This window comes from Watersipora subatra, chromosome 9 (assembly GCF_963576615.1).
Source record: "Watersipora subatra chromosome 9, tzWatSuba1.1, whole genome shotgun sequence".
In the NCBI taxonomy this organism is placed as follows: domain Eukaryota; kingdom Metazoa; phylum Bryozoa; class Gymnolaemata; order Cheilostomatida; family Watersiporidae; genus Watersipora; species Watersipora subatra.
In genome coordinates, this window is record NC_088716.1 from 15,280,247 (window position 1) to 15,352,335 (window position 72,089).

The 72,089-nt window shown below is 36.0% G+C and overlaps 2 protein-coding genes and 1 pseudogene across 2 annotated transcripts; 1 reads left to right on the forward strand and 2 right to left on the reverse strand.

Moving 5' to 3' along the window:
- The first annotated feature begins 574 nt into the window (after positions 1 to 574).
- On the forward strand, positions 575 to 36,699 carry LOC137404827 (fumarate hydratase class I, aerobic-like; annotated as a pseudogene).
- A 473-nt stretch (positions 36,700 to 37,172) lies between these two features.
- On the reverse strand, positions 37,173 to 38,393 carry LOC137404828 (uncharacterized). The gene has a single exon (XM_068091056.1). The coding sequence runs from the start codon at positions 38,391 to 38,393 to the stop codon at positions 37,173 to 37,175; it is 1,221 nt and encodes a 406-aa protein (XP_067947157.1).
- A 131-nt stretch (positions 38,394 to 38,524) lies between these two features.
- On the reverse strand, positions 38,525 to 42,205 carry LOC137404829 (uncharacterized). Its single transcript, XM_068091057.1, has one exon. It carries the CDS (start codon positions 42,203 to 42,205, stop codon positions 38,525 to 38,527), a length of 3,681 nt encoding a protein of 1,226 aa, XP_067947158.1.
- Positions 42,206 to 72,089: the final 29,884 nt, after the last annotated feature.

A 72,089-nucleotide genomic window follows, 5' to 3' on the forward strand; every position in this document is an offset into this window, starting at 1 on the left:
ACTCCCCTCCCGATACGCTGACTATCTGATGTTCTAACCAACTTAGAAGTCCAAACCAGTGACATTGTTGCATGTTTACATCATATTTCATACCATTGTACTTACCAATGATTTTGTGTTTGCTTTAATATTTCCATGGAAAAGGAGATGTAACAGTTTTTAGTTTACAAACTTATATATTTACTTGTTATCATGGTGATGACATACACATGCTCAGTGAGGTATTTCCTGTATAGATGACATACTTGTTCATTACTCACATCCGGCATTCTTCGTTTTGGCTTACTAAAAAACGGACGTATTGTTTCTCTTGTATCCTGGACTAAAATAAATGCTACTTGGACAATAATTCTAACTAAACTAATATATATAAAACTCGATACAAGGTTTTGCGTTTGGATAATTTGTTCGTTTTTTTTAAAATTCTTACTGAAACTTTATGTACTTCATTTTAGATTCAGCATTTTGAATGTTAGTTATTCCTCTATTAGTTTCAATATCCGTTGCAGAATATGCAGTCACTTTCAAAAGGTTTCCTTCGCGCCGGAAATAAGCTGCCACTATGTCTGCTTAGACGGTCAACTGGAACACTTAAGCCATTTTATTACCAGGATATGTTTGAAAACACAGAGCCTCTAAACCCACCTTACAAAAAGCTAACTTGTAGGTTTGCGCACTGTATTCAAAGTTTTATTGTCAGGAATTATTTAAACAGTATTTAAAATTTGTTGCAAACTTATGTTTCAAACACAGTAAGCCTAATTATTTTCAATGTGTGTATGCTGTGCTTAAATTGATGATATTGTTGTTTTAAAGTAAGTTGCTGGAGCTACGTGCAGATGGGTTGTATGCAAAGCTATGCTGCTGTTCCTTGTTTAAAGGAAATCATTTCAATTTTGGTTTGCTACCAATATGCTAGGTATTATAGTTGTCTGGTACAACGCATGTGTTTTTTAGTACATTTTCAATGTATAATGGAACATACAGACAAGGCTTAATATCTGGTTGTATAAATAAAGGAAAATAAATATTCAAATGTGTCAAAATGGTAAATACAAATATTATATATAAATATAGTTTATTGCATAGGTCTGATCAGGAATGCAACAGGAAAATCATCCGATTTTCTTTTTTTAGCTGACTTTGTGTCTACAAGCACCTTTCAAAGCAAAAATATGTTGGTGGTTGATCCTCAAGCACTGACACTGCTCTGTGAACAGGCTATGGTTGACATATCTCACCTCCTCAGGCCAGCTCATCTTCAGGTATTACTTAAAAACCATGTGTGCAAGCAATTGATTCTTACTAACAGGATTGCCATGGTTGCATAGTGAAGAAACCAAACACTAAGAGCACTATTTGGTAGGTTCCCTCATTTTTATTCGTGATTTCCTGTTCCGTATTTATTAGTATTTATTATACTTATTTTTTATATTCCGTCTTTCAGATTTTGACTATCTGATTTATTGTCTGGTTTATTTAGAAACCAAAAAGACCTTCCGGTTTTGTGAAATTTTGTGAAATTATTGTTATTTTTACACCTAAGTGATATTTTATTTGCAGTCCCTCTCTAATATTCTCAAAGACCCAGAAGCATCCCCTAATGACAAATATGTAGCTTTAGAGCTTTTGAAGAATGCTAACATTGCGGCTGGTATAGTACTACCTGGCTGTCAGGATACTGGAACAGCCATAATTATGGGTATGCTGTACCAACTTTAGATGTTGCAATTAGATTTAACATGGCTGCATTCAAAATAGATCTGTACTTTTTGTTCTAAAGCTATCTTGAATACATTAAGCCTGGTTGCTATATACGCCGCAAAGCACCGGTGACAGCACCACAGGCTATTAGCAGTGAAATGGGAACCTACGCGCCGGGTACCGCCGATAGTTGCCGGCGGCATCGCAATAGTTTCGCGCTGCTCAAATTTCGCAAGACCGCAGGCAAAACCTTCCCGAAATGCACTGTATGGGTGAAGGTCACCATTATAGAAACGGCGTGGTTAGCGAGCATTTTATTTGATTACGCGATTATGTTTAGCGATACAGCTTATATGTGAACATATGCCGCCGAGCCTAACGCCGCAAACGTTTTGCTGCGCAAGTTACCGCCGGAGTATCGCAATCGATATGGGAACCAGGCTTTACAGGTACATCATGCACACATCATGTATACATCATGCGTATGTCAGAGACAAATACACATATTTGTAAACAACAAGCTTACAACCGTATTTTAAATAAAATGGTTTTTATTTGCATGTTATATAGCATAGATTTCAGTTACACACAATCAATAAAGATTTGAGAAAGTATTATTTTTTATCTAGTTGAAGTTGTCTTCCCGGCAGTGCGTTGCTCACCGATTGTATTCGGAATAATTTCATAGATGCCATTCAGTTGTATAGCAATTTTCTACTGAAATTTTCTATTGGTTTAGAACACATAAAGATTGCAGCCGCAAGTTCATTAACACTCACACCTAACCACAAGGCTAAGACGTTTTTATCATTCTTATCATGTTCATCATATACTCTGTACCCTTTTCACGATTGCACACACTAAATGTGCACTTTTAATTGTTTATTAATATTACCTTTTGCATTTGTTATTTTTGTGAAAGCTAAATTTTTGCTACATTACCTATTTTTTAATTTGTAATTTTTAAATGTGTCGACTCAATTGGGCCGTTACACTCCTATTTACGGTTTTTCCTTTGCTTGATTGCTAAATCTGTAAAGGCTGAATATTTTTCACATGGATAATAGTACTATCTTAAGTAGGAATAACTTCTACATTCTCTCTGCAGTTAGAGTTGAGTGATAAATGGCGTTAACATGTAATAAAAATAAATTATCGGTCTGAAGACTTTTTTATTACCTGAACAACGCCGGCCATTAACCTAGTTGACTAATAAATTGAGCTTTTGGCAGATCTGGTAAAGACTTTTCTATAGTGTTCTCTGACTTGTCTCATTTGTGGTGTCTTTGCATATTCAGTTACTCATATTTACTGCTTTTGGCAAGTCTGTTAATTACTTATCTATAGTGTTACTTGACTTGTATCATTTGTGGTGTGTTTGCATATTCAGTTACTCATACTTACTGCTTATGGCATGTCTGTTAATTACTTATCTATAGTGTTGTTTGATTTGTCTCATTTGTGGTGTCTTTGTATATTCAGTTACTCATATTTACTGCTTTTGGCAAGTCTGTTAATGACTTTTCTATACTGTTGTCCGACTTGTCTCATTTGTGGTGTCTTTGCATATTCATTTACTCATATTTACTGCTTTTGGCAAGTCTGTTAATGACTTATCTATAGTGTTGCTTGACTTGTCTCATTTGTGGTGTCTTTTTATATTCAGTTACTCATACTTACTGCTTTTGGCAAGTCTGTTAATGACTTATCTATAGTGTTGCTTGACTTGTCTCATTTGTGGTGTCTTTGCATATTCAGTTACTCATATTTACTGCTTTTGGCAAGTCTGTTAATGACTTATCTATAGTGTTGCTTGACTTGTCTCATTTGTGGTGTCTTTGCATATTCAGTTACTCATATTTACTGCTTTTGGCAAGTCTGTTAATGACTTATCTATAGTGTTGCTTGACTTGTCTCATTTGTGGTGTGTTTGCATATTCAGTTACTCATACTTACTGCTTATGGCATGTCTGTTAATTACTTATCTATAGTGTTGCTTGACTTATCTCATTTGTGATGTCTTTGTATATTCAGTTACTCATACTTACTGCTTTTGGCAAGTCTGTTAATTACTTATCTATAGTGTTACTTGACTTGTCTCATTTGTGGTGTCTTTGTATATTCATTTACTCATACTTACTGCTTTTGGCAAGTCTGTTAATTACTTATCTATAGTGTTACTTGACTTGTCTCATTTGTGGTGTCTTTGTATATTCATTTACTCATACTTACTGCTTTTGGCAAGTCTGTTAATTACTTATCTATAGTGTTACTTGACTTGTCTCATTTGTGGTGTTTTTGTATATTCATTTACTCATACTTACTGCTTTTGGCAAGTCTGTTAAATACTTATCAAGGTTTAACAAGGGCGCATTCAAAATAGATCTGTACTTTTTGTTCTAAAGATATCTTGAACACATTATGTGCACATCATGCGTACAGAATGTGTACATCAGAATACAATTTCTCAGGAAAGAAAGGTCAGCAAGTGTGGACAGGTGGAGATGATGCGGAGGCCTTGTCACGAGGAGTGTACAATACGTATACAAGTAGGAATCTGCGGTATTCACAGGTAAACTATTAGTTGCTGAATTATCGTCATGGAAACGTGGGCTTTTAATATAATCCTACCTTAGTTATAGCAATAATGGTTCAACATTAGGTCAGTCGAGTTTTGTTGTGATTTTCATATGTACCAGATTAGAATCGTTTTAGAACGATTCAAAATAAGATCATTCAAATCAAAACACAGTTTAGAACATATTGTGTTAGAACAAGTTGACAAATTTGAGGTTTTTGCGCAAATATGATGAGATTATGATGTAAAAACTATTGCTTTAGATTTTTGCAATATCCACTTCGCTTAGCACATTTTTCGTGTCTACATGCAACACCCAATTTTGCAAATGTCCGTAATTGGCTCTGTAATTTTGTTTTTTAAAATATATTTCAAACAACAAGGATAAGCCAGCGAATACACACCACTTGGTGACAACTCTGGAGTTTTTTGGCTATAAAATGAATATACAGTGAAACTCGGATAACTCAAACTTCAAGGGACCGAGCAAAAGTGTTCGAATTATCAGAGCGTTCAAGTTATCAGAGCACTATCACAAATCCATGTATTTACTTATTTATTAGTAGATACATGTACATATACAAACTATAATATAAATCAAAAGCACAAATGGCTTGTTTCAAATTAAATGCTTCTAATGTAAAGCTTAAAACGTTTTTATCAAAAATTATAGAGATTTTTCTATCACTTGAGATTAGTTTGTTGTTTGAGGTGATGTTATTGCCAGGACGTTTTTTAGATTGACATTGGCAAAACTTGATCGTTGCTGATATTTTGAGCGTTTTACCCACGATCAATTTTGCCGATTTTTCTTGAAGTTTATGCAAAGATCACCTTACTTTACCTGGGATTCGTTAAGAGCAACACTCCGAGGCAGTTCAATTAAAAGTTTTACGAGGTTTTACGGTACATTGTATATCACTCACGCTTTTTGAATGGATACTTATTGAATGTACACACGTATTCTGTGTTTAGGTCGAACGATGAATAGTTTTTTTAGCTATGACAACGTATACGTTTAATTACAACAATTTTTAAGACGTTTTAAACATTCAACATTCCCACGTTGATTCATCACGGAATCAACGTCGGAAAACTATTCATCACGGGCTAGCCGGGTCACGCACTCAAGGATTTTCGCCACGCAAAAACAACATGCTGCTTTTGTTTTGTATGTGCGTGGCGAAAATCCTTGCGCGCGTGACCCGGCTAGCCCATGCTATTCATCGTATAGCAGGATAAATCAAATTTCACCAAACATTTAGAAAAGTCGTTTGACAAAAATGTTTTGCCGATGGAGGTAATAACGACGCTTATGAATTACGAAAAGTTGAGGTTTACCTCTATGGCTTGGAATAAAGTGATTTTCTAAAGCGATAGCAACCGTTTCGGTAGCCGTTGGGCAAAAAACAGTTCGTTATAACAGTGTTGAGTTCGAGTTATATAGAGCCATTTATCATTGCGTGGGAACGGACCAAGCAAATCCAGTCGAGTTAAACATGTGTTCGCTATATCCAAGTATTTCACAAAGTACTGAAAGTTATTTTGTAACCTTTATAGAAACTTAAGAGTAAATCATATTTTGCTGCGTATTTCAGGTTGCTCCCCTTGACATGTACAAGGAAGCAAACACTGGCACAAATCTTCCTGCTCAGATAGAGATATACTCTACCAAGGGAGACGAGTACCACTTCCTGTTCATAGCCAAAGGTGGTGGTTCGGCTAACAAGAGTTTTCTCTACCAGGCAACCAAGGCTCTGCTGAATGAAAAGAAACTCATGGAGTTTGTACATGAGTAAATACAGGTTTGGAATATGTGTGTGTTCCTTATCGCTGTCAACTGTAGGTGGCAGGTTATAAGTGTGACAAGTGTCACGCCTAAATATAGCTTGCAGGAAACAGCATTTACTGTTACATTTTTTTTGCGCTTTTTTGAAGGTCATTTTGTTTTTAAAAATTGCTATGGAGTTGAGTTTTTCAATTGGGTTTATTGTTTTTTGGATGTTAGTCCTTGTTCCGATATAGCCTGAGTTCCAATAGGATCATATTGTTGAGCTTAACTGTTCAAGTCACTATTGTAGACTATCGGGGCGGCTGCTTGTCCACCCTACCATTTAGCCTTTGTTATTGGAGGAACCTCTGCCGAAATGAATTTAAAATGTGTTAAATTGGCCTCAACGAAGTACTTTGATAACTTACCTACTTCAGGTAAGTATTTTTAAATTCTTCGGCTTTAAAGATATGATTGCGTCAAATTTTAGTTGATTTTAACAGAGAGCATCAATTTTTTCTATCAGTTGAGATGTCGTTTGTTGTTTTAGGCAGTTTCATTGTCAAAATATTTGAAGATTGAAATTGACAAAAATTGACAAAACGCTCAGAAAAAAGATGCGCCCAGACTTGCCCAAAATGATGTACATGTATATAGTGAAACAGTCCATCTATATTTCTTGTATTCACATTGGCTATTGCAATAAAAGTCTAGTTCTACGCGGCTCTATTGTCATATATTTTATTTTGTAATTGCTCATGATTGCCAGAATAAAATGTTAAATCTAGCTACAGATACATTATTATAAATGTTTCAAACGCCTCAAATAAAGATAATTAAATTTCTGTCGAATTAGTTTTCTCTAAATACTGTGTAAACATTTGAGTATTGACTACGATTCTGCCAGTCTACGGTAATTAGGTCGTCGAGCTAACTTATTTTATCGCGGCCTTTGTATCAGCTAAGTTCTCAGTTGCTATCCACACCGGAAACTAGTTACTAAATAAAATAAGCAAATGCCATCTTTGAAAAGAATATGTTTGAATATTTGGCGAAACCAATTGCATCCCTAAAAAATTCGGGTATAATCAACATTATCTAGTCATTATTAGTATCAATTTGTAGAAAGGAATCTACTGGTCACATTTGATTAGTTGATTTAAGTATAAAACAAATGGTTTTATGAATAAACCGACATAGTGAATTTAAAACCACGCCAATTTTTTTGAAATCAATTAACCCACCGATTCTGACAAAGGGTCAATAAAGCCATTATTGCGCTTGGTTGGCGGATTATGGACTTAGCTGTTGTCACTTAGTAGTGTGGGCATAAAATCTTTTCAGCTCTCAATATTTGTTCCGTTAGAATTGAGTCGAGCTATGCAAAAATACCTGTCATAACAGCTCTGATTACACTTCATAAATCTATCTATCAGGTGGAATTCAGACAAGATTTCAGCACAGGTGGCAACGGGGCTTTGATGGGTTCAATATGTTCTGCAAATTATATTTTGCATTTTCTTTAACATATCTTGCATATCTTGAAACAAGTTGAAACATTTTCACACTTGTTTCAATGATATCATCAATTGATATCATTGAAACAATCTTACACAATAGCTACTCTGTCAATAGCTAGATTTTTATATGAATTAAAGATGGCCCACGAATGACTCCAATAAATATATTCTAGCATACACCAGATACACTTGGTGTATGCTAAAGTCAATATTCAAGCAAGTGATACTACCATTCCACGAGTGAGTTTCCTTTAGTAGCTTACCATGAGTTGCCTGTGATTATGTTCCTCTCTCTCATCTACAGGCAATGAACATGGCCGAGCATTTAGGGACGTGCAACTCGAGCAGAAGATACAAGAGATGAGTCAACAGATTGGAATCGGTGCTCAGTTCGGTGGAAAATACTTTGTGCACGATGTGAGAGTAGTGAGACTGCCACGCCACGGAGCTTCCTGCCCAGTTGGTATGGGCGTGTCTTGTTCGGCGGACAGGCAGGTAAGATTGTAAAAAGATACAAGTCAACATAGCTCCCAGTTTGCAGGATTGGCATCAGCTTACAGTCTAAAGCTCATTTCATCGAGTCTTCACTTGATGGTGAAGTTACGTTCTGAAGAACCCATCGTTAAAGGCTAGTTTACACTATATCGGTAATCGCAGACACCTCTATGACACAAATATTTTCCATCGACTACTCACTAGTCCAGTTTTATCCAGACTAGTACCCTGACAATACAATGTGTTGTGAGAAATTGTCAGGTGCGTCAAGAAAGCACACAGAGTAGGGTTATGTGAAAAAACTCAAACATGATAGAAGGTGAATGGTTGACGCAGTTGGTAGTGTGCCTGATGGGTAAGCTGAATATTGTGGGTTCAAATCCTGTTAGGTGCTATTTTTTCCTAACCTGTATCCATGGATTTGGATGGCTCTTATATCATCTCTATCTATATTTCTCAAAGTTGGTCGTGTGTGCATGTGTCATTGTCCAGCTATAGCTATAGCTATTGAAATATTGGAAATAAAATTCCACATTCTGATGGATTTGAACTCACCCGTTTCACCACTGAGCTATACAAGGCGTGTTGATCAAAGACAATATGACATTATCATATACCGTATACCATACGCACACGCTAAAATATGTACTATTTGATTTTGAAAATATGAATTCTAACAACTCTATAAAGCCCGATGCTTTTTTGTGTTTTCTTGAACTTCTAATTTCGATTTTTCGTAGGGTTCAATTGTTGTATCGTGATCAAGGCCAACTTTTTTCATGTGGACACTTGTATTTCCTCCGTAGGAAGAGTCTCAACATTGTCTCTCCATTCGGTCAGACAAAGACAGTACGATATCTTATTTTTACATTTGTACCAGTATCGAGAGGTACCAGTACCATCGTATTCCAAGTTTTGATGTATAGCTTCCGGCTGAACAGTAACCTTGGCAACCGAAAAGTTATTGTTATTATTAATTCAACATATTCAGGATTTTGATTTTGTTTTCTCAATTTGTATTAATTGTATCATTACAGAATCATCTTTTATTGTAATCGTAGCAAGACAGACTTAATTTAGCTATTACTAGCTAATTATTTCACATTTACATTTAAACCCTTTTATAGCTGTCTTATTTTTTTATTTTTCATTTGATCTGCTCAAAACATTTTCGACATGCATGAAACCGTTTTCTCATGATACAAGTTTGAAAGTTACAGTTGTTTGACAAAGTTTGAAAACCTTTACAGTTGTTTTTATTTTCCCTCTTAATTTATTTCAACTGCACGAAACACTTCTCATGATATGTAGTTTGAAAGTTAGAATGGCAAATGTTCTTATATGTTAAATACAAATAAATGGTGTTATATGTTAAATACAAAAAAAATTTTGTCCAAAAATATTTATTGCCCATGCGGGTAGTACAGCTAGTCAATATATAATACCTGGTATTTAGAAAAATGAAATTGTTTTAACCTACCATCACAATTTTGAAGGTCATGCGGATGTCACATGCTATTAATAAACAACCCATAGTCTCAACTCTTGGGATGTCTCTTAATAAAATCTTTGTATAAGAATGTTCACACACTAATGTTAAATGCAAATTATTTATTCCTTTAGATTAGACTTACTAGGTTAATAGTTGTGTTTCAGAATTTGTTCCTGTGTATGAATTATGTTGTGTTTTCACAACTATTTTTATTGAGTCTCTAATATCTAATCTCGGCTCATGGAAAGAGAGTCGATGGAATATTTGTCAGAAAAAAGTGACACATAGGTTTTTAGTGTGGAAAACCTGTCAGGGAGTGGCAAGACTATATTTAGAAATATATTATTGGTAGGCTTTGGGAAAGATCACATCTGAGGGTGTATTTCTTTAACAGCTTGAAACAGACGTTCAAAAATATATGCCTGATGTTACCTCACAGTCCCTCAGCTCTGATGTTGTAAAGGTAATGATGTCCTATATCTATCTACTATGTGAACGGCAATCTGTGTGTGGGTGTATTTGTCCACCTTATAGAGCGGTCTTTCCTTTTTTCGTCATACGAATTTCGGTCGTACGAAGCGAACTGAATTAATATGAGTAGCAAATACCGTACTTTCGGACTATTAACCGCTACTTTTTTATGATGATTTGAGCCATGCGGCTTATATAAGGGTGCGGCTATTCTGTGGTCTTTCTTTCACCACTAGGGCGCATTAACCGAAATCTCCAGTTAGTGCGCCTCTAGCGGTAAAAGAAAAAATGAAACAATGCCTTACGGTACTGTTCCATTAGGCAATAGGTTAAAAAGCGTAGGTTAATATAGTGCCGTTAGGCCCTGTTCCGTTTTAAACAGCAAAGTTGCTGCCATGTTAAAAAGCATCGTCCTGAGTTCTGCGGCTTATACAAAGGTGCCTATACAGCTATACAAATGTACTACTCATTAAATAAATTAATTAGTAGTAATTTACATGTTTAATTCATATTTACTGCCAACGAGAAAGGTCACCGTGAACATTTGTTTTTCCGGCCACCTATACAATTTTTTTTGCGTTTTACCTACCAAGTTTCTACTTCAAAAAGATAAGTACTTCTCATTCAATGTTACCACTGTTCGTGATAGTAAACCTGTTCATTTTATTCAGCAACTGAGTTACTAATTTTTTTCAGCTATGAGTACTGTAACTAACTACTGCAGAACTTGCACGGGTACTCCGAGCGTTGCGCTAGGCGATGATGAGAAGAAAGAGAGTAGCTGGTATCGACTTACTGTCACCCTGCTTTGCCATGACCAGCTGTACGTCGCCTGCTCAAAAGTAGGCACAAGCCAAAAACTGTTTGTTCATACACCCGACAGAAAAACAAAAGATTTTGTCTATCCGCAAGTGTTGCGTCGAACTAACATTGCGTTATTGTTATGTCATGCTTGCATTGAATTAACATTATGATATTGTTATGTCATGCTATGTTCTTCATGTTCTGCTACACCTACATATTATCCACATGCAGCATTTTCTAACATATTTTTCAGTATATATTTCCTTATTGTATCTCATAAAAAGGCTATCATGTTGGAGTTATGTTTTGTTATTGTAAGGTACTAATGCTGTATCTGCCTTGACATCGTACTGTCTGTGCTGTTATCCCACGAACAAACGAGCGGAAGCGAAGTATGAGAGTTTTTATGATAAATGCATGTGCACACAACTTACGAAAATTATTCATCGACAATGAGACGAACCCTTGTCTCGAAATTTCATCAACAAATTTAACCATCGTTTTGTAGATTAGTTAAGTATAATAACGATACAAAATACATATAAGCCTATTTAAATATGTTACTAAATTTTGTAAATTATCGAAATTCTCTTAAAACTTACCCATCTGATCGGATTATACACAAATAGACAGATTTATTAGGAGGAAAATCGTCACAAAACGCTTGAAAAGCTTGGTTTAATAAAAGTTAAGACCGGAAATTGAAACGCTGGGCGACAGAATAGAACAATGAAGTCGTGCCCATTTCGCGAAAAAATAACGTGCACATTTCACCAGTGCATGGCATCGTCGGCGGTTTCTGTAATTAACGTAGGTGTACTGAAATCGTTTCATTTTTGCCGATTTCAAACTGACATTTTAGACACTTGAGTACTTTGGTATTCTAACTGATGTCCAACGCAGTGTAAGTAAATGAAATGACGATATTTTTTCTAACGATTCTTATGAGATTATTACGATATTTAATTATAAGTTTGGATGACTACAGAACAATGACTACGTAGTACAGATTTTCTAAAAATCTATATAAATATCACAACTTCTTGATATTGCTAACTATGACTAATGTAAACAAAATTGTGCATTGTTTTTATATTATTACTATATTAATAATATCGATTATTCTAATAATATCAGTGCATTTTACTTCTAATATTGGCCAATATTGCATTTCTCCTATTGCAGGGGGAGAGATATAAACATATAATCTTTTCCTTTCATTATTGCTGTTTGTTGTATATAATAACACCCGCACCCAGTACATTACAGCTACCATTGCAGTTATCCTATTGCACTGCAGTGCCATTTGACTGCTAATATTGCATTTCTCAACCATCAGTACCCTTTCGTTTTTTCCAATATCACTTTGGTCGTGGGCTGTATGACAGTGGAATTTCTAGTACATATAAATTTTATCGATACAACCGCATTACTGTTTTTATATAACATGTCAAAACACAGGTTATAGACGAAGAACTGGTGAGCCATGATTAGTGTTTTAAGCATGTAGGAGTCTCCATTCAATAAATGCTGGCGAAAGCAAAATATTTTGTAGAATTTTTTAAAACATGCAAAATTTTTCAATACTGCAAGTTTGAAGAATTCCAGTTTGCCTAGCAATGTCAATTTCATTATCAGTTATCTGTACACAAGTAGGACAACTCCGTGATGTGGCGTCACTCAGGGAGTTTTTTCGCCGCGAGTGCAGCGAGAGTCTCCAGGCGCGGCGCTCTGGATGAATGTGTTGGCAAGTGCGAGGCGATTTATTGCGAAGCGATTGAGTGCTAGGCGATTGATTGCGAGGCAAGTGCAAGGCGATTGATTGCAAAGCGATAGAGTGCGAGGCGATTGATTGCGAGGCGATTGATAGCAAGGCGAGTGCGAGGCGATTGATTACGAGGCGATTGCAAGGCAAGTGCGAGGCTATTAATTGCTAGGCGATTGATTGTGAGGCGAGTACAAAGCGATTGATTGCGACGCAAGTGCGAGCCGATTGATTGCAAGGCAAATGATTGCGAGGCGATTAATTGCGAGGCGAGTGTAAAGCCTGGTTCCCATATATGCCGCAAAGCACCGGCGACAGCATCGCAGGCTATTGCGATAAAATGGGAACATACACGCCGCGGATCACAGTGCACCGCCGGTGGATGCCGGCGGTCAACGCAAGAGTTTGCGCATGTTCAAATTTCGCAAACGGCCGCAGGCAAAACCTTCCCGAAATGCACTGTTACAGTACGGGTAAAAGTCACCATTATAGGAGCGGCATGGCGAGCGAACATTTTATTTGATTACGCAATTATGTTTACGATATTATTAATGATGCGGCTTTTATGTGAACATTAAACTGTGCCGAGCACCGCAAGTGTTTTGCTGCGCGATATTACCGTCGGTGCTTTGCTACGTATATGGGAACTAGGCTTAATAGCGCGATTGTCAACTGCGAGGCGGGTAAAGACTGGTCGGCCGAGTCAGGGACTCGGCGACAAAGGTGCGCCATCGTCAACTGCAAAGTGACTGTCAACTGAACTCAGGACCTATCTATTGGTATGCAGGCAGGCAGTCTATCCACTAAACCACACGTGCTTCTTGCGATGCATTGGATTAATTATGCAGATAGTCATTAAGATTTAAGATACACATACCACTGTGGTGTGGCGCATAACGTCACAAAATCTGGCTTCACTGTCTGGCCAGCTCATGGCTCTTATTATAGTAAGCTTAGCTATATACTAGCTTAAGTTAGTCCAATTTGCTTAAGTTAGTCCAAAGTTAGTCCAAAAATTCAGTCCCTATGAGGTTTGAACACATGACACTCAGCCTATTGGACTGATGCTTCAACCAACTGAGCTACTCAGCTACCTTCCAAAAACCTCAAAATAATTGTGTCATTGCCCATTTAGATAAATTACTCATTTCAGATTCTTCAACATCTAGAAGTTTCTTGAAGGTTATATTAAGGGAAGATCTTACATTGCCACTCCCATTTATAGTTTTTCATTAAACAAGACAACGTTGCTTCATAGTATATCCAGAGATTAGTGTTCATATTCAGCGAGAGTGATAATTATTGTAGAATATGATAATATTGATGAATAAAGTTGAAAATTAACCAAATGTGAATTTCATCTCATAGGGTGACTCTCGCAACACTGAGTATTTCTACTAGTTATATTAAAAATGATTTTTTACAATTTAGTGTCTGCCAGGTAGGCTTATGGTCACAGAGTCTATATACTGTAAACAGTTAGCCGCAGGGAACTTTTTAAAGTTATATGATATATAAACTATATAAAGCTGAATATTATTTACCATATATTATTGCTTAATGCAGATCTTACAGCTGCTAATATGCCTCAGTTTCTTGTTTTAAACTATTGACATATCATGTGTAGTGTATGCCCTTACTAAGTGTACCACATGCTCATTTGCTGATAAGTTGGAGTCGTTTTCTCATGTTAAAGCTACTAATGTCTTAGTTTCTTGTTTTAAATTGTTGACATATTATGTGTAATGTATGTTTTTGCTACATGTATCACATTCTCTATTTCTATCAAATTAGAGTTGTTCTCTTAAATCTCCAGAGTAGGACGATTACAAATGTAAGTTTCTTTGATTTTTTAAACTAATTAATGATATCTGCCGTCATGGAAACTATGAGGCTATTTTGTATTGCTGCTGCTCATTGCAGGGTTATGCCAGTGGCTCATTTGGACCAACAACAGCTGGACGAATGGACTCATATGTTGAAGAATTCCAGGCTGTTGGCGGCAGTATAGTCATGCTTGCCAAAGGAAACAGAAGCAAGGCTGTAAGTATGACAACGCCTGACATGTACTTATATGGTGAATATATACCGTAGAACCTTTATATGAACATCACCTCTATTTGATCACCGCTATGAAAGAAGGGTTGAAAAATAGAGTGCCACCATCTATTTGAACACCACCTCCATTTGAGTAGTAGTTTGACTATGTTTGATTTTTATGAACCCATAGTACCAAGTGATCAGTAGAAAAGTGTTCACAAAATCGTATTAATAATGAATTGTTTACATTAACAACAATCATTGTCTCTCAATTCTCTTATTGCCCACTCCAAATCTTTGCAATTGTTTCGTTAAAACTCTGAAAGCAACACCGTAGAAATAATGCATAACGATCTCAGGCTAATAATATTTCCTTGCTTAAAGCGGCCTTTTAATTCGAAGAACAGGCATATAAAAACGGTTTGCAAGTTTTGGGTCAAAGGTTACGCCTAGTGTGCAAACCTTTACACGTTGTATTTGTGCTAATCGCAGGGCGTAAAAGTTTTGCTCTCCCAAAAAAATTGTTTGGACGCTAATATCTACTAGTTCAGCAGTGCAGAAAAAAGGTTGAGGCCAGAAGACATTGTGAAAAGTTTTGGACAACTAGAAGATGTTTGTTCCGTCGAAAGCAACAATCAGAACGAACTACCCGAGTAAATGATGGAAATATTTTTGTTTTAAAAACAGTAATTTGTGTTTCTGCATGTAATATAAGTATGGTTCGTTTATGTCACTTGTTCATGACTATATATTTATAGCATTTCATATATTATTGTTATATAACTTATAAATTTGCAAATTTATAGCATATTATTTGATAGGATCATTGCGGTAATCTGATCATGCAATGGATCGATACTCATAACTCCACTTCTATTGCACTTAAAAAGTTAGTTTCAGCTGCAAACTATAGCAAACATATCAGTGAGTGCAATCATTTTTTATTCAACTATGTTAAATACAGATATAAAATAAAAATATATCTTCAAATTTTGAATGAAAAACACATTGAAAATGCCAACCAATTGCAAAGAAAGACACAGGCTATAATATCATCGCAGGTCAATTGCAAGCGATAGATATCAACTGGTAGCGATATTTCTCAGTTTCTTGATGCATATTTACTGAGAGATTTTTGACAAGTTGGAGGTGAGTTAGCAGATTTATTGCATCCAAGAGGTTTGATATAGCTTCACCGGAAAAAGAGTGAAATTATAGGCGAGATTCGTTTCACCCGTAATAGAACTGAATTTATTTTTCCTAATTTCTTACGGGCCATTTGAAAAATACACCACTAGTCTCTATTGGAGCACCCCCTCCAATTGACTACTTCTAGTCTTCTATAGAGTAAGGGTTGAAAAATAGAGCGCCATGGCGTTCAATTGAAAGTTTTACGGTAAGTACAAGATTTACAAGAGGCTATTATATGTCTGACAATAAGATGTATTTCAGACAGCGCTCATCAATAGGCCATGATTGTGACAACTGCTAACATAGGATTATTTGTATGACAAATGCTCATAAACTTATGATATTTTGTTGTAAATGATACAACTATTAATTTCTAGGCAATATAATTGAAATAACTTTGAAGACGTTTGGTTTTAAACTGGAATTATCTTGCCTTTTTTATTTGACAACGCTTGTTTTCCGCTAAGTTTTACAGGTGATGATAGTTTGTACTTTTTTAGGAAAAGCGTATGCCTTCCATTCTTTTTTTATCTTGGTTAATAGGCTAATATTTGTGTTCACAGGTTATATCTTGTCTTACAGGTAACGAAGGCGTGTAAGACACACGAAGGATTCTATTTAGGGTCAATAGGGGGCCCTGCGGCAGTCTTAGCTCAAAACAGCATTAAGAAGGTAGAGGTGCTGGAATATCCAGAAGCAGTTTTCTACGTGTTTGTATGTAGCACCATCCTTCCTATTTGCTTGGTTTATTGTAGTAGTTGCTGACAGGACAGCTTTTTGTAACCTCGTTAGTTTTAGATGTGTTTAACACTAATTTCATTTGGTATATTATATATATATATATTATTATATACATTAGCTGTGGTACCTGGCGTTGCCCGGGTATTAAAAATCAGCTTATTAACAGTTAGAGGTATTGAGAGTTGCCTGCCATTTGCTATTGGCCTGGCACATTGCCAATGGAAAATTTGTGTAAGCTTGCTAATAAGAGCTACGACTTCTACGAAGTTACGCTATGACTTTACGTCATGACCGAAAGCGCTAGCCTATTTGCTTCCATATAGTGACATGCTGTATATTGCCTCGGGAATTGATCAAGCGCTGTTGCTCACTAAGGCAGCTATTATTTTTATAGCCATTAAAATCTAGGAATGGAAGATCCGCTTCATGCTGAATTTGATCTCGGAACCTCCCGTTCACCAGGCGATTATCTAACCAGCTAAGCTACGCGAGATGCAATGGATTCATTAGGCAATATTAGTCATTATGTCAGTTAAAATATACATAGTACCCTGCGTTACGCTAAGTCACTAAAGCTTGCTCTCACGGCTCTTATTAGTAAGTTTAGCAATAGGATAGTAGCTTACCTAAATTATTCATTGACAATGTGCCAGGCTAATGGCAAATGGCAGGCAACTACATCACCTGCCGATGTTTATAAGCAGTTTTAATACCCGGCAACCCTGGGTATTCAGCTAGTATTTATATACAGTATGTAACTACATAATATGATATGTAGCAGTAGATAGTTATGATACGTTATGTTCAAAAGTAGTTCTATGACTAAACATAGATAAGTCAAGGTAAAATTCAAAGCTACACTAATAATAATAAGTGGACTGTTTGTTTAGACTAAAAATTATCTGAAAAGTTGAATTTTTGCCCAACTACTAATCTATTTCATGGTGTCACTCATCAGGTCTCTTTGTTATACATAGTATACTAGGGGAATGCCTGGCGTTGCATGAGTAACAAAAAAATTTATGCACAGAAAGTTTATTTCCATTTCACATATAACAACAGTTACCATTCCAACTTTCAAACTTCATATCATGAGAAAGTGTTTTCTGTAAAAGAGTTTAAATGTAAAATAATAAGCAAGTACAGTGCACCCTCAGGTAGCCTGTCTTAACAAACTGTTTTTTTTTGCGGAGTTGTCTGATACAAAAAGAAATAAAACTGACTGAGCGCACAAATAACGACATGTTTAGTCGCTGTTGTTGCCTTAAGTTCTCAAGTTCTACTAAAGTTTACCGCAGAAACTGGTCGCTGGTTGAACGTTGTAATCTTATTTTTTCTACATAAGTGTTTGCGTGAAATTCGTTATGATTACCAATGGAGCGACCGACATAACATCGCAACCGACCCGCATAGACGGAAGAGAACAACTCCCTATAAGTGCAGCTGATGCATCAGGTGCAGTACGTTTTGTGACAAGCTGTTGTGTTGCTCGCCCGCTCGACGGCGGAACAACTCTGCAAAAGCAACAGTTTGTCAAGACAGGCTAACCCTCGGGATACGATATTGATCCATTCCAGGGTTGACATCGTAGGGTGAAAAATTCGTATGTAGGGGTATAGAGAACATTGTAATTATACAATGCAAACATCCCCTGGTAAAAATAGTGCAAAATTTTTATAAAAATGTGTACATATTGAAAATTAGTAACAAAATAGTATGTTAACTTTAGTAACTATAGTTACCTACAATAATTGTTTGTATTCAAGGTATTTTAATGGCTATGATCTGCAATAAAATGCAACATGAAAATGTGTGTGCCAAATGCAGGACGTACGTATAACATAAACTTTCAATTCACTTCAAATAAGTTTAGCTTACTAAACTCACACTGGAAACCAGTTTGAAAGTTTCAGTATGTCTTTTAACTATTTGACTGAATTTCAACTTCATATCACAAAGGTTTTGTTCATCAGTTTCTGTCTTCGCTATAACATAAATTTAGCGTGTCTGGTTAAAACCTTTTTCAACAAGTAAGGCCGAGCGTTGCAGTTATCACAAGCAGCCTCTCGCACACTTGACCATTTAATAGCCATTGAAAAGAAAACTGAATTTTTATTTATTATGCAGGACGTACATACCTTTGGAGTAGCGTGACTTGACCTGGTACATGTGGCGAGTAGAGTAGAGAGGTGGCAAAGATTCATCAATGCTAATTATGTTACTGTACACTTATAAATAAATTTAATACGTAATGAAATGGAACTTGTTAGCAGGCTAAAAGAAGTTGTCTAATTCTGTCCAATTTTTTATAGTTTTTTATTTTATAATTTGCATAATAATTTTATAATAATTTTATATTTTTCAATAGCTCTCAATAGTGGCACTAACCTAGCTCTACCCCTCATAATAGGCACTCTTTCGTCATCATCTTTATAACCTCTCCTCTCAACTGCACTTCCGATACATAAGTTCATTTCTTCTATAAATGTCTCCCACGAACCATCACCATGCTCACCAAACACCAACTTTGGATAACCGATCTCTATCACGTCACAACGCAATATATTTTACGCCACTAACTCACTCTACATCTTCCGTTTAATTTTTTTATTCTCAACTTCTACAGCTGAACGAATAAGAAATTTCTGTACCTCTCCGACACTTGCCACTTCACTGCTTCAACGCCTCACAGCCTCACAACTCATAGGCAAAACACTACACTACCACACATCACCTCACCTGCACGCCGTGAATGGGTCCTGTCAACCGTTAAACTAATAACACAACCAGAAAATTAGTGCTAACGATAACACCACAAAAAATCTAGAATTTTTTCAACTGCGCCATTTTGTATTAATAAATAGACTTACATGAAGAAGGCGAAGAAGACATTCCGTCTTTAGTTACACTTCCTTATATACTCCCCATACTGCCTTATACTACCTAATCTACTAGCTTTACCCACTAGCTTTATTCACTAGCTTTATCCAGCTTTATTCACCATAATTGTCAAGACCACCTGTACTGCTTGTGAGCCAAGACCACCTGTGAGCTCAGAGGCCAATATAGCCTGTGCCTAACGAATCTCATAATACAACAACTTTCATTATTGCGCTGGATTGGTTACTTTTTAGGAATGGAGGCAATATGGAAGATTGAAGTTGAGCACTTTCCAGCTTTTGTTGTCGTTGACGACAAAGGAAATGACTTTTTCAAGGACTGGCAAATGTAGGCATCGCAGTACATTTTCTGCATATCTAGTAGCATCAGTTCATAATCGTATGTCGACTAGCTGCAGATGGGCTCTATTTTGGACCCTCAACAAATTTTTTAAAGAACCTGGCTATACTAGCAGGCGCACTTCTATTAGTATTAGCTGTTACGTAAGGTGGTTTCGTTGCTTAGCAACAATTTGTTTTCAACTCAGTCAATAGTTCTGTTGCCAGGTGAATAGTTTGTATTGGTATTTTTTCAGGAATTTCATTTATGAACCTTCTCGTACACCAACGTTTATTTAAAATGATGAGCGCCCTGGTTTATGTTTCTGAGTGCTTTCTACACATATTTCTGGTGTACGGTATTTAAAAGAATTTGGGCATGTTTTGTGTTATAATCATAAATAAAAATAAAATTATATTTGCTATTGATACAAACGTGATATTCGTAGCCTATTTGTGATTCAGGCTCGCCTTAGAAGGGGTCATAGGTCAAAAGCCCCAATCCAGTTAGAATCTTTAGAAACTCAGCTATATATTAACTGACCAGTTTTTGTCATAAGTAATGAGCAGCGAAGGTTTGCAGGGACCGAACAATAGAAGTGTGGGTTGTTCACCACCCGCTCCCCAATTAAAAATATTACCCCAATTCTTGGCTACATTAAAATAATATTTGTTTAACAACTGCAAGACAAGACTGTTCAAATTTAATTATCAATATCATTGCGGTGTCTAGTTTTATATTCTGTATAGTATATAATTTTATATTTTATAGTTGTATGCATATAGTTTTATAGTACAAAATGTATATATAAATGAATATAAAATATATGTTTTCGTTCACAGGCTAATATCTTGTCTCACAAACTTATCTTGTCTCGCAGGCTGATGTCTTGTCTCACAGGCTAATATTTTTGCTCACAGGCTAATATCTTGTCTTACAGGTAATGAAGGCCTGTAAGATAATTGGAGGGCTCTATTTAGGGTCAATAGGAGGCACTGCAGCAGTCTTGGCTCAGAACAACATTAAGAAGGTAGAGCTGCTGGAGTATCCAGAACTCGGTAGGTTTTTATACACAAGTAGTTCTTTATGTGTTTGTATGTAGCACCATCCTTCCTATTGTCTTGGTTCACTGTAGTACAGACTCTCCCAAGTTTACAGATGAGATGCGTTTCAGACGGTAATTTGGTAAACAAATTTGTTCGTAAGTTGTCTTGCACTATAACTTGTGCAGTGAGCCTGGGCTAAAGGATTATCATTATTTTTGAGAAGGGTTTTTCAAATAGAAGGGCGTAAAAGTTTTGCTCTGCTAAAATAATTGTTTACACACCAATATCGACTAGTTCAGCAGTGCAGAAAAGTTCAGGTTAGCACACACTATGTAAAATTTTGAACAGCTAGAAGATAAAATTGTTCCAAATAAAGCGACAATCAGAATGAAACCTGCCGAGCAAATGATGCAAAGATTTTTGGTTCAAAAAGTTTAATTTAGGTTTCTGCGTGAACTATAATGATTGGCTGTTTATGTCACTTGTTTTTTAATATATAGCATTTGATAGATTATCTATATGTATATAACTTATAAGCTTGCGGGTCTATAGCATGTTATTTGATTGCATCCTTGTGATTACGTACACTTGGCTACAATGGATCGATGCTCCTAACTCATTTTCTATTGCAACTAAAAAGCCTGAACGGATGCAAACTGTAGCAAACATATCACTGAGTGCGATGAGCTACACTGCATAATGCAACACTGTTTAATATAGTTATGAAGGATTATAAGGTGGCGTCTGTATGATCAACACAATTGGTATCTACCATAGTTTGTAACACAAATGGTTATGTGTAGGATAGCATCTGTTAGTGCTGTAGGACCAATTTTTTAACCCTGTTAATCTCAGATGTGTTTAACCATGTTAGTCCCAGATGTGTTTAATCATGTTAATCCCAGATGTGTTTAACCATGTTAATCTCAGATGTGTTTAACCTTGTTAGTCCCAGATGTGTTTAACCATGTTAGTCCCAGATGTGTTTAACCATGTTAGTCCCCGATGTGTTTAACCATGTTAATCCCCGATGTGTTTAACCCTGTTAGTACCCGATGTGTTTAACCATGTTAGTCCCAGATGTGTTTAACCATGTTAATCCCAGATGCGTTTAACCATGTTAGTCCCCGATGTGTTTAACCATGTTAATCCCAGATGTGTTTAACCATATTAGTCCCAGATGTGTTTAACCATGTTAGTCCCCGATGTGTTTAACCATGTTAATCCCCGATGTGTTTAACCCTGTTAGTCCCCGATGTGTTTAACCATATTAGTCCCAGATGTGTTTAACCATGTTAATCCCAAATGTGTTTAACCTTGTTAATCCCAGATGTGTTTAACCATGTTAATCCCCGATGTGTTTAACCATGTTAGTCCCAGATGTGTTTAACCATGTTAGTCCCCGATGTGTTTAACCCTGTTAGTCCCAGATGTGTTTAACCTTGTTAATCCCAGATGTGTTTAACCCTGTTAATCTATCGGGTTCATTTAGTATCCGAAGATGTTTTGGATATGTTTTCTTGTCTCATTGGTGGTATCTTTGTATATTCAGTTACTCATAGTTACGGCTTTTGCCAAGTCTGTTAATTACTTATCTATAGTGTTGCTAGACTTGTCTCATTTGTGGTGTGTTTGCATATTCAGTTACTCATACTTACTGCTTTTGGCAAGTCTGTTAATTACTTATCTATAGTGTTACTTGACTTATCTCATTTGTGGTGTCTTTGTATATTCAGTTACTCATACTTACTGCTTTTGGTAAGTCTGTTAATGACTTATTTATGGTGTTGCTTGACTTGTCTCATTTGTGGTGTCTTTGTATATTCAGTTACTCATACTTACTGCTTTTAGCAAGTCTGTTAATGACTTATTTATGGTGTTGCTTGACTTGTCTCATTTGTGGTGTCTTTGTATATTCAGTTACTCATACTTACTGCTTTTGGCAAGTCTGTTAATGACTTATCTATAGTGTTGCTTGACTTGTCTCATTTGTGGTGTCTTTGCATATTCAGTTACTCATACTTAGTGCTTTTGGTAAGTCTGTTTATGCCTTATCTATAGTGTTGCTTGACTTGTCTCATTTGTGGTATCTTTATATATTCAGTTACACATTTTTACTGCTTTTGGCAAGTGGGCAAGGCCAAGCATGGTGTCACACACAGGCAATTTTTCTTCTGCCTTTCGCAACCATAATTTCCAGTTAATTAGCAAGCAAACATGTTCAGACATGTGGAAACACAAAAGTTTTCATAATGAAATCTTCTCTCATGAAGATATTGGGCATGCAAGTAGGTTTTCCTGTATGGTGTGTGACGCCCGGGAAAATTGATCATATTCTCTCAAACTTTGCAATTGATTCTGAAATAATTTTTGCTTCCATTTTATCATCAATACAAGAGTGGATTTTCTAGCTCAGGTGTTTTTTTCTGAGCAAACGCAAATCTTTCCTTATAATTCAGGCGAGCAAAGATTAGTTTGTCCCGCGTGTCACAATTTTAGGGCATTCAGTTGCAGCCTGTCTGATAAAAAATTCTTATCTAAAATTCGACTTTGGCTCCTATAGTTTAGCCAAACTCGCCAATTTGCTGAAAATGCTGCACGTTTTTGTTTTATAGGGACACGGAAGTATTTGTGACGCGCGGGACACTTTTTATAATTTGGTGATGTCTGCCTTTGTTTAGAAGTTTTCTTTGATACCCTGGCATGTGAAAGTAATGCTAGATATTCCAAGTCTAAAAAGCCAGTTTTTTTGAGAAAAATAATGAATTAGAATTATTTTATGTTTTGTAACTCAAAATCTGGAGCTTGTCATTATTAGCTTCTGATACACATACCTAGTGTGCAAATCACGAGGTAATTCTTGAACCAAATGTGTATTTTTAAAGTATGGCTACGAAAATTCTCTTTCATTCACGCATTGAATTTTCAGTCAGTAGAGAAAGTAGGTTCCGCTTATGGATACTGTAAGACTTTTTTCTGAACTGGCATGTATTCTAATGACTGCCAAACTGTTGTTAGCATCATGCCACACTTGCTGTCCACAAGCGACCAAAGCTTCGGAAACCCCTGCTGAACTACATGTTGAGTGACACCTTTGAGATTTTTAATGAGGAATATCCAGATGTCAAGGTGAGCCCTAGTAAATTTAAAGAGTTGGGCCCAGTAAATTGCAAGCCAGTTTCTAGACATGATCAAATTGTCTGTGCTTGCAAATACTGCGAAAATGCGGAGTTGGATCTATTGGGACTGCGACAGGCAAGTGTCTGTTCTTTGGAAATGCTTACTACTGTTCACCAGCTACTGAAAAGAACTGTGTGTAACATGGAAATTGAATCATGTGGGGAGAGGGAATGTGACTTTTGTGGCTGTTTTAATTGATATTTTGGTTGTTAGCGCTAATGAACATGTGAATTTCTATCAGTAGAGAGATTGTGAAAACCCCCTTTTAAACAAGCTCGAAGATCAGGTGTCATCATCTGACTTGCTTGTGCTGCTGAAATACCGGCTGACATCACTTTCCCTTCATATGTACATGTACACTTCCAACCGTCAACACAAATCAATCAGTTACCTCAAACAGAATTTAAAAAATGGGAAAGTGATCATTCACAAAGACTTCAGTGAGAACTTTAACTGTAAGCAAGCAACCAAAATCCAAAGCACCTACTACACCACAATTATAGGGGTGACAGTGTTCACTGTCATGATTTATTATAAGCTGGATGGAGTCCTCGCCCACAAATGCTTTGCAATAGTTAGTGATAGTCTAGTAAAGTCAATATAGTAAAGTCAAGATAATCTAATCAAGTCACTTAACCTGTCTGATTTGTGGTGTCTTTGCATATTCAGTTACTAATATTTACTGCTTATGGCAAGTCTGTTTATTACTTATCTATAGTGTTACTTGACTTGTCTCATTTGTGGTATCTTTGTATATTCATTTACTCATACTTACTGCTTTTGGTAAGTCTGTTAATGACTTATCTATAGTGTTGCTTGACTTGTCTCATTTGTGGTGTCTTTATATATTCAGTTACTCATACTTACTGCTTATAGTAAGTCTGTTAATGACTTATCTATAGTGTTGCTTGACTTGTCTCATTTGTGGTGTCTTTGCATATTCAGTTACTTATACTTACTGCTTTCGGAAAGTCTGTTAATGACTTATCTATAGTGTTACTTGACTTGTCTCATTTGTGGTGTCTTTGCATATTCAGTTACTCATACTTACTGCTTTTGGTAAGTCTGTTAATTACTTATCTATAGTGTTACTAGACTTGTCTCATTTGTGGTGTCTTTGTATATTCAGTTACTCATACTTACTGCTTTTGGTAAGTCTGTTAATTACTTATCTATAGTGTTACTTGTCTCATTTGTGGTGTCTTTGCATATTCAGTTACTCATATTTACTGCTTTTGGCAAGTCTGTTTATGGCTAGTGCTTGATTTTTTTGAGTAAGTCTGTCAGTGACTCATACATTTTTCAGGAAAGAAAGGTCAGCAAGTATGAACAGATGGAGAAGATGCGGAGGCCCTGTCACGAGGAGTGTACAATACGTATACAAGTAGGAATCTGCGATATTCATGGGTAAACTATTAGTTGCTGACTTATCGTCATGGAAGCGTAGGCTTTTAATATAATCCTACCTTATTTATAGCACTAATGGTTCAACATTAGGTCAGTCGAGTTTTGTTGTGATGATTTCTGTATTTGCCAGATTAGAATCGTTTTAGCTTTTTGCAATATCCACTGCACTTAGCAGATTTTTTATGTCTCAATTCAAAAACTAATTTGGCAAATGACTACAATTGGCTCCGTAATTTTGCCTTTGCAAGTACAGTTAAACATGGATAACTCGCCCTTGGATAGCTCGAACACATGGTTAACTCGAACGGTTTCTTTGGTCCGTTCCCACGTAATAATATATCGCTTTAGATAACTCGACCTCAACTTGGCTAACTCGAACAGTTTTTTGCCCAACGGCTACCGAAACGATTGTTATCGCTTTAGAAAATTGCTTTATTCCAAGCCATAGAGGTAAACCTAAACTTTTCGTAATTCATAGGCGTTGTTATTACCACCATCGGCAAAATATTTTTGTCAACGATTTTTCTAAAGGTTTGTTGAAATTTGATTTTTAACAAATATCCGTTTTGCGATGGTCCTTTGGAAGCAAGGAAAAGTGAGGTAACCTTCGCATAAACATCAAGAAAAGTCGGCAAAATTGATCTTGGTTAAAACGCTCAAAAGAAAAAGACGTTGTTTTTTCTGAGCATTTCAACAACGATCAAGTTTTGCCAATTTTAATCTAAAAAACGTCTTGGCAATAAAACAACAAACCAATCTCAAGCGATAGAAAAATCTCTATACTTTTTGATAAAAAAAGTTTTAAACTTTACATTAGAAGCATTTAATTTGAAACAAGCCATTTATACTTTTGATTTATATTATAGTTTGTATATGTACATGTATCTACTAATAAATAGATAAATACATGGACTTATGACAGTGCTCTGATAACTTGAATGCTCTGATAACTCGAACACTTTTTCTCGGTCCCGTGAAGTTCGAGTTATCCATGTTGGACTGTATATTTCAAACAACAAGGATAAACCAGCGAATAATAATGTCAAATAATGTCAAACGCTAAAATTTAAATTTAACACTAAAAATATTTTGGTCAAAAACCTATATTACACAAGCAACGCTGGGTGGTACAGCTAGTCAATATGTAATACCTGTTATTTACAAAAATGAGATTGCTTTAACCTACCATCATAATTTTGAAGGTCATGCGGATGTCACCTGCTTTTAATAAACAACCCATAGCCTCAACTCTTGGGATGCCTTTTAACAAAATCTTTGTGTAAGAATGTTCACACATTAATCTTAAATGCAAATGATTTATTCCTTTAGATTAGACTTACTAGGTTAATAGTTGTGTTTCAGAATTTGTTCCTGTGTATGAATTATTTGGTGTTTTCACAACTATTTATATTGAGAGTCTCTAATATCTAATCTCGGCTCATGAAAAGAGAGTCGATGGAATATGTCGGAAAAAAGTGACACGTAGGTTTTTAGTGTGGAAAACCTGCCAGGGAGTGGCAAGACTATATTTAGATGTATATTATTGGTAGGCTTTGGGAAAGATCACATCTGAGGGTATATTTCTTGAACAGCTTGAAACAGACGTTCAAAAATATATGCCTGATGTTAACTCACAGTCCCTCAGCACTGATGTTGTGAAGGTAATGATGTCTTATATCTATTTACTTCTATTTGTCATTAAACATGTTGAGAGTCTGCAGTTATTAAGATATCATTGGGTATTGTTTGGTTTGAAGTAACTTCTTGTTGATCAATGGAAATGAAATTCATAAAACTGTGTTAAACAGAAATTTAGTTAATATCGGCAGATTTGGCTCAGCAGCTTTCCTCAGCACTGATGCGTGCACAACTTTAGTTATCTCCTCTTGCATGACTATGCTAATTGTAAGGTACTGCACACTTGAGTACTTCTATAAACACAATAATAAAATTTAAAATCAGATTTGAAGATCGCGTTTGTTTTTGAAGCATTGTCCCATAAAATGACATTTGAGTAAAAGATCATATTTCATTGAATAGTCATTGATTGATTATTCAATGAATGATCATAGAATGATTATTTTAGCTGCAGATTACTCTTCGCAATTTGAGCATCTCTGCATGCGGTGCATCTATATATAGATGCACCGCATGTGTCAGGTTATAGCAATAAAATTTTAGGACCAAAAAATCCACTTTTCATTGGATTTGAACTCTGAACCTAATGGTCTGCAGGCAGGCAGTCTATCCACTAAGCCACACAGGCTTGTTGTGATACATTGGATTAATTATGCAAATAATCATTATATCATTTGAGATACACATAACGCTGTGGTGTGACACATAATGTCATACAATCTGGCTTCATGGTCTGCACAGCTCATTGAACTTATTATAGTAAGTATAGCTATATACTAGCTTAAGCTAGTCAAATTAGCTAAATTTGTCATTAGTAACTTAGTGAACTTAGCCAATGGCAACTACATTCCCTGTCACTGTTTATAAGCTGTTTTTATTACTCGTGCAATGCTGGACATTCATCCAGGATATGTAGAAAACCGTGTCATACACTCAATGCAACAACTACAGATCATCTCTGATTAAAATATTTTTTGTCTCTAGATCAACCTAAACAAGCCCATGTCTGAGATACTCTCTGATCTGAGCAAACACCCTGTCAAGACCAGGTTGAGTTTAACAGGAACTTTAGTGGTAGCCCGAGATATTGCTCATACCAAGCTTAAGGAGGGGTTAGACAATGGAGAGGGCATGCCTGATTATATGCTGAAGTACCCAGTCTATTATGCAGGACCTGCTAAGACACCAGAGGTAGTTAATCTAGCCTAGTTTACAGGAAACATATAAATACATCTGTAGACTGGGTTGGTAAAATATCAGAAGTTTGGTTAGACTGAAATCACTCCCTGGAAACTCTTCTGGTAGTCTATTAAGTTATTTATGAATAATTTGTCTTTGTTTTGTCTGTCTGTTTGTCCTCTGTAGAAATCTGCATGTGGTTTACTCTGATACTCCTCCAGGTTTTAGATATAAAAAGTTGTTTTAAAGAAAATAACGCTGAACGCGATTTCGCAAAAAAGTTTGGTTTAGTTGAGTTTCAGCTGACCCATGACCCTCAGCTTATTAGATTGACACTTCAATCCAAATTGGATCTAATCAGCCACCTGCCAAAACCACAGAATAATTGCGCCAAGATGGATATAATAGATAGATTTCCCTTAAATAAATTACCTATTTGAGATTCTCCAATATATTTCTTTTTTGAATTTTATAAGTTGTATAAGGAGAAGATCTGAATTTGCCATTTTTATTTATAGTTTTTCATTGAATAAGACAACATTGCTTAATAATATATCCAGAGATTAGTGTTATATTATTTGAAAGTGATAATTATTATAGAATATGATGAGATTGATTAATAAAGTTGAAAAGTAACCACATGTGAATTTTCTTTCATAGAAGTAATCCTGGCAACATGATGTATTTTTGCTAGTTGTATCAAAAAAAGCATTTTCACCATAAAGTTCCCCGGGTATGCTTATGGTCACAGAGTATATAATAGGCTGTAAACATTCAGCCTTAGGGAACTTTTTAAAGCTATATATAAACTGTATAAAGCTGAATATTATTTACCATATACTATTGCTTGATGGAGATTTTACAGCTGCTAATATGTCTTAGTTTCTTGTTTTAAACTGTTGACATATTATGTGTGCTGTGTAACCTTGCTACATGTACCACATTCTCATTTGCAGTTAGAGTTGTTCACTCATGTTTCCAGAGTAGGACAATTACAAACATGTTTAGGTTTCATTGTTTTTGAACTGATCAATGCTGAAATCATTGCCACTATGGAAACTATTAGCGTTGGGCAGGTATATAATTTAGTGCCGGATAGGTTATTCTTGCACTTTTTTATCGATTTTCCTGGTGTCGGTATCCTCGGTATTCACCATCTTCGGTATCCTTTGCCAACTAAGAAAGTTCGGTATTGTGGGTATTGTAGTTCGGTATATGGTTGTGTTGTGCTTTCAGAATGTCTGAGAAAAAAATTTGTGATTGCCAATGTGCGCTGAGAGATTATTTTTGATTGTCATGTTCGTCAAAGAGGTGTTTTTGCAATTAATCGTAACATCAATTGACGCACGGTTGTAATCTCATTCGGTTACATGGCGATTGTGTGCGAGACATCAAATGAGCTCTTTCATAAGCAGCTCCTCATTCGTCGCATCACGTCGCTGGTAATGCTGTAGCCTGTCAAAAACAGAAATCTATCCGGATAACCATTTACCAATAGGCTCTTACGGATAAATGCCGATCATATCAAACCGGCCGCGGATATCTAGCTGTCACCGAAAATGATTAGTTTTCCCGGATACCGGGAATCCCTCGGTGTCGGTAAGAGCAAATAACTCCTTACTGGCCCAACACTAAAAACTATGAGGCTATTTTGTATTGCTGCTGACCTTTGCAGGATTATGCCTGTGTCTCATTCGGGCCAACAACAGCTGGGCAAATGGACTCATGCGTTGAAGAATTTCAGGCTGCCGGTAGTGGCAGGTTCATGCTTGCCAACGGAACTGGAATGAAGGCTGTAAGTATGACACCTTTTGACAGGTGCTTGTGAATATATATAAGTACAAGAGTTACAAGATGCTAGTATATGTCTAACAATAAGATGTATGCAGACAACACTCATCAGTAGGCCATGAATATGACAACTACTAACATAGGATTATTTATATGACAAATGATGACAAAAGGATGACAACTCATGAATGTCTCACATTCTAATATCTTGTCTCACAGGCTACTATATTATTTCAAAGGCTAATATACTGTCTCACAGGCTAATATCTTATCTCAAAAGCTAATACCTGCAGATATTAGCTTTTGCATGGTTTCACAGGCTAATGCTTTGTCTCACAGTTTAATGGCTTGTCTCACAGGCTACTGTCTTTGTTCACAGGCCAATATCTTGTCTCGTATGTTAATATCTGATATCACACGCTAATATCTTGTCTCCCAGGCTAATATTTTGTATCATAGGCTTGTAACTTGTTTTACAGGTAAAGTTTGTCTGAAAGACAGATGGAGGATTCTATTTAGGGTCAATAGGAGGCACTGCAGCAGTTTTGGCTCAGAACAGCATTAAAAAGGTAGAGCTGCTGGAGTATCCAGAACTCGGTAAGTTTTTATACACAATCAGTTCTCCATGTGTTTGTATGTAGCACCATCCTTCCTATTGTCTTAGTTCATTGTAGTACCGACTCTCAGATTCCAACTTTACAGATGAGATGCGTTTCAGACGGTAATTTAATAAACGAATTTGTTCGTAAGTTGTCTTGCACTATAACTTGTGCAGAGAGCCTCGGCTAAAGGATTATCATTTTTTTTCCTAAAAGTTTTTCAAATAGAAGATCGTAAAAGTTTTGTTTTGCTAAAGCAATTATTTAGACACTAATACCGACTTGTTCAGCAGTGCGGAAAAAGAATTGAAGTCAGCAGACACTTTGAAAGGTTTTGAACAGCCAGAAGTTAAAATTGTTCCAAAGAAAGCGACAATCAGAATGCAACCTGCCGAGCAAATGATGCAAAGATTTTTGTTCAAAAAGTGTAATTTGAGCTTTTGCATGTATTATAATTATGGGTTGTTTATGTCACTTGTTTTTGAATATCTATTTGTAGCATTCGGTAAATATTAAAAAACTTATAAGCTTGCAGGTTTATAGCATATTATTTGATAACATAATTGCTGTTATATAGACTCGGCTTATGATAGATTCTCTCTTATAACTCCTCTTCTATTGCACATAAAAAGCCAGTTGGGATGCAAACTGTAGCAAACATATGGCTGAGTGTGATGAGCTTTAATGCAACACTGTTAAATATAGTTATAAAGAGTTATAGGTTAGTGTCTGTATGAACAACATCATTCGTATCTACCGTAGTGCGTAATATAAATGTTTGTATGTAGGTTAGCATCTGTAGGTCTTGACCGGACAGCTTTTGTTAACCCTGTTATTCCCTAGTGTGTTCAACTCTGTTAGTCTCAGACGAGTTTAACAATGTTTGTCCCATATGTGTTTAACCCTGTTAGCCCATCTGGTTTATTTAGTATCTGACTCTAAGTGCAGGTGTGCCCAGCAGCGCAATTGGATCATGCTAATCCTTGTGTCATAAGCTTTTTGACATGTAAAGACAGGTTATTGGTCTCACAGTGTATAAGCAGAAAACAAGATGAGCTTAAAAACATATCAATTGACATGTTTACATGCTGTCAATCCATCAGAAGATGTCATGTTATAGAGCAGCCAAAACAACAGCATTATGAAAGTACTTCAGTATTTCAGTCAGTGTGAGGGCAGCTAATGTAACTTTATACAGTCTCATCACATTTGGTGATTCATAAAATATATTGACCTACACTACTATTATAGGTAATGGAATTGTTCAGGCAAATGGAGCTCAATTTTAAATTTACAAAAACTTAAAATTCACAATTAAATTAAATTTTAGTCGTAAAAGTTTATAAAGACCTTTTCTGTTTACTAACCTGTTCATTATGGCTTCTTATTTTGGAATAAGTGTCCAACTCTGTTATGTAAAAAGTAGGCATATTTTCATCTCTTATTATTTTCATCCGTGCCAACGTCATAATATTAATAATTATATTATTAATACTTTTTCAACTTTTGTTAATTTAAACTTTTAAATTTGTTATTATGTTATTTATACCAATAAAAGGGAATTGTTTTAATTCTTTTACTTAAATGGAGAACATGACAAACTATTTTAAAGTATGTTGGTTTACTATAGGTACAGGACTGCTAAAAACATGTTGATATCCTCGTTTAATGGGAGTTGTCTTATCTCGGTTTATTACTGCAAGAAAAAGAAAAATTGTTCCAAAATCCATGTATAGTTTATATCAAATCAACTTATTTAGTCGAATGATAGCTGTTTAATCTGGTTAAAGTCGATACTTTTTGCTATGAATGAAGGTGTATCTAAATACTTTGGAAGTTATCATATTTACTTTAAAGCACCTGGATGTGTGCGACTGTTTCTGCATCTTCATACATACATGTATACCAGCTTCTCAAGCAGGAAGTATTACTTTTTAACCTTCTTTGAAAACTGGATTATTTTCTTAATTTATAGTTTTTCTTTATCATTCTCTTGACTTGTCTTTAGACAGACAGAAAGACAGACACACATTGTTCTTATTATAGTAAGGATTGTGGCAGCAAACAATACTAGTATTTTGTAATTGGCTTTCAAGGAAGAAACTAAATACAAATCATCAACCTCTGTCATCAAGTCTTGCCTTGGTGTAATTAAATAATTTCGCAGAGCATTTTTTCTGAATGTTTTGCCAAAAAATGCTAGTTTTTCATTATTTTCAAAAATGATGCACAAAGTTGAACATTTGTAGGACCTCCTCAGCCGGTTCATTTTACTTTAGAGTTATCTCATCCTACACTGAAGGAATGCAATCCTCAGTTTTTACAATATTAATGAAGGAAGAACAGCAGAGTGAAAGAGTAGAATCCATCAAGTGGAGACAATAAGACCTGATACGAACAGGTTTGATTATGAGATTATATCTACTGATGAGTGAATACTTATTAGCTAAGTAATTTTATCACATTATTACCCGTGCGCAAGTTTGATGAGAATTTAATAACAAATAATATGTAAACTTTTTTTGACTGACATCAGTTCCCAATTTCTATCATGTACCTCAACTGGTATTCAAGTAGCTCAAATTAACAAAAAGATTTTTTACATTCCTAATATGTACAGAAGAACCAGCAAATCATACAATTTCTAAGTATAAATATTCAGGAGTTGTCTGTTCAACATCTGTTGTATTGCCAGACAACACATTGGTTGGATCCAAAGATTTTTTTAAATTAGCTGTTTATTGGTAATAGTTTCTCTTATTTTTAATTGTGTACGTTTACTGAGGATGTATTGAGCAGAATATTTAGCAGGAAGCAAGCAAAAAATTTCATCTAGTTTTGTAACCAGAAAAACCCAGAGGCTCAGCAATGAAGTGATGATTCTTCCTTCCAATTTGGAAATGAGTTGCCACAGCGATAGGATGCTGCATTTGAGTTTCGATTAATTTTTAGTTCGGTATAGCGATAATATTTAATTAGTGCACCTGGTGTCACTAACCAGTATTTTGGATGTTACCATTATAGGCCGAGTGTCACTAGTGCCGGGTGTCAATATTACATGCTGGGTGTCATGTACGCGCCCCTTGAGAAAGGTTTCTCAGTTCTTAATTGACCAGATTTTGTAATTTTTAATGTTTATTTGAATAGATCATCTTCAATGTGAAGTTGCACTGTTTCCACTGATAACAAATATTTTTGTAAAGTTGCCAAAGCTCCTCATTTCATGGCATAGAGTTACCAAATGAGACATCAACATTTCAGAAACCTTTTTATATTGTGTTATGTTTTGTCTTTTCTTGCTAGATTATCTCATAGTGACCAATAAGAGCTGTTTATTCAGCAAATATTATATAATGTAATAATGAGTATTCTAGTTCTGTAAGTAACAGCTTGTGAGTAAATGGAGCTACTGCTGTGTTGGTATTTACAGGTTATATCTCTGAAAGATATGATGCTCATGGTTCCTTCTTTATAAGAGCCCTTGTGGAAGCGTGACAAACACAGCTGTCATCGGGATGTGAAGAGGCTGTTTGAGGAGCAGGTACTCCTTAATAATAGCTATAATAGTGTCAATAACTCTCTTTATTCATTTTTCACCTTTTACTAAACAGTATCTTAGTAAATATTGTTATACTTTGAGGTGTTTCTCTCAGCTTCTTAGACACCACAGATTTGTAAAGTAGGTCATTTGACAAACCATAAGAAAACTCTGTTAACTTTATGATTCAAGAAACATAATTGAATAGTGACATTTAGCCTGAAGTATCCTTCACCTTGTAGATAGCTAAGAAGGTGAGAGCGAAAAGCATAGAGGTTAACAACAGATATCCAAGAGTAAACAGACAGCAGCCCATCCTGATATGTTTACCAACTGATGGTAAAAAGCTCTACCTATTTCTTGGCTATACTCCTCCATCATCTGAGAGACAATAAAACACTTTTTGGTTGGCTATCTTATTACAAGCTCATGCGCAGGAGTTATTGTATATAGAAGACAACTTCCAATTTATTTATATCAATGTGTTCTTACATGTATTTGTTCATAACGATATTGTGAATGATTTATTTTAATATTATAACCAGATGACTGGTATCAACCATTCAATTAAGTTTCACTTGAATCTGCGTCGCTTTAGTGATTTGACAGTATGTTATTTTGTCTATGAAAATATACAGAGTTTCAATTAAAAGTTCAACAGAATAAAAATTTAACAAACTTATGCTAATCACGCACGATTGGTACTAAATAAATTCATGAAACAAAAATTAAATCATTATCTACCATCTGTATTGCTTGAATACTCAAGACTCTAGTAAGCAACTATTCAATGCACAGCAGAATACCTAGGCTTGTGCCAGTCAAAATTTTGTCTTCGAAAATGATGAAATTTGAGAGATATGCTAGGAATAGTGTTTATTTTGAAATCACGAATTCAACCACCTACATGGCTTTTCATTCAGACCTGGTATACTTGTATATCAAGTTTTATTAGGACCATGAGATAATGACAAATACATAAATAAATGTATACATATAATAAATGTACAGAGGTAATTATTGAGGAGTTGTCACACTCGTGACGTTATCAAAAGGATAAACTAAATCATTTTAGTGATTCAGTTTTACGCTTTTCATTTACAGTAACCCAAAATCCTAACATTTTTCAAAGTTTGTATCTACCCGTTTTTGTTAATAAAACCAAACTAAAGTAAGGTCGATAAGTTTGCTGTTTCTATTCGGTTTTTTTACCGTGTCAAGGGGTTAGTTTTGTTACTTTAGTATGATATTGCAACTACATTTTTAAATTAAGGTATGGTCTATGCCTGCAGTGCTGAATTTTCTTATTTAGTTTATATGTTATTTTGCTTGTCATAAAATTTACAACTTTTAAAAAGTTTTTTAGACTCACAAAGTTGTACTAATGCAATCATGTTTGGTATATTTTTGTTTATAGGGTGTTTGACCATAGATAATAAAACAATTTGTCTAATCATTTGCTTATGAGTAATGCTCAAGTTTTTGATGTATTTTTTCACCGGTTGCATACGTGTGAGAGTTGTCCAACGTACCGGGCCTGCCAGTTGGTAATTTTATCGTTTGATATAGTTACAAAAAGGCTGTGTAGAGTTTTGCTAGATACTAGCGTGATAAGTTTGGAGTTATAGCTCACTGGTCTGTTTTAGATATGTAGATCGTGAAACCTATACAATGGATAAAAGCATTCTAATTAGTGGAATATTACTACAAAATGTAAAAAGCATAAAGTGTATAAAGCATTATGTAGAAACATATAACATGCAGGAAAACTGACAAATAATACAGAATAGCAAGAAAAATGACATATTATGTATAACATCTATTTCACTAACCTTGTGCCTCCGTAATCACATTACTAGCATACTAGCGTCACATTCTTTAGTCTATTCGCTATTTGTGAAAAACAGCTGTAAATATGTCAGGTAAGTCTTATCTGCTTAGACTCTAAAACTAAACTAAAAACAAGACAAAGAAAAAGAGCGGCAACAAACAAAATTTGGTGACCCAAAAGCAGCGCTATCATTGGTCATCATCATTAGACCACCTAAGGCAACCGGAGAGCAGAGGACAGGCTGGCTGTCCATGAATCGCCACTGAGGGTGACCAGAGTGCGCAAAAACTAATGGCCAAAGCAGTTACAGGAATGTGAGGCAATGCTTACTAGGCTCTTCACACTCCCATCTAAATTTATCAAATTTACTATAATAATATGGTCCCAATGCTCTTTAAAGTTTTGATTTATTGAATATATGATTGCTAAAATACTCTACATATAATGATCATGCTATTTGAGTAATCTACACTATATCTACTATAACGTCCAAAGCCACATTTATGCTTTGGCGATCACGACTATCTTCTGGATAGGTCGTTTTAGCATTGTCGCAGGTGCCAGTGGTCTGCCCATTCTGTCCAAGTGCCTGTTGGCAAGCCGCAGGATCACATTGCGTACAAGACCGTCCTCACCTTGTATGGCGTCTTCAATAACTCCCCATCTCCAGGCATTCCTAGGCTGATTGTCTTCTTTTAGAATCACAACATCTCCCACCTTGACACTTTCTTTACTACTTAACCACTTTTGTCTCAGGGTTAGATGCCGCATGTAGTCGGCTTTCCAGGCGACCCAAAAATTCCTGAGCAAATTGCTGAGCTATTTTCCATTGTGTCCGCCTATAGAGCTCGTCATTCTGAAACTTTCCTGGTGGTGGAGCTGCAAGCTGGGTGCTTTTCATGGTCAACAAATGGTTGGGAGTGATTATATCTTCATCAGCGTTGCTGATGTTGGTTGTTGTGAGCGGTCTATGGTTTAATATACTTGCCGCTTCATAAAAAGCAGTTCTCAGGGTTTGAGTCCCAAGCCTTCCCTTGTACTTAGCAGCCATGCCATTTAACACAGCTCGTACAGACCTGATCATTCGCTCCCATACACCTCCTTGGTGACTCGCTTCTGGACTGTTCATTCGAAATTCTATTTTATTTGCGATGAGGTAGTTTCTTACATCTTCATCTTACAGTCACATCGATTTGCCTTTGAAACTCATTCTGTGCACCCACGAAGTTGGTGCCTTGATCACTAAATAGCGTCAAAACAGGTCCTCTGATGGCCACAAAACATCTCAATGCGTTGATAAATGCATCCGTGGTCAATTCTTCCAACAGTTCGATATGAATGGCTCGGGAGTATAAGCACGTGAACAACAGTCCCCACCGTTTGAGCTCTGATCTCCTGTCCTTCACCATAAAATGACCAAATACATCCATGCCTACATGAGTAAATGGTGGGGTTTGCTCTATTCGTTCCGGAGGTAACTGGCCCATCTGTTGCTGTTCAGGTTGCTTTCTGAGTCTGGAACATATAACACAAGAGCTGATGAGATTTTTGACTACATTGGAAGCGTTGAGTATCCAGAAGCCTCCAGATCTGATTGCTGCCAAAGTACTTTGTCTACCAAGATGATGTATTTTTTCATGAAAGTGTTGTACCAACAATTTGGCTATGTGCGTGTCTTTCGGAATAATTGCTGGGCGCCTTTCGACTTCTTCTAATGTAGTAGCTCTATCAATTCTTCCACCAACACGAAGTATTCCAGATCCATCTAACAGTGGGTTGAGTTTGAAGATGGAACTTTTCTTTCCCACTCTTTTCTGGCATTTTATTTGAGAAATTTCATCAGCATAATGTTCAGTTTGAAGAACCTTGATTACTCTTGTTTCGGCTTTAGATAAGTCTGCAAGAGTTACTTTTTTGTCTTTATTATCAGCTCTTTTAGGTAGCATGCTAAGCGCCGCAATGCTTCGAGTCAGATCCTTCCACTGGCTAAAATTTTCAAATCTAGAAGACATCTGGATTTTGGGTATAGTTGATGTGGCCATAGCTTTGACGGTCTCAAGTTCTGGATCATTCTCTATATGATCACCTTTGATCTTGTGTTTGTCTATGTAGCTTTCAAGGTTGGCTTGTCTCAGAAATAAAGGTCCACCAAACCATGTTGACTGCAACAGTTGGTCTATATTCGCACCCCTAGAGGCAATATCTGCAGGATTATCCGTAGTGGCCACATAATTCCACTGTTCTTGAGAGCTCGCATTTTTGATTTCTTGAACTCTATTGGGGACGTACATGCGGAATTGTTTGGTATCATTGGCAATGTAGCCCAGAACTATCTTGGAGTCTGTCCAATAGTGTTCACTGTCTACATGGACTCTCAGCTCCTTTTTTACCATAGTGCCCAGGCGTGTGGCCATAACTGCTGCTTGGAGTTCAAGTCTAGGAACTGTGATTGGTTTCAATGGGCTGACTCTTGACTTTCCAATTAGCAATGCGCAGCTCCTGGTTCCATTTGGATTTATTAATCTTAAGTATGTGCAAGCTGCATATCCTTTTTAAGGCTTGCATCACTGAAGTGATGAAGTTCATATCGTGGGCTTACCATACATGGTGGCTTGATACATCTCGGTACTTTTACAGTTTTTAACTTTTGCAGTTCGAATACCCAAGCGTTCCAATCATCAAGCAAGTCACAACTGATTGGTTGGTCCCATGGTTCTTTTGATGATGTGCATGCTTGTAATAGCTGTTTGCCCTTCAAAATGAAAGGAGCAAGGAGCCCAAGAGGGTCGTACACTTGTGCTACGGTTGACAACAAACCACGCTTAGTTGTTGGCTTTTCTTTAATGTTGTTGACGAACTGGAAACGATCGGTGTCAATACACCACTCTAGGCCTAAAGTTCGTTCATTTGGTAGGTGGTCTTGCAGCAAATCAAGCTTTTGAATTGTCTCACACCTTTCGGTCTCCGGAACTGTGGCAAGAACGTGTCGATCATTGCTAGCAAACTTGTGAAGCCTGATGTTGCCTTTTGAACATATCTTCCTTGCGCTGTCAATCAATTGAATAGCTTCACGTTGGTTGGCAATACTTGTCACCCCTTCATCCACATAAAAATCATGGATGAGAAAATCTGCTGCTTTGTCAGATATGCTGCGATGGTCATAGGCGAGCTTTCTTAGACCAAATGTGGCTACTCCAGGTGACGAGGTAGCACCGAAGAGATGAACAGTCATTCGGTATTCCTTGCAAGTAGACAAGTCTTCGTCTACCCACAAAAACCTCAAGTAGTCTCTGTGTTCTGGCTGGACATAGAAGTTATGAAACATCTGCTGAATGTCACAGCAGATAGCAATCTTTTCTAGCCGAAATCGACATAGTATACCCACTAAACTATTAATGTGGTCGGGGCCTTGAAGGAGTGCATCATTCAGAGCGATGCCGTTATACTTGGCGCTCGCATCGAAGACTACTCGTAGCTTCTTTTTCTTTGGGTGCCGTATTCCGAAGTGAGGTATATACCAGCACTTATCTGTCAGGGATGTGTTTGTCACTTCTTCTGCATGTCCTGCTGTGATTAAGGCTTGCATAAACTTGAAATACTCTGCTTTGTAAGACTTGTCTGCCTTGAGCTTTCTTATTAGCTGATCTAAGCGTTTTTGTGCTTGTACTTTGTTATTTGGGAGAGTTGGCATGTATTTGAACGGGAGTGGCAGAACATAATTTCCATCAGGTGTCTGAGTAGTTCCATTTTCCAATATTTTCACAAACTGTAGATCATTCTGTGATACCTTACCAGATTCAGTGTCTTTGAATTCTTGGTCAAGTATGTTCAGAATCTCTTTGTCCTTAGTATCTGTCTTGTTTATAGATCTGGTTCCATTCTGAGGTTTGCCTCCACACAGAGTCCATCCAAACATTGTTCGCATAGCAAACATTTTTCCTGCTGTTCCAGGTACTGAGTCGAGCGGAGTCAGGGCTTGTGGACAATCAGTACCAATCAAGAGACCTACTGGTATGTCAAGTAACGGAGGTAGCTTTTCGGCGATATCCTGCAGGTGGCCCGTTGCATCTGCCTTTGCTGCAGTTGGTATCTGTTCTCTGTTGCATGTGATAGCATCTTGCTCATAAGCATTTATGGATGTAACTTCATTGGTTGAGAATCCTCTCAGTTTGATATTAACATATTTATTTGTTGTTTGCGTAGAGCATCCATTGAGCGTGCTCATAGTGATTTGCTCTGGTCTACCTCTTGGTTCAATAAATTCAGCTGTTTCTTTTGATATGAAACATGCGTCTGACTGTGTATCAAGGAGAGCGTACACAAGTTTTTCTTTGCCATTTTCTGCGCTGACGTAAACAGGGATTGCCATGCAAGCCACGCCATCATTAGTGGTTCTAACCGTATTGCACCTCACTTCCTTGCGGGCTTCAGTTTGACTTGCCTCTGCACTTATTTTAGTATCCATTGTGGTGCTGTTGTCACGTGGTTTAGCAATCCTTTCTTCAGGATGGTCTTTCCTAGTCCATCCTATATTCTCAAATGTATGCATTGCTGTTGGGTGAGACTTACTACACCTTTTACATGTGGCCTTGTTTGGGCAGTCCTTTGATCGATGACCATCAGCTCGCAGGCAGCTGAAGCACAAACGATTATTAAAAACAAATTTGGTTTTATCTGCATAGGGCAGAGCTTCTAATTTAAAGCACTTTGTAGTAGCATGAGAATCTTTTTTACAGAACAGACACAGAACTTTGATTTCTATGGTGCTCGCCTTGAAAGTTCTGGTTCGAACTTGCTGTTTAACAGTTTTGCTTTGGGGGTTTGATGCTTGCAGCGATATTGGTAGTAGCATGACGTCTGCTTCGTCTTGTATAAAGCTCGTAAACTCACTAAAGCTTGGATAGGAGTCTTCCTTGACTGCTTTGGCTACTACTATGGCCCATCGGTTTTTAAGCCAGTCTGGCAACTTATCACTCAATTTCTCATTTTCTTGACAATCATTTAGTATAGCGAGCCCTGGTGTTGATTGCATTCCACTTCTAATGTGTGATAGAAAATCTCCAAACTCTCTGAGTGCTTTCCCATCTTTGGGATGTATTCTCGGCCAAGCAGCAAGCTTGTTGCGAAAAGTGCGAACAATACTTTGCTTGTTGCCATATCTCTCTTTAAGCATAGCTCTTGCATCTAGATATGCTTCGTTAGTATTGGTCACAAAGTGTCCATTGATGCACTTCTTGGCTTCTCCTCCAACGAACCTTTTTAGGTGTCTGAGACGTTCCTTCCCATTGATGTTTTCAGCCTTTAAATAAGCATCTAGATCTACTTGCCAGTCAGTAAAATCTAGCAAATCTCCTGTAAAAAGAGAAGGTTCTACTGATGTTCTTTTTGCAGTGGCTTTATTCATTGTTGAAACAAGACTTTCTGCAAGCTGCCGCACTGCATCTAATCCATCTGAGGCGGGCGTTGCAGAGCGCTCTACTTTGTCTGTACTGGCAAGTGGGGGTAATGGTCGAGGTGTGTCATTCTCAGTAATAACAATTATGTCTTGTTGTGTGACAGGAGTTGCTTCTTTCGGTGTGGGGTTTCTTCGGCTTCGCCTTTGTCTTTTGAGTTCTTCATAGATTTGCATCTCTTTTGAAAACTGCTCCTTCGCTTTCTGCAGTACAGATTCAGCTTCTTTGAGCTCTCTTTCTTCTTCTTCATCCTGAATCTGTAGGGCTGCCACTCTTTCTGTCATAGACTCCTTTATAGTCTCAAACTCGTTCGATAGATCGCTAAACATACTTTCTACACTCTTATCTGGTTTATTAGCACATAAAACACACATTTCCTTGTACGCTGTACAGATATGATCAAAACCCTGTTGGAAGGTAGAACTACATTCCTCTAACTGGTGTAAATCAAGAGATTCAATATCTGATATCAACTTAGTATACTCGACCAACTGAGTACTTATGGACTTGACTAAAAATGTTTTCAACTCTAAAGTTCTACTTTCTTTACCTATGAGAGAAAGGTTACGAGATCTCTCTGACCTTCTAGGTTCAAAATGACTGCTTTCAGGATTACCAACATCGTTAGTATTATTCGCTTGCGCTGTAACTAAATGAGTATGTGCAGAACCTAGATCATCATCTAACCTATCCGACAGCGAGCCATCAGGAGATGGCGCCCGCGAACTACCACCCTCAGTATCACTCGACATTACTGCCCCCGCATGCAGTCCTTATAGCGGATGATGATGTACAAAGCAGCCCAAGGGTCTCCAACTGATGTCTGTTTTACAAAAAATGAGAAGAAAAAAAATCTTTAAGGTAAACCAAATGTTTCAAGAGATAAAAGGTATCAAATGAAAAATGAAAGGTGTAGTGTGTAAATGGTTACGTATGTTTCAAGCAATTACTTCTAATGAACCAGTTGAATACATAAGGTCAGCCTCAAGCTGAAGCTATTTGGATGTCAAATTGTTCACCAATATTGTGGTACAAACGTTTAAAAATCTACTAAAAAATGCTGCGGCTGATAGACACGTGTAAATGCACTTAGCTGAATTGGACCTATGTAGTTGCAGTGCTCGGTATACTGTAGAGCCTCGAAACTGTCCGAACTGTAAAACTGTAACTGTGAATTGTAGAACTGTGTAACTGTGGACTGTAAACTGTAGAACTGTGGACTGTAGAACTGTGGACTGTAGAACTGTGGACTGTAGAACTGTGGACTGTAGAACTGTGGACTGTAGAACTTTGGACTGTAGAACTGTGGACTGTAAAACTGTGGACTGTAGAACTGTAGACTGTAGAACTGTAGACTGTAGAACTGTATTATTGCTCAACTGTAGAGCTGTGGACTGTAGACTGTAGAACTGTGGACTGTAGAACTGTGGACTGTAGAACTGTGGACTGTAGAACTGTGGACTGTAGAACTGTGGACTGTAGAACTGTGGACTGTAGAACTGTAATATTGCTCAACTGTAGAGCCTCGGTATTGTTTGCAGATAAATTATTTCTCCAAACACCGGATAAGGTTTCACTGTAGAGTTTTGCTAGATACTAGCGTGATAAGTTTGGAGTTATAGCTCACTGGTCTATTTTAGATATGTAGATCGTGAAACCTATACAATGGATAAAAGCATTCTAATTAGTGGAATATTACTACAAAATGTAAAAAGCATGAAATGTATAAAGCATTATGTAGAAACATATAACATGCAGGAAAACTGACAAATAATACAGAATAGCAAGCAAAATGACATATTATTTATAACATCTATTTCATTAACCTTGTGCCTCCGTAATCACATTACTAGCATACTAGCGTCACATTCTTTAGTCTATTCGCTATTTGTGAAAAACAGCTGTAAACATGTCAGGTAAGTCTTATCTGCTTAGACTCTAAAACTAAACTAAAAACAAGACAAAGAAAAAGAGCGGCAACAAACAAAATTTGGTGACCCAAAAGCAGCGCTATCATTGGTCATCATCATTAGACCACCTAAGGCAACCGGTGCAGAGGACAGGCTGGCTGTCCATGAATCACCACTGAGGGTGACCAGAGTGCGCAAAAACTAATGGCCAAAGCAGTTACAGGAATGTGAGGCAATGCTTACTAGGCTCTTCACAGGCTGACCTAACTTACCTCTAACTGGTCATAGATATTTATATAAATATACATTGAAAAGCTGAGAAACGTCTCTATAAGTTGGTATTTATTGCTTGCAATTTACCTATGAAGATTTTTTAGACTGCACTGCCAAATTTGGAGCTTTCAATTTTTATTTCACTGATTTCAATTTTGAAGCATAATTTTTATTTTATAACGATGGTCAACAATGCTGTGGAAAACGCATTGCCATGAGTTTCGAGTTCAAGGTTTGCTACAGTTTGCAACATAAACTGGTTTGCTATGTGCTGTAAAAACAGAGATACTTAATACTCTTTGAAACATGAATCAAAAAATTAACAATTCAATTCTCAATTATATGTCGTGTAAGAATCGATTCAATTTGCAGTTCATTGCAAAAACATCACAATTCATTTATTTTGCTACCCTAACTTCATTAACGCAATTCAATTCTCCCAAATAAACAATTCTCACAAAAATTGACCTATGCCATTATATCAAAATAGCAATAAACCATTATCGCTAATTTAGCTACATGCATTAGCTAAGTCTATAAACTGTATGTATAGCAAATATAACCTATTTCACTATGGATTTCAACCCTTTTTTGGAAGGAGTTAAGTCATGCCTACTGTTTTTTGCTGGCATACACTTGGTTTTTTGCTGTTAAAGCAGAGTTTTTGTCATATACCTTTAGTTTAAAGTTTTTGCAATCAGCACAAGATTTCTGCACAAGATCAATGCATTTGAAAAAGGAAAGTTCAATGTTTTCGTAGTTTTGTAAGCCCGGATGTAAAAGCAAATTGCTATCGTTTTTGCAGTTTTATTATAAAGATGTAGTAGCTAAAAATATCATTTGTCTAGTGTTGAAGGATTTCTTTTTGGGAAATACGAATAGGTCATTGTTTGCAATATTTCTTTCTTCATTCTAAACTAAAAAATAAAACAATTGAAACTATGTCTTTATGCTTTGTTTCATGAGTAAAGTAAAAACTATGCAATTTATGTTTTTGGCACATTGATAACCTAATTTCTAAAGTTTATTGTGAAAAATTCCTGAGAGATCTGATAACATCGCGAATCCATATAGGTTTAGTGTCAAAAACAAGTGACATAAACAAAAATATTCATAATACATGCAAAAACAAAACCAATATTTTTAGACAAAAATCTTCTCGGCATTTGCTGGCCAGTTGTTGTGTTCTGATTGTTGCTTTTGTTTGGACTCATTTAATTTTCTTCTGGTTGTTCAAGACTTCTTCTGCTCTGCTGAACTAGTCGATGTAGTGGCCAAATAGTTTTCTTAGCATGGCAAAACTCATACACGTTTCATAATCATGAAACTTCTAACCACGTGTCCAGCTTGTTCATGTGTGCAAATTACAAGTTTTTTCCTCCAAATATTAGTACAAATTCTGTCTTACAAACAGAAACATAGTTGCTTTAATACAAATTTGCAAACAAATCATAGGATTTAAAACATCTATTGAAGATTTATTTAAAATATTTATTGAAGACTGAATCCGGACGGTTTAGACGGGGGATTGGTACGATGGGACAAGTTCGTTACTACGATATAATCGGTTTCTAAAGAAAAGAGTTAAACAGTTTCTGTGGTAAATATTATATATATTTATATATAGTTATATATTTTGTAATAATTAACTGGTCGTAGAATGCTGAGAGAATGTCGACGATGTAGCATATTAGCTTACCAATTGTGGAGAATTGCTAGCACATATGAAAACTATGCTATGCGACCGTATGGTATTCTATGAACAATTGCTAGACAAATAAAATACTCCATATAGTATACTAAGCACACTCTGAGTGCATTTCTATACAATCATAAACTATAGTGTGCTATACTAGGACTTTCTTGATGTTTATGTTAGCTATGATGTTTCCTCACAATGTTATATACCACAACTAGATGAATGCCTGGCGTTTCTCGGGGGATAAAAGAGTCTTTGGACGAAAAATTTATTTCTATTTAACAGAATTATACAACATTCACCATTCTAACTTTCAAACTTCACATAAAGGGGAAAAGTGTTTTTTGTGCAGTTCAAATGAGTTAAAAGAAAAAAGAAAACAACTAAAGGATTTCAATTTTTTTCAAACAACTTTTAAATTTCATATCATGAAGGAAATGTTTTGTTGAAAGAAATTTGGAGGAAAAATATAAAAAATGTTCAAATGTAAATGTGAAATCATTAGCAAGTAATGGCTAAATATAGTCTGTTTTGCCACAATTACTATGAAAAATGATTTGGTATACAATTATACGATTTTAGTTCCTTTTAGTGTTGACATCCTAAAGGGAAAAATATTTTATATACATGTAGAGTGGTATAGAAACCCATAGCAATTATCTAATTTAACCACTATGTGGTAAAAATCATCAAAATCATCATCATTAAAAATAGTAACAAAACAATACGTTGTCCTTAGTAACTATAGTTACCTACAATAACTTTACTTTGGTACATTTTGTGGTTATAATCTGAAAGAAAATATAACATCACAATGTACTGTGTGCAGAGTTCTTACCTTCAAGACAGGCGTGTCACATAAACGCTGAATCAAACTTATATGAATTTAGCTTACTAACAACATACTTGAAGGAAGTTTTAATATGCATTTTAGCAAAATTTTAACTAAAATTTCATCATTTATCTGTTTGCAAGCCGGTTTCACCATAATGGATAATGCTGAACTGAGATACAATCACCAAATTTTAATTTCGCGACAACTATTTACTGATATCGTTTGGCGGAAAACAAATTAGCCCTAGTATGGCGGGGGTGGAAAAACATCATGTTTTATAGAGCTACTAAAGTTCATCGAGTTTGGCGTGTGAAATCGGTAAAAGGGCGTATACATTATATAGTAAGGACTGTGAATAGAAAGAGCCTCCATAGACTCGTGGTTAGACAACTGGATTACAAACCTGCAGTTGGAATCATTGTGAGTTCATATCCAGTACGATGCGAGATTTTAATTTCAAGATTTTAATAGTTATAGCCGAACACGCAGACATCCACATAAATGACAAATGACAAATTTTCAGATTTGTATATATATATAGGACATTCTTGATGTTTATGTTAGCTATGATGTTTCATCACAAGATTATATACCACAATAATTATAATAATAGGATTACTGAATCATTCATATAATCTTTTTAATACATGCAAAACTGCAGAGCTTCTTTGATGCTGTGAAGCCACATGATCTTTCGATAAACCTGTACAGTATACGGTATATACATTGTATGTAATATACAGATTATGTCTTCTCAGATTAGACTGGGTCACCAATGCAGTGCAGTCAAGTTTTGCAATTGTGTTTACCACTGATATGATGAATCGACTCACACAATAATATTCTTGTAGCAAAGGTAAAATATTGTTACAAATTAGATGGTTTTTTGGTGTTTTCTATTAAATTTTGTTTCATTACCCAACAATGAAAAACAGCAGTCATCGATGATTTGGTACCTATAAAAGAAATCACATAGAGCTGTCTTTAGAAGAAGTTGATGATACAAATATAATTGTTTAGTTCTTCAAGAGCTATTAAAGAAGCAAGCCTTACTAGTATTTATAACTAGTCTTTAAGGAATAAACTAACTACAAATCATTGATATTTGTAGTTAAGTACTGCTGTGGGGTAAATGAACAATGCCAATCTAGATTTCCTTCAAAGGTTGACTTGCAACAAAATTCACATTACAGTTATTTGGTATCAAAAGGTTCACCTTGTCTTACTCTGCTGTGTTGTTGGTGCAAAATATGGGGCAATGTGATTACAAGCTCTTAAAAGCTCAAAAGCGAACAGTTAATTACAGCCATCACGAAAATGTCGTAGTTTGTAGTGTCTTTATTTTGATGACCTGCTCTAATATTTTGGTTAGTTATTGACACGTGATGTTACTGCCTGAAATTAACGGCCAATAAAGGGCTCAATATAAAATGTTTCGTAGCTCTAATTTATGACAAACACTTTGGGTTCTACCAAAAAGCTCGTGTCAAATATAGATGCTCGCTACTCTACAGTTTCGTTTCAGCCTGGTCTAATAATCTAGTCGTAATCTGATCATGTAACCCATACTTTCAGCTAAATAGTGTAAACAATTTCAGCAGCAATTTTCGACTATCACAGGTGACCAACAGGCTCGTCATGTTTATCAGAAGATGATATGCACTCTTTCGAGCTAAGGTTACAAAGTTAAACAAATTTTTACGTTATGTTTTAAAATATCAGTGCTCAAAGTGACAGCATTACAATGATGATGAAATAGACACGTAAAGACAATAGACATGATTTACTGAATGCGTAAAGTATATTTGTGAAAATATTTCGACGAATGAGGTTGCATGAAAGTGTAAACAAAAGCCATCGTGTTCATCTACGTCCCATTTGAGCCGTTTTGGAAAGGAATTCCAACCTATGGCGTTTTCATGATGGCTGTGATTAACTGTTCGTTTTTAAGCTTTTAAGAGCTTGTGATCACATTTCCACATATTTTGCACCTACAGCACAACAGAGTAAGACATGGTGAACCTTTTGCTATCAAATTTTGTTGCAAGTCAACCTTTAAATTTAATCCTAGTTTCTTCTCAGTTGGGAAAAAACATGCTCTGCTTTATGTTTTTGGAGCTCGATCAGGCTGGTCATTTTAATGTAGAGTTATCTCATCTTACTCTGAATGAGATGTTGTGGCACACGGGCTGCAGATTTAACAGTATTAAAAAGGGAGAGAACAACATAATGAATTTAGAATCCATCATGAGGAGATATAAAAGACTTGATAGCAACAGGTTTGAATATGAGATTATATCTATTGACGAATGTTTCCTTATTAGCTAAGTTATTTTATCATTTCATTACCAGTAGACCAATTAGACGAACATTTAATAGATGTAGAAGTCTCAGTTTTAATAACATCACTATATATCTTCTGTTAAATACTTGGACTGATATTCATGTAGCACAGATTAACAAAGATGATTACCACATTTTTAATATGTGCAGAAAACTCGCAAATATTTACTATAATAAGAGCCGTGTCGTCTGTTTGTCTGAATTCATGGTTGGAGGCTGGCGAGAAGGTTGCATCGTGCCGACTTAAATTCGTCTTTTATGTCTTAGCAGCCTGACACGCTATTACCTGCCATTGAATTATACAATTTCTGAGTATGAATATTTAGAAGTTGTCGGCACATATCCGAATGTGTGCAGAAAAAGCAAATAACTAAAACCCATTTGAATCATACAATTTCTGAATAAAAACATCTAGGAGTTGTATGCACATATCCTGATATGTGCAGAAAAAGCCAAAAAATAATTAATATCCTTTTGAATCATACAATCTCTGGGAATGACTATCTAGGAGTTGTCTGTTCAATATCTGTTGTGCAGCCAGATGGCACATTGATTGAACTAGGGTGCAGACTTTTTTAGTATTTGTAAAATCTGCTTTGACCTTGCTTGATAATTTTCCTAGTTTTTTGGTAACCCTAAAAATGTAGCCTGGTAACTAGATGAGGGTGCATTTGTTACGAGACATGAGCTATTCAATTTAAACAAGTTCTCTGTCTTTTAATCGGTGTACATAAGACATTTACAGAGTATGTATCTCCATGATGTATGAGGTGTCAGCAGATGATTTAAGGTTTATAACTAGAAGGGACCAGAGGCTCAAAAGTGAAGTCATGTTTCTCTGTCTTTATTTGGAAACAGATTTACCGTAATCATAGGATGTTACAATTGAACTTGAATTCTTCACTTTTGATAATTAAAATATTTAGTTAGTACATAAGTACTTAGGGTGCCACTAGTAGAGTGGGTGTCACTAGTACACTGGGTGTCACTAGTACACAGGGTGTCACTAGTACACTGGGTGTCACTAGTACACAGGGTGTCACTAGTACACTGGGTGTCACTACTACACTGGGTGTCACTACTACACTGGGTGTCAGTAGTGCACAGGGTGTCCTATTAGTAATTGTATTTATCTCTATGCTCTGTCCTTAAGAAGGCTCCAAGCCCATGTTAATCATTTTTATGTACACAGTGAATGAGGATTGTTTTTAACTATTATCAGAAAAAACTTTCTACTTTTCTCAGAGATTTTACACAGACGTTTGGTTACTGGTCTCTTTGGATAGTTCTTTTTATCCTGTCTTCTCATTGGCCAGTCAGTTATGTAGCAGGTCAAACATTAATGTTTTTATCAAAATTGGTTTCTGTTTGTTTCTATCTTTAGGTGGGATGTTCCCCCTTTTATATTATCCTCACGAGTCCACTTGGTAGTTTTGTGCACTGTGAGAGATTTTCATGAGTTATCAGTACAGTAAACGCTCCCATGACATACTTCCAATTGTGTAAATTTCAGATAATGTCAATGAATATATGTAAAGTTTTTGATTTGTACTACATAAAAATGCCCTATAGCGTACAATGTTGAGTAGACACAATTTCTCAAATTTGACTTGAGTAACATGAACATTAGTTAGCCTTTAAATGTCACTTTATTTTTCATCATACATTGGAAAAAACCAGCATGTATGCGTATATCATTTCCTTTATTATATATACTAGAAATTCCCTTGTCATACAGCCCACGACCGAAGTGATAATGGAAAAAGAAAGGGTACTGCCGGTTGAGAAATGCAATATTAGCAGTCAAATGGCACCGCAGTGCAATAGGAGAACTGCAATGGTAGCTGTAATGTACTGGGTGTTGTTATGTACAACAAACAGGAATAATGAAAGGAAATCTACTACTATCTCAAACCTGTGTTTTACAACAATAAAATAAATATTAATTCAAGCTGTAGGCCTAACCTACTGTACGTAATTTAACTAACAACAGAAATAATGAAATATGTTTATTAAATCTCTGAAATGCAATATTAAAAATAAAATGGCAAGCTGCCGTGTAGTATTCACAGTTTGAAAGTTGGTTGTGTTGAATCTAAAATGGTTTTGACAGTGATATGTAACAGAAAGCAAGCATTAGCTAGCATTTATGCGTCTGGAAATTTTCTGCAAACTATAGTAAAATTAAGAAATATTCTTGTCACAAAGGGGCATTGTAGTCCTGCCCTAGCTTATAGATGAGATGTAAAGAAATCTGACTAATGTTCTAGATAATTTAATGAAGCCTTCGGTAATTGGACAAAAAACATAGGCTGATAACTATGTACCAGATTTTTGTACCTGTAAATCGGTCTACGCCTCAACGGTCTACGTTAATTACAGAAACCTTCAGCAATTGGACAATGCCAACATTAAATACTTCGATGTTGTAAATTCTAACGATTATGCTTATAATTAAATATTATAATAATTTTGTAAAATCGAATAATAAAATTGGCAAAAAAGAAACATTTACGTTTCGGTACTTCTACGTTAGTTACAGAAACCTTCGGTAATTGGACAATGCCATAGACTGGTGAAATGTGCACGTTTTTCTGGTGAAATGTGCACGTTTTTCTGGTGAAATGCGTACGACTTAATGGTTCTGCTCTCTGTCCCACTGCCTTATCGCCGTTTCGTTGGCCGGTCTTAATTTTGATTAAAACAAGCTTGTCAAGTTTTTATTTCAATTTTAGGCCAAATTAATCTGTTTATTTATGTATATTCCAATCAGATGGATTAGTTTTAGGATATTGCAGAAACTTTTCAAAGACTTGGTAACATATTTAAATAGGTTTATATGTGTTTTGTATCATTATACTTAAATGGTATATATACACCCTTATACATTATACCTTATATATATATAGACTGACAATACCTCTTTCTTACTATTAAAATATACAGGTAGTCTGTACATGGAGTGTGTTTGTGTTGATGTATTTGGTATTTCTTTATTACCAAAAACGGTATCTGGTGTTTTTAAATCAGTTATATTATAAATATTTGTCTGTCAATCACACGTCTCTAAAGCAATTATTGAATCACCTTCATTTATTCTATAAATATTCCTAATAGCAATATCATAGCCCAATCATAATCTGTCTGTCTGGAGTCATGCTTTGAAGTTGGGAAAAAATATAGCTTTCAATGGGATTTGAACTTTCAGCATTCAGGTTGATAGGATGACTCTCTAACACCCACATCAATTGATTACCTTCCGATACACAGTAATAATTCCTCAATTACTTCTTCTCTCTGCTTTATCGGCACATCTGACATCATGATCTCTCATGGCTCTCGTGACTGCCAGGGTGCTAGCTAAAAATGAAAGAGAGCTCTAGATTTTTACTGAATACCTGATAGTCCTTTTCATTGGCATTTCAAAGAAATATTTGAGTTATCTTGTTACAAATCAAGCACTCATTCCTCATAATTGTTGAGAATTGTCTGTTCATCATTGAAATTCATGTAGTTATTAACTTGAATAATCATTGCTTTCAATGTACAATAATCATGCATTGGATTCCTTTAATTATCAATCAGATAGCATGCAGGTAGATGTTTAAGGGGCTGGTTCTCAGGCACTAAATAGAATTTGACACCAAACATTCATTAGCGACATTGTGAAAGGTATCTCACATTCATAAAAACTTGCTTGTCTTGAATACTCTTTAAGATTGGCAAAAGACTCTGTAAGCTGAAGGAATGCACTCAATTCTATTCATAATTATGCTTGTATTATGTTCATATTGGCGAGTTTGAGTCGGTGCCATTAGAAGTTGGTCGTCATAGCTTTTAGATTTTTTAAAATATTAAATTTCACATCAGAACATTTTGATAAATAAACAATCTTTACGTACTACTGTTGGTTATCGTAGAGTAGTTACAGTAGTGATCATAGCTAGGGGGTCACCTAGTAATTTTCATGTTCTCTGTCTTTTATGGCAGAAATATCGCTTTCTCTATTAGTTCAGACCATACATACTATACATACTGATTCAAACTTTGTTTATCACCAAAAGTATACTTAAGAAATATAATGTTTACTTACCACAAGTTTTATTCTATCATGTTAGTCTAGTCTATTTGTGACTGTTTAATGGAAAGGATTTGGAAAGAGAATCCAAACTACGACGGTCTCGTGGTGGCTGCGATTAACTGTTCGTTTTTGAGCTTTTAAGAGCTTGTAATCACATTTCCACACATTTAGCACTTACAATACAGCAGAGTAAGACACGGTGAATCTTTTGATGCCAAATAACTGTAATGTGAATTTTGTTGCAATTCAACATTTAAGAAATATAAGGTCTCCTCTCCGCCAGTTTTATTATATCATGTTAGTCTAGTCTATCGGTGACTGTGTAATTCGATTGTACCATTTTGATATAAGAAATGTGTAAAAGCTCCCATCTTTGTACACAATTTGCCAGGTATTCTTCATATGTTCTTCATATTCTGTATGTATGGCCTGTGAGGTGCTGCGTCCTGCTATGCAAACTTATGTAGATGTGCAATTGATTTGAACCAAATAGCTATGGAATCATGGATTACTCAGCTTGCCTGCTCCGTGTCCATATTTTAACCAATTTGAGAATTTGAGGTGCTAAATTGGTCAGTTGGTTTCCGAAGACAAACCAACAGCACAGAAATCTTATATGTAGAGCTCATCATACTGCCCTCGTAGCATGTGGTTCTTCCAAAATAGCTTTCCAGTTTGGTTATAAACACTTCGAGACACTGTAAAGTTGTGTGATAATAATGGCTGGCCAACTAATTAATGTGCTACTAGTACTACAAAGGCACAGATTTACTTTCATTTAGTTAAATACACACATATGTTCAAAACCATGTTAAATTTGGGGAATTTTGTCTACGAATAAAAACTTTGTTTTTATTGCACGTTTTGTTATGACACTAAGTTATACGTAAACAAAATTAAAAAAGTGAAAATTAGTTGATATTATATAATATTCTTGTGTAGAAAGTTTTTGGATTTGCATTCATGCATATATTGCCATAATTCATCTAATAATGTTTTAAGTATCTATGATATGATATAATATATCTGGTAGTCATTATAATTCACAAGGATGGCTGGTGTCACTAATACACTTGGTTTCTATTGTGTGTTGGGTATCACTGGTACACAATGTATTCCTGATTCACTTGATAGTATTAGTACACTGAATATTGCTGACTCACTGTCTGTTAGTAAAACACTGGGTATCATTAGTCAGTTGACTGTTGCTAGTGCACTGGATGTTCTGGTACGCTGGGTGTTTTGATACGCTGGGTGTTTTGGTACGCTGGGTGTACTGGTACGCTGGGTGTACTGGTACACTGGGTGTACTGGTATACTGGATGTTACTATTACACCAGTAGTCACTTGTACAATGGGCGTCACTAACACTTTAGTGCATATTTCCAACTGTTGTCAAAACTTTTAGAAAGATGCTTTGAAAGCAGTCTGTTTTGAGTTTTAAGAATAACCAGAGATTTTAGTTTTAAGATAAGATTTACCCCTTCCTGGTTTGCTTTTTAGTAGTAATTCTATTGATCTCTATGCTTTCTACCTAAGAAAAGACAATTCCCATGTTAATCATTTTTATGCACACAATGAATGGAATGTTTGTTATTAACTATTATCACTGGTCAGTCCAAAGTTTCTACTTTTCTCAGAATTTTTACAAAGACGTTTCGGTTTCTGGTTTTTAGATAGTTCTTTTTATCCTATCTTCTCATTGGTCAGTCAGTTATGTAGGTCAAGCAATAATGTTTTTATCAAAATTGGTTTCTGTTTGTTTCTATCTTTAGGTGGGATTTTTTCCCCCTTTTATATTATCCTCACGAGTACACTTGGCAGTTTTGTGCACTGTGAGAGATTGTCATGAGTTATCAGTACAGCAAACGCTCATATAACTTATACCTCCTATCATGTAAATTCTATACATTCCTATCATGTAATTCATATACTCAAGGATTCCTAACAGCAACCTTAATTAATATTGTTAGATATTGACATGACTGTTGATCTGTTACCACTGATGAGGAAAAGAGTCCATCTCCTTGTCTGGTCTTCTCTCCTGTCAACCCTGTGACTAGAATGTCCATCAAGTTCCAGAAACATTCGGTGAGTCATATGAATGGAAACTTTATGTTGTTTTCTCTGAATATAGAATCTATAATTAACTACTGATGATAACTCTTTATTACTATAAATAGATACAAATAGTCTGTACACAGAGTGTGTTTGTGTTGATATATGTGGTATTTCTTTGTTACCGAAAACAGTCTCTGGTGTTTTTAAATCAGTTATATTATAGATATTTGTCTGCCAATCACATGTGTCTACAGATATTATTGAACCACTTTCATTTATATTCTATAAATATCCCTAATAGCAATATCGTAGGCCAATCACAATCTGACAGTCCTGAGTCATGCTTTGAAGTTGGGAAAAAAACTGCTTTCAATGGGATTTGAACTCTCAGCATTCAGGTTCATAGGACGACAGTCAAAACCCACATCAATCCATTACCTTCCGATACACAGTAATAATCTCTCAATTACTTCTTCTCTCTGCCTTATCAGCACATCTGATATCATGATCTCTCATGGCTCTCATGACAGCCAGAGAACCCTGGCGGTCACGAGAGCCATGAGAACCCTAGATTTTTACTGAATACCTGATAGTCCTTTTAATCGGCGTTTCAAAGAAATATTTGAGTTATCTTGTTACAAATCAAGTACTCATTTCCCATAAGTGTTGAGAATTATCTGTTCATCATTGAAATCCATGTAGTTATTGTATTGAATAATCATTGCTTTCAATGTACAAGAATCATGCATTGGATTCCTTTTATTATCAATCAGATAGTCTGCAGGTAGATGTTTAAGGGGCTGGTCCTCAGGCACTAGAGTTTGACACCCAACATTTATTAGTGACATTGTAGAAGGCCTCGAGCATAGGCCTATATGTGTGAAGTTTGGATGAATTTGGGCAAAAAAGTTGGCTAGAAACTAAACTCTCTGTTGCATCCTTTTGCCATGTGAGGATGCCAGTGCCTCTCATGTTCATAAGAACTTGTCTTGAATACTCTCTAATATTTGGAAACAATTCTGAAAGCTGAAGGAATGTACTCAATTCTATTCATGATGATGCTTGTATTTTGTTTATACAGTGAAACTCGGATAACTCGCCCTCGGATAGCTCGAACACATGGTTAACTCGAACGGATTTGTTTGGTCCATTCCCACGCAATGATAAATTGCTTTAGATAACTCGACCTTAACTTCGTTCACTCGAACAGTTTTTTAGCCCAACGGCTACCGAGACGGTTGTTATCGCTTTAGAATATCACTTTATTTCAAGCCATAGAGTTTAGAGCCATAGACAACAACTTTTAGTTGTTCTTAGGCGTCATTATTACCGCTATCGGTAAAATATTTTCGTTAACGACTTTTCTAAAGGTTCGCAAAAAATCAAAGTTTACCAAACATTTGCTTGAAGATAGCCCTCCGCAAGCATAGAGAAGCGAGGTAACCTTCGAGATAAACTTGAAGAAAAATAGGCAAAACTGGTTTTTGTTAAAACTCTTAAAAGAAACATATGTCTTTTTTTCTGAGAGTTTCAACCGTGATTAGGTTTTGCCTCTTTTAATCTGAAAACGTCTTGGCAGTCACATCACCTAAAACAAACAAACAAATCTCAAGTAATATTTATACTTTCTGATAAAAATTGTTAAAACATTACATGAGAGGTCCCTTAACTTGCAACAAGCAATCAATGCTTTTGATTTATATATAGTTTGTATATGTACTGATAAATACAATAATACATGCACATGTGACAGTGTTCTCATAACTTGAACGCTCTGATAACTCGAACACTTTCTCTCGGTCCCATGAAGGTCGAGTTAGCCGAGTTTCACTGTATTGTGAAGTTTGAGTCGGCGCCATTACAAGTTGGTATATGAAGTTACACAGACATACTAAAGTTACTGGTGGTTTGTTTTGAATAAAGTGTAAAGAAACTTAGCACACCATCGAATTATAGCGGAAGACAGGCTGGTCACCGTGGCTTTGAGATTTTTAAACAAGTGAAATTTCACATCAGAACATTTTAATAAATAAACAATCCTTACGTACTACTCTTGGTTAGTATAGAGTAGTTACAGTAGTGATCATAGTTAGGGGGTCACCATATCAGCAACAAAAGAGAAATACCAGTATATTACAAGTCTCATGTGTTGATAAGGTACTTAAGTGTGACTTAGCTTCGTAGAGTCGTCTTTGTGTGGCTTGAGTGACCCAATATATGTGACTTATTGCTTCAAATGTAACACATAGTTGAAACAGCATGTATTTAAATTAGTGAGAAACTGGTTCGTGGGTAGAGACTGTTCAATCGTAATTTTTACAATGTTTAAATATCTTGTTGTATTGATTTTAATCTTTGAAACTGTAGCTTAAAAAATGTTTACCTGGTGCTTTAAATCTGAAGTAGCCTGGCAACATATTGTAACAAGCTTGTTACAACATATTGTAACAAGTCAACCTTTAAGAAATGTTTACCTGGTGCTTTAAATCTGAAATAGCCTGGTAAAATATCGTAACAAGCTTCAGGCAGTATAGAGTGAGTTTGTGCACATTGACTTTATTCCTGATGCTGGCTATAAATGACAGCAAATTCACATATATTACAAGTTCTTGACAACTGCTCTTGTTACTAGTGGCAATTGATTTAGAGATCATCTGCGAATGTTATTTAGGTCAATAAATACTGCGAAAAAATGGGTTTGATTTACTGTATAATAAAAACTGAATTGCCCTCGTCAAGTCTGATTTATGCAAAATGCAAATACAGTGAAACTCGGATAACTCAAACTTCAAGGGACCGAGCAAGTGTTCGAATTATCAGAGTGTTCAAGTTATCAGAGCACTGTCACCCCATAATACAACAGTGACAAGTCCATGCATTTACTTATTTATTAGTAGATACATGTACATATGCAAACTATAATATAAATCAAAAGCACAAATGGCTTGTTTCAAATTAAATGCTTCTAATGTAAAGTTTAAAACGTTTTTATCAAAAAGTATAGAGATTTTTTATCACTTGAGATTGGTTTGTTGTTTGAGGTGATGTTATTGCCAGGACGTTTTTTAGATTGACATTGGCAAAACTTGATCGTTGCTGAAATGCTCAAAAGAAAAGACATCTTTTTCTTTTGAGCGTTTTACCCACGATCAATTTTGCCGATTTTTCTTGAAGTTTATGCAAAGATTAACTTACTTTACCTGGCATTCGTTAAGAGCAACACTCCGAGGCAGTTCAATTAAAAGTTTTACGAGGTTTTACGGTACATTGTATATCACTAACGTTTTTTGAATAGATACTTATTGAATGTACACACGTATTCCGTGTTTAGGTCAAACGATGAATAGTTTTTTTAGCTAAGACAACGTATACGTTTAATTACCACAATTTTTAAAACGTTTTCAACATTCTGACGTTGATTCAACACGGAATCAACGTCGGAAAACTATTCATCACGGGTTAGCCGGGTCATGCACTCAAGGATTTTTGCCACGCAAATACAAAACAAAAACAACATGCTGTTTTTGTTTTTTATGTGTGTGGCGAAAATCCTTGCGCCCGTGACCTGGCTAGCCCGTGCTATTCATCGTATAACAGTATAAATCAAATTTCATAAAACCTTTAGAACAGTCGTTGACAAAAATATTTTGCCGATGGAGGTAGTAACGACGCTTATGAATTGCGAAAAGTTGAGGTTTACCTCTATGGCTTGGAACAAAGTGATTTTCTAAAGCGATAGCAACCGTATCGGTAGCCGTTGGGCAAAAAACTGTTCGAATTAACAGTGTTGAGTTCGAGTTATATAGAGCCATTTATCATTTCGTGGGAACGGACCAAGCAAATCCAGTCGAGTTAACCATGTGTTCGCTATATCCGAGGGCGAGTTATCCATGTTTCACTGTATACTAAAATACGAGGTCTGATCCAAAAGTTCCCGGAATGGAGTTGTATACTCGTGCATATTCACACGATGGAAAAACCCATTGCAGGGTTGGCTGGGAAAAACCTCTGGAAAGTTGTCACAAGTTTTCAGGTTGCTATGACAATGCGTTCTCATGTGAGCTAACGATATGTCAAGGTCTGTCCGGTGCTTCCGTCTTTTTTTAAAATAAATTTATCGTCATTATTAATCAATCGGAACAGCGTATTTGCATTAAATTTTGTGCGAAATTAGGGAAAACAAGTACTCAGACAGTTTAAATGTTAACTATTGCTTTTGAAGATGCTGATCTATAAAAAACACAAATTTTTGAGTGGTACAAACGTTTTTGTGAAGGTAGAGACAGCACTGAAGATGACGCGAGGTCTGGCAGACCAGCGTCGGCAAGAACCTGCTCGTAAATTGACAGTGTGAGGTCACTAGTCATGCCAGATCGACGTTTAACCATTAGAGATATTTTAAGAGACTGGACTTATCTTTGGAACTGTTCAAAAAGTTTTAACTGACAATTTAAACAAATTTTTAACAAATTAAACGAGTCGCAGCAAAGTTCATGCCAAGCTTGCTGACTGATGACCAAAACGAGCTCAGGATGCACGCTTGCAACGATTTTAAGGAAGCTTTCAAGAATGATCAAAACTTTATTTTAAAGGTCGTAATATCCTTGTTTTTCCTAATTTCACACAAAATTTAATGCAAATGTTGCAAAGTGCTGTTCTGGTTTATTAGACATGATGATAAATTTTTTTTTAAATACCAAAGCGCCTGACAGACCTTGACATATCGTTAGCTCACATGAGAACGCATTGTCATAGCAACCTGAAATTTTGTGACAACACTCCAGAGGTGTTTCCCAGCCAACCCTGCAATGGGGTTTTCCATCGTGTGAATATGCACGAGTATACAACTCAATTCCGGGAACTTTTGGATCAGACCTCGTATATTGCATAAGATGGATTGTATCAATGTCCAGGATGAAATGTTTCACTCCGGATGTTTGCATCGAATTATTTTCGAAGAGTTGTCTTGGCAAGACTGTTACTAGATGTTTTAGCATGAGTAAGACATTCGAAGGTAAAAAAGGTCTCTAAGCAGAAGAAATAAAACAAATAATAACAGATAAATAACATTATAATTATTACACTTAAAGATGTGGTTGCGTCAAATTTAAGTTGATCTTAAAAGAAAGCATTTTTTTTTCTCTATCAGTTGATATGTTGTTTGTTGTGTTACGCGATTGCATTGCCAAGATATTTGAAGATTAAAACCGAAAAAATCTGATCGCCGTAAAAACGCTCAGGCCACAAAACGTGCCCAGACTTGCCCAAAATGATGTCACGCGTTAGGCAACCTGTCTCTATCTCTCGTATTCACATCGGCTATTTGCGATAAAAGTCTAGTCTTACGCGGCTCTATTGACATATATTTTATTTTGTATTTGCTCATGTTGGCTAGAATAAAATTTTAAATCCTGCTACAGATGCATTATTATGAATGTTTCAAAGGCCTCAAATAACGAAAATTGAAAATTTGTTCTACTCACTTTCTCCAAATGTTGTGTAAACATTTGGGTACCGACTACCAATTCTACCGGTCTACGGTAATTCTGTCAAGTCACTATGTAGAACGCGGTCTTTGTATCAGCACAGTTCTGCAGCTACCCATACTAACGATATACAACCTCCCATAAGCCCCGCCCACATTATGCCTGTTGCCTATTCTTGGGGCGGGGCTGTATATTGTATGATAGGTTAATATCTACCTTTATAAGTGTGTATACAGGTTTACAGGAGCACGTCTATTCAGTTCCAGCGCCAGTATTCAATAACCGAGACTAGCGGTATATACAAGATTCCTCTGATATCTCTATGACGTAACATCCGTTACTCTACATCCTCCCTCTAAGCCATTTCTTCTCCCCCACAGGTGCCAACACACCTGCAACAAACATAACACAACCCAACAGCAGTATCTTATTTCAACATGTGCAACACACTATACTAACTAACGATTGTCAATAATTAACTACTGTCAAACGAGACTGGACTAACAATATACATATAACGAACACAACAATAAACAAATGAAATGTAGATATACAATATACACGCTCCTTTTTTTTTCTTATTTGTTTCGTGTTCGGTTTGTGAACATTCGAACTACTATTCACACTATTTACAAGTTAGTTAGTGCCTACACACTATATTTACAACATGATATTGATGCCTACACATCAATTATACTGACATCCGACGACGTCACACTTCCCTATGACTGCCCGGTGTTTCTATGTTTATCTCGTTAACTCGACGAATTTCCATCTTCCAGTCATCTACAATTCGAGCACTTGGGTGTAAACCATCTGTTAGAAGATCATCTCTGAAGACATACCTTCCACGTCTTCTGGTGTAAACTTTCCTATGTAGATATGGGGTTACCATATCATTGTCCATATTGAAGTCTACAATGTCCCTGTTCTCTATTACTGACATTCCTTTTATCTTTATTGTTGAAGACTCAAATAATGACCTTAGTCTGGAATTTAGGATCACTCCTCTATATCTATTATAACGTTTAAAACACATAGGGTACACTGTACAAATCACAGGGTGTATCCTATACGCTGTCAAATATCGGATCCAGTCCTCAAATATTGTTGAGACATTTGATAGAGTCCTCCGACTCCGTAGACGACATTCTGCATATCCCTGTTTTTCCACCAGCTCCGAAAAACGTACAGGCCCAATATGTATATAGATTATTGAATTTTCATATTTTCCACTATTTTCAAATACATGTATAATTATATCATACCAATCTGATCCTGTTAGTGTAACCGTCTCCCATTCAGGATCCAACAATCCTCGAACAATTGAATTACCGATTACATAAGTCTTCATCTAAAACATACATAGTATTAATAGAACTAATTATAAGTTAAGTTTTTTAACTGGTTTTGAAATTCTACCTGACCTAGTTTTCTTGACATTTGTTTCCGTAATCACAGGACTTTGACTTTCTGTGGGATGTTGAGCTTCCACAGCAGGCGCTCTCTTCTTATGAACTATGCTTCTGCTATGTGTTTCTTCTACATTGGGTTGTACTTCTGGCTGTACTGGTGGTATAACCTCTGGCTGTTGTTTTACTTCAGTTGAAATTTCTGGATTTTCTGATGGATTTTCCCAGATTGCATTATCAGGATGGTCCGAACTTGTCTCTTTAGTTTGAGGCGTAGCACGTGCAACTTGAGACCTATTTCTTCTAATTAAATTATGTTGTTGGTTTGCCACCACCACTTCACGCCCTTGTGTAGCAATGACAGTAGCTGGCGCAGGTCTCTTTTGTGGCTCTCTAACTACAACTGCCTGTCCAACTGCTATTGGACTTCTTTCTCTAACTGCATGTCTGCGGTTATAGTTAAATGATTGTTTGGTTCTCTGGTCTTTCTCAAAGGTCCTCAGTCTGCCAACATCAACTTGTTTTCCGGACATAATACCCATTGAATTCATGGGTCTATTAAATATGAGTTGTGATGGAGAGTATCCGTTAGCAAGAGGCGTATCTCGATATGCACAAAGAGCAGCTTGAAGATTGAGATTTTTCCTCATCAAATTTTTCACCGTCTGCACTGCTTTTTCTGCTTCCCCATTACTCTGTGGATATTTTGGTGAACTTGTGACATGGTCAATATCCCATTTTGTCACAAATTTCTTAAAGCAATCAGCTATAAACTGTGGCCTATTGTCGCTTACTATGGTGTTTGGAACACCAATCATACAGAACAATTTCTCTAATTCAGCAACTATTACTTTGGCCTCAGTTGAGTCCTTCAACTCATGTACTGATATGTACCTACTATAGTAATCTACAGTTACCAAATAGTTTTCTCCGTCTTTTTCAAAAAGAGCTACAGCGATTCTCCACCACGGTTTTTCTGGAAGCGGGATTGTTATAAGAGGCTCCTTTGGTTTCCTACGAAACTCCTCACATTTAATACATTCTTTCACTAAGTCTCTTATATCTCGAGACATACCTGGCCACCAGACAACTTCAGATGCTCTGCGTATGCACTTAGTTTCTCCTTGATGTCCTTCATGTATTTCTCTCAGAACTTTCTCTCTTTCTATCTCTGGAATAAAGACTCTGTTCATGTAAAATAAAATCCCGTCAATACATGTTAGGTATTCTCTGAATGTATAAAAGGATTTTACTTCTTCTGGCACATCTTTACTCGATGGCCAACCTGTTATAGTAAATTGTTTCAGCAGTGTTCCTATTTCATCCTCTAGCGTGGCTTCTTTGATCCTGTTTAATCTTCCTGATGAAATTTCCAGAGAGTCCATCAACTCTAAGACTACACTGGAGTCCTTCAACTCCTCTATACTGGAGTCCTTCAACTCCTGTACCGGAGACCTAGACAGAGCATCTGCTAGTACCAGCTTACTTCCTGGAGGGTATATTATTTTATATGTATAGTTCATCATTTTCAGTCTGAACCGTCGCACTCTAATCGGAAGCTTAGCCAGTTCTTTCTCTCCCAGAATTGCCAGTAAAGGTCTGTGATCCGTTTCAATTGTTATTTCTTTTCCAGCTACATAGTAGTGAAATTTATCACATGACCAACATATAGCAAGTGCTTCCTTTTCTATTTGTGCGTACCTCTTCTCAGCTGTTGTTAATGTCCTAGAAGCATACGCCACAGGTTTCCACTCTCCTTTTACTCTCTGTGATATGGTTGCTCCAATACCATACGCAGAGGCATCTGCGCTAATCATAGTCTCGGCACTCACACTATAAGGCGTCAGGACAGGAGTAGAGGCTAAAATATCTTTTAGCTCTGTAAATTTTTTTGCTTGTTCAAAACCCCATCTCCAGTCTGCATCCTTGCCAAGTAGCTGCCGCAATTGATTAGTCTTTGTAGCAAGAAGTGGTGAAAACTTTCCTAGGTAATTTACAATACCAAAAAAACGTCGTAGCTCTGTTCTGCTTGTCGGTGTTGGAAAGCTAAGTATCGCTCTAGACTTTTTTGTATCTGCATGTATACCAGCTTCGTCAATCACATGACCTAAAAATGTCAATTTCTTTTTATTGAATTCACATTTCGAGTCATTCAGCGTTACTCCTGCTATTTGAAGTTTCCTCAAAACTTCTCTCAATCTTTCGTCATGCTGATATTGATCTGATCCATGCACTAAAATGTCATCCATTTGACAAACGATTCATTCTACACCCTCTAATATCTTTTGCATTTCGCGCTGGAATATTTCGGGTGCGGAACTGATACCAAACGGTAGTCTTTTACATATGAATCTTCCAAAGGGAGTAATGAAAGATGTTAATCTTTGAGAGTCATGATGTAGTTTCATCTGCCAGTATCCGCAATTTGCGTCTAATTTGCTGAATATTTTAGAGTTTCCCAATTCCCTTAATGTTTCTTGGGCATTAGGCAACGGATGGAATTCACGTTTTACTGCTTTATTTAATCTTGTGAAGTCTATACACAAACGTAACTTTCCGCTTTTCTTCGGTACCACAATACAGGGAGCGCACCAATCTGTTGGTTCTTCTATCTTCTCAATGACTCCTAACATTTCCATCCTTTGTAATTCCTCAAGCAAAGGTTCTCTTCTCGCAGCAGCTACTCTTCGAGGTACACTCTGCGCAAAGGGTGTTACTGAGTCATCTAAGACAATTCTTGCTTCCGTTTCCATGGTTCCAAGGCCTTTAAACAAAGCTGGGAACTCTGATATCTAGTCAATTCCTATTTGTATATTGTCCATAAAATTTAAAATCCCTAAATTTGCAATGGCTGGCTTGCCCAGCAATGGTGTCACTAATTTGTCAACAATACTCTAAATTTTCTCTTACAGAATTGTCTCCTGCCGAAATAACTGCTTTTGAGTATCCTAAAACTTTCAAGTTATAATTACCGGCACCTTTGAGTGTTTTATCTGTATTTCGTATTCCTGACACACAATGCTTTAGTGACGCCAGTATGGCTGTCACTGCAGCTCCTGTGTCAAGCTTAGATGTTTCATGTGTTGAGTTTACTTTGGTGTTAACCAACCAAGCTTTAGGAGTTTCCGTTATTACATTATTTCCTATATACTCTATGTCTAGTCATTCTGACTCAGGCCCCAAGTACAATCCCCCAAGCTCAACTTCATTTTCCTCCACAACTTCATCAGTAGCTCTAGTTTTTCCCAGTCTTCTTTTACAGACGGCTGACTTACTGTAATGGCCTTTCAGTTTACACACAAAGCATGTTGCATTCTTTGCTGGACATCTTTCCTTGGTGTGTGTCTGCCTTCTGCTACAGTAAGGACACTTTTGTTTCTGTACAGAAGTTTCACTCTTGTATTGATTTGTGGTCCTTGGAAAACGAGATCTAATTTCATCTACATTATCACTGGCCGATGATGTACTCATTTGAAGCACTGAGGAGTGGTGGGTAACATATTGTTTAGCCTTCTGGATAGCTTTGGCTAATGTCAAATCCTCTATATCAATCAGATATTCCCGTACCTTGTGGTCATTGACCCCTACTACAATCCTATCGGTATGAGCTTATCTTTCATTGTTCCATAATCACAGTTGTCGGCTTGTGTCTGAACATCCGTGATAAACTGATGTATTGAAAGACTTCCTTGCTTCATGTCATTAAACTTGACTCGCTCATAGATTAAATTCTTTACTGGTTCAAAATGTGCATCAAAAAATTTAACTACATTATCTAATGTCCTTTTAGTTTCATTCTTTGACTCGTCGAATGTAAACTGGTCATATATTTTGACGCTATCTGATCCCATCAATAAGAGTAGATTTGCCACTTTTTCTTCCTCAGACATTTTAGAGTATTGTTTTGCAATTTTCACTATTGCAAACTGTGATTTGAAAGTTTTCCAGCTAGCTGACAGCCTGCTGCTATCTTTGAAATCCAATCGCTGCACAAATCTATCATCTTTTGCATCTGCCATGTTTTTATTTATTTAAATTAAATGTATAATAACTTCTGGTTTTTTACTGGTTCCAACAAACTCCGAAAACACACAAATGGCAGCAATATGGCTGCAATAAACTCACAGGCTCCAACAAGCCAAATTACAAATATAATATTACTATACAGCAATATTAATAATATGATTCCAACAAATCACAGTACAGTTACAGTAATGGCACAAACGATCCACTACTTCTTTTATATTACAATAACGCTGGCTCCACTAAGCCACAATACGATATGTATACGATGTGCAATGTAACTGTGGCTCCTACAAACCACTTTACAATTTAAACCTGTCCGCAAATCTCTAATGAATTCCTGCAAATTCAGCCTACATATACACTACAGTCTATGTTGTTACAAGGTTCCTACAAACCTACAACCTACTGCAGTCTCAATGATATGATCAATACAGCTGAATGATTCCACTTGATATTGTGTTATAATATGAATTTGTCCAATATCAATAACAAATCTAGGCGCAGTGTTCGTATTTTCTGACACCATGTATGATAGGTTAATATCTACCTTTATAAGTGTATATACAGGTTTACAGGAGCACGTCTATTCAGGTCCAGCGCCGGTATTCAATAACCGAGACTAACGGTATATACGAGATTCCTCTGATATCTCTATGACGTAACATCCGTTACTCTACATATATCATTGCCTACACCGTCTACGTACTAGTTTCTTATTAGTAGTATTCTTACCGAATACTACCAAAGTGAAATAAGCAAGCCACGTCTTTGAACAGAATATAGACAGGGATAGAGTTTTAAGGATGAGAAGTCTGCTGTAAACTGGATTTGAACTCACATTCTCCAGTTCTGCGGACATCCATATACCATATCCAATTCACTACAATATTCTGCAAATCATGTTTTGCATTATCTTCAACAATATTATTTTATTATATAATTTTTACAAGCAAAAATATTTTCATCTCGGCATAAAGCTTTTATTAAAAATATTCATCAAGTCGTGGCCACTCAGATAGTATTAGCTGATACAATAAGACAAATTCATCTACTGCAACAAACTCAAACAAAACATCATGGCTTATGCAGCACACATTCAAGTCTCTCTTTCCCCTTTATGGCAGTTTCCACACTGACAAAGCTTCTTCGGCTGGTGGGACGACATAAACATTCTGTAATCAGTAAAACAAATGCAATAAATATATGTCATTCATAGATATGTCATTCTAAAGCGTATCTATTGACAGCTTCCAAATTGGGAGTTAAATGGATTGCGAGTGTAATTTTAAAAACGAATAAATATTTAATAAAGGCACAAGCAAGCCAAGCCAACGATTCGAAGCTTTGGTTCTGGAAATTAAAGATTTGCAATGATCAATCGATTTTACCCACTTCCTACGAGTGAAAATAATTGGTAATCATGACTCTAATTTACCAAAGAAAATTCGAAAAAAATATTAAAGCTAGGTGAAACGGCAGATAAGCTATGAAACGATGATTGGAGATAGCAAAAAATTATCATTTTATTAATTAGTATATGTATTTATGACTATAAAAATATTACATTTACTTAAGTATAGAAGACTCTAAGTTAATTTACCTCCATTCTGTCTTCCTCTGCAGCAAAACACTGCTGACGCCTGTCAGCTTGACCATAGGCTGTCTACTCCAATCTTTTACTAAAAGTTGCTCAGATAACTCTGAGTCGCAGTCGCTATACAAAACTATGTATAACTTAGTAATTGTTGAAACGCGTTGAATCAGTAATGATGAAAATTCTCTAACGATGAGATTCTTCGAGATCACAGACAACGCGTTTTACGAGTGATAACATTTATTACGGCCTATATAAAAATTTCGCGCTCATGATTGGCTAACGAAGCGACCTCATATTTATCGCTTGTGGTTTCGTTTCAGATATCTTGCTTGTGACGTCACGAAAGAGGCACCCGCTGGAATGTGAGCTTTTTAAAAGAGGGCCTCATTCAAACGCATGTATCTCTGGACAGGGTTGGTCTACAAAGTCAAAAATGGCATCAAATTGTAGCTGATGTTTTAGCCTTTGATGGGTTTTAATTTCATTAAATTGAATTTTTTGACGCAACCACATCTTTAATAACCAACTAATATAATATATTCTAATTTAATCTATGATACAGTCATTAGAGTTCATAATCATTACCTGAACCATGATAATTGACAAGAATAATAAATCTCTAAAAGCTATTATTTACGGGTATCCATGCTTGATGAGATAATTACCTTTTTATTTATGTTATTACCTTAATCATTAAATAACTTAACATACCGTGCAGAGTTTCACCGCACTGGTGCCCACATCTTCGTATGCTAAAGATTTACTAAAAGCGATTGTCATTCATTCAACCTTTAATAATAACTTTAAAGTAGCCTGTAATAACTGTAGAGCAAGTAGTAAATTCAGTTGCTGTTTTGTAATATAAAAAGGGCAGCAATAAAGAAAACAGAGAGAAAATACTCACCAGGAATCAAGGCTGAGTTAGTGCAACAAGTGTACAAAATGGAATTGTTTTGTACAAAGGAGGAATCGAAAAGTTACCATGACCCAAAGTCAAGTCTACTGTAACAATTTTTTAGGAGTAAATTGCTAGTCGCAACGATCATCGATAAGGTGCGACTCCGAATCGTTGGAAAAGAAAGTTGCGATTCATCGGCAGATGGCAACGCTGAATCCATTCAAAGCATGGGAACCCAGTGATTATGTTTTAGACCTTTAGATGGCAAGGTCTATGGTGACTGCGAAAGAACAGCGTTTTTAATTTATAGTAAGACCTGTAATAGTTTACTCACAAGAATTAGCTCATCAAATGATCTGTAGGACCCGAGTTATTTAGACTACATTATATGGAATTTGTTATGCAACACAAAGGAAAAACTCTACATAAATATTTTACATTAAGTCAAGTTTACTTGTAGAAGGTTTACATTATAGTAGCGTCTACTGTATTCAACTTGTCTATTGTAGGTTGCTATGCCTCTTGAGCCAATCAAATCAATAGGAGTTTGTAACATTTGTCAGTATTATGTACTCAATTCAGTTTTATCATTGGTAATAATTATTATTGACTGTATGATGAGGTCTGTAATAATAAACAAGTGAAGTCAGTAAAACAGTTGAGGTTGTTCTCTGTTAAAAGGATTCTTATGTATGTATTCTATGACAGTGGTGGTATATTATTGTCAAGTACCTGCTAACACTGTGAGGGTCATGTGATGTCAGGTTTTAATAGACACGAGACAACATTACAATGAAGGCAACGTGATTTTTTGTTTCATTGTTAGTTTAAATGCTTACTCTCGTGTGATTGGCTAGTCACAGCTCACATCATAGACCTCAGCTTGTTTAACTGTTGGGAGTGTAACTAAGGGGAGTCGGACACTTACAGCTTGTGAAAGCAGCTGCTCTAATATCTGGTGAAGAGCTGTCAGATATCTTTATGATAACTCTATGGTCACAGCTCATATCATAGACCTCAGCTTGTTTAACAGTTGGGAGTGTAACTAAGGGGAGTCAGACACTTATAGCCTGTGAAAGCAGCTGCTCTAATATCTGGTGAAGAGCTGACAGATAGATCATCTCATAGTATAATCTGATAGTATATCTCTGTTCATAACTTGAACTGGTTTGATGAGTTACAATAACAATTTAGTAAGTAACTCTCTACTATAATTTATTAAACAGAGCTCAGAATAACTTACCAAGTGCTGGGCTGTTATTTACTTCAGATCTCCTCTGAATGTAATCTCTGTGGAACTCTCAGCTTCACATATCTGCAGACGACATAGTTTACACGAGCCAGCGCTGACATTTTACCATCAACCAATCAGAGACAGTATCTTGAAGCAGGTACCTTATTTATTCCTTTATTAGACATGAAGTAGTCTTCATTATATTTATTGTTGGTTTCCTCAAGTTTCTCATTAGATATATTCAATGAAATGGTACTCAATATATGATAGTATTTATATATATTTTATATAGATAAGTATGTCTCCATCAGCAGACTTTATATCAACACATTAATAAAAATCATTAGCATTCCTCTTTTACTTGCTTCAGAATATCATTTTGTTAGCTGCAAATGGAACATCCTAATTTAACTTAAAGCACTCTGACATGTTAGTTATCATCATGACATATGCCAACTTTTTAACTCTTCAAAGTCAGCAAACCCTCCCATCGGCTTTTTGACATTGCCCAGTTTGTTTGCTTGTTGCATGGCAACCACTAACAGTAGCTAAATAATTTTTAGCTGAGTTCTCCACAAAATTCTCTGCAAGATGCAACCTATTTTAAAGTTTAAATCGCTGAATTGAGTGGTTTTTATTTTTTTAAATCTGTAATTGATATCTGGAGTCAAGTATTCGGTTTATCTAATTTATTGCTATGAAAGGAGTAACACAATCAACTTGAATTTTGTTATGTGAAATCTCCAGGGGTTTTTTGATTCTGCTCCAACCAATCAAAAACAGTTTAACTAAGTTTTCGATCAACTGATCTGACTGGCTAGTTACCCTTACTCAACTGTCATTTGTACAGGGGCCTTTGGTTTCGAACGTTTCTCGGTAAGTATTGGGTCTAAAAACGATTTGTTTCAATTAGCTTAGAAATAGCCCAAGTTAATGCGTGTATTTTGTACCAATTTTCAAAGAACTTTTTCACTCCAAGCTTCAAAATTAATGTAATTTGGAAATTATAAAATAAAAATATAAATGAAATTCTTTTACTGTGTTTAAATGAACCATTTGCATAGGAATCTTCTACGATTTCTTACTCGGGTTGGAAAATTAACTTCTGAATGAGTCGATGAGAATAAAAAGGGCTTCATTCAAATTAACAGAAATCACTATTGAACTGATAAATGATGATTTTAATATAAATATTTGTATTTCTGACATTTTACTGAAGGTAAGGGTGAATAAGACTAGCAATTAATTAAAATTGTAATTTTATGAATTTCAGTAAGAATAATTTGAAAATATTTAACTATCATCTGGTCATCCATTATTCTGCACATGACTGTCTTAGTTCAGTTGAATAACTTCAGATGCAACTAAATGTTTATGTTGACTTTTCTTATTCATGTCAAAGAATATGAACTTTACCATCAACTCTGGGGTGATAGTAAATTATTCTCTTTATGTTAGTTTCATGTTGGTCACCTTTAACTGTTCTATAATTTTGTACTATTATAGTTTTTCATTATTAAATGTTACAAGTATATCATGCGTTTGTTTCAGAATACTTCAAGAATACTGACTCCCACATGCTGTCTTCTATCTCAGCAGTTAAAATTTATGAGTCTAAAGCACAGCAAATTTTTGTTTATTACAATGTTTTATTTTATATCTACACTCTAATGGTGCCAACTTTAAAAGTGGTGTTGTTTGTGGTATTTATGATGCGTTAAATCTGACTCTAATAACTGTGGTATATGTTATATTCAGCTGCAGTCATTCTGGAGTGATGCCAAAACACAAGTTGAAGAAGCTCAAAAGCAGCCCCAGTAAAAAGGCCAAGTCTTCAGACCCCTCTGGTAAGATAAGGTGCTAGATGAGAGAGTATGGTCAGCACTGAATATGCTGGCTGTCATTGTATATTTTAACAAAATATTTTATTATTCCTTAATAAAATAATATTGATAATATTGATAATGAATAATACTTTAGAAGTAATTTATTTTAGTAATTTGAAGCGACATTTCACTACTAAATGTCTGTTGTCATCCAAACTCACATGTTTGTCATTTTTACACTAAAGGCATCTGTTGTTCTAAGGAAACATTTTCAATTTGCCTGAAGACCGACCCATGTTGTTACTAAGTGTTCAGAGCCTTTGTTGTTTCTGTTTCCCAAACAGCATGCACAATGGTTCTGCTATTGCATCTTTCTGGGTTTCTATAACTTTTTCAACCGATATTAGGAATAAACAATGGTATTTATTGTCTCTTGAAAATACAACTCAAATTTTTACCAAACCAAAATAATAAATGGATTGTTTGTAAATAAAAACAGCTTGGTTGGTAAATACTTTAAAATGTCTTTGTTCAAGAAAGAGAACTTCATTCTAAAATTTCTAATGCCAACTATCAGTTTAAAGGCTTTGACTGTAGTCATCAATCAGGGATGCTTCTTTATAACTAGTGCCTGGAAATTGACACACGACTGGCCTGGATTATCAATGACTACCCAAATTGAAATAATACTAGAGAGAATAAACCAGGACACCTTAAGATAGGTGCAATAGTCAGAGGCTTGGGATTTCATTATCTCTAAGCTTCAATTTCTAATTTTGAAGTTGAAACCAACTTCATGGTTTCATCGCTATAGCAACAAGGCTCCTGATGAACTACAATTTATGCTATTAAGATTGTGTATCGTAAAATGATGTTCAAAGTCATGTTACTAGCAGATGATACTAATATTTAGCAATAATATCATCTGCTAGTACATGTAGCATCAGGTATGTTA

What these genes read in the sequence shown, in the direction of transcription:
- LOC137404828 (XM_068091056.1), bottom strand. Translation starts at nt 38,393, where the DNA reads ATGGTAAAAAAGGAGCTGAGAGTCCATGTAGACAGTGAACACTATTGG.
- LOC137404829 (XM_068091057.1), bottom strand. Translation starts at nt 42,205, where the DNA reads ATGTCGAGTGATACTGAGGGTGGTAGTTCGCGGGCGCCATCTCCTGAT.